Source organism: Adiantum capillus-veneris, chromosome 2 (genome assembly GCF_014529385.1).
Source record: "Adiantum capillus-veneris isolate H3 chromosome 2, ASM1452938v2, whole genome shotgun sequence".
Taxonomy (NCBI): Eukaryota; Viridiplantae; Streptophyta; class Polypodiopsida; order Polypodiales; family Pteridaceae; genus Adiantum; species Adiantum capillus-veneris.
The window spans coordinates 8,117,823-8,189,911 of NC_140932.1; the positions used below are offsets into that span (position 1 = coordinate 8,117,823).

At 42.4% G+C, this 72,089-nt stretch overlaps 3 protein-coding genes and 2 pseudogenes across 3 annotated transcripts; 3 read left to right on the top strand and 2 right to left on the bottom strand.

Moving 5' to 3' along the window:
- Positions 1 to 9,047: 9,047 nt before the first annotated feature.
- LOC147462338 (uncharacterized) lies at positions 9,048 to 27,357 on the top strand. Its single transcript, XM_086493324.1, has 4 exons — positions 9,048 to 9,822; positions 9,918 to 9,986; positions 22,792 to 23,699; positions 27,352 to 27,357. The coding sequence occupies exons 2-4, from the start codon at positions 9,941 to 9,943 to the stop codon at positions 27,355 to 27,357; spliced, it is 960 nt and encodes a 319-aa protein (XP_086349450.1). The 5' UTR covers positions 9,048 to 9,822; positions 9,918 to 9,940.
- Positions 27,358 to 31,258: 3,901 nt separating this feature from the next.
- Positions 31,259 to 33,951, bottom strand: LOC147462339 (uncharacterized; annotated as a pseudogene).
- A 1,037-nt stretch (positions 33,952 to 34,988) lies between these two features.
- Positions 34,989 to 39,824, top strand: LOC147462340 (uncharacterized). The gene is made up of 5 exons (XM_086483601.1): positions 34,989 to 35,389; positions 39,123 to 39,190; positions 39,262 to 39,447; positions 39,537 to 39,602; positions 39,686 to 39,824. Exons 1-5 carry the CDS (start codon positions 35,215 to 35,217, stop codon positions 39,692 to 39,694), a joined length of 504 nt encoding a protein of 167 aa, XP_086339727.1. The 5' UTR covers positions 34,989 to 35,214; the 3' UTR covers positions 39,695 to 39,824.
- LOC147462341 (phosphatidylinositol 4-kinase gamma 3-like) lies at positions 35,396 to 38,128 on the bottom strand (annotated as a pseudogene).
- A 29,846-nt stretch (positions 39,825 to 69,670) lies between the features above and the next one.
- On the top strand, positions 69,671 to 70,410 carry LOC147462342 (uncharacterized). Its single transcript, XM_086493344.1, has 2 exons — positions 69,671 to 70,199; positions 70,292 to 70,410. Exons 1-2 carry the CDS (start codon positions 69,671 to 69,673, stop codon positions 70,408 to 70,410), a joined length of 648 nt encoding a protein of 215 aa, XP_086349470.1.
- The last annotated feature ends 1,679 nt before the right edge of the window (positions 70,411 to 72,089 follow it).

The following is a 72,089-nucleotide window of genomic DNA, read 5'->3' on the forward strand; positions in this document are numbered from 1 at the left end:
ATAGGCATCGCTAAGTTACAAGTAAACTAGCAATGACCATAGCGACGCCATGGGTTTTCACTTTTGAGCGTCGCACTACGAGTTTTGCTAATGTGATGTACCTCTTGTAGCATGGATGTAGACAAAGTATTCAAGTTGGCTAGTCTCTGTGTTCTCATCCCGGGCACTCCTCCTACTTTCTTGGATGAAGCTTGCCCTAACACCACTATCGAAAGTGACCCTTTGTTTGTTGATCCATTGTACTCTGAAGTGTTTCCCATGCGACCACAAAGCTCCATATTTGTGATACTGCAGCCACAAAATTCAAACAAACTAAAGGTTATTAAAGCAATGTGATCATATGGAGCTCGAAAAGAAAGTTGTGAAAATATACATGTCAATCGCAACCCCTTGACATATCCTCTTCCCCTTCAGTAATCAACACTCCGTTCCTCTTTGTCTCTGAGATTGTCGCATCTAACCACCGCCCAATTGGAAAGTCATGAAATTTTTGAAGATGATCTGGAAAAGGAAGGTTTCTAGTGGCATGGTTGCGCTTGAATTGCCGACGATCTGTCATACGTTGTTGCTTTTTCCCTTTCTACCTCTCTAGCCACTTTTGCATGATGTCTGAGTTGAGAAGGCAAAATCTCATAACCTTTTCTCGCATTGTGATGTCCATCTTCCTAATGATGCCTTGTCCCTGCAGCTCGTCCCCTGTCACCTTGACGTTAACCTCAGTAGTCTGGATCAATTGAGACAAAAAATTCACTGATGAGGACAAGAGATCTTGTACAAGCCATCCTTCGGCCATGCTACCTTCGGGGCGAGCCCTTTGACAAACAAACCCTTTTAAATTCTTCATAAATCTCTCCAAGAAGAACATCCACCTGCTATGGACCACCCTAGTAACTGCAACTTCATTGACCACATGTCAGATCTCCGTACACCTTGGTCTAGACATGCACCTAACCTTTAACCTAACCTATAACCAAATTAAACTTAACCTATAATAAAACCTAACGGAAGTCTGTTTGCATTTTTTGAAATACACGAGTCATGCATTTTTTCTATTATTTGCTGCTAGCTCTAGCCTAACTTATAATCTAACCTAACCTATAACCTAAACCTAACATAACATAACATAACCTAACCTAACCGAAGTCCGTTTGCATTTTTAAAAGTACACGAGTCATCTTCGAAGTCCGTTTGTGTTTTTCTACTATTCATTTGTTGCTAGCTCTAACTTAACCTATAACCTCACCTAACCTATAACTTAAACCTAACCTATAGGCTAACCTAACCGAAGTCCGTTTGCATTTTTTGAAGTACACGAGTCATCTTCGAAGTCTGTTTGCATTTTTTCTACTATTTGTTGCTAGCTCTAACCTAACCTATAATCTAAACCTAACCTAACATAACCCAACCTATAACATACACCTAACCTTTAACCTAACCTAGCCAAAGTCCGTTTGCATTTTTAGAAGTACACGAGTCATCTTCGAAGTTCGTCTGCGTTTTTTCTACTATTCATTTTCTGTTAGCTCTAACCTAACCTATAGTCTCACCTAACCTATAACTTAAATTTAGCATAACCTATAACCTAAACCTAACCTATAGGCTAACCTAAGTGAAGTCCGTTTGCGTTTTTGGAAGTACATGAGTCATCTTCGAAGTCCGTTTCCGTTTTTTCTACTATTTGCTAACCTAGCCTATAATCTAACATAACCTATAATCTAAACCTAACATAACTTAACATAATTTAGCCTATAACCTAAACCTAACGTAATCGAAGTCCGTTTGCGTTCTTAAAAGTACACAATTCATCTTCGTTTGGCCGCTAATAGATGGATGTTGTGTTCGGGCAGTTAGAACTTATGGTATGGTTTGTAAAGCCGCTTAGGTTAAGCTGCTCCAAATTGGATTAGGATAGCAATTAGCCATTTCAATCCGCTTATGGCTAGCCACCTAGGGTTAGCGTCTTAGGACTAGTGTTGGTTTAGCCGCTAATAGATGCACGTATTTTGGAGTGTTAGGATGCGCTATGTAAAGTTGCTTAGGTTTGGCCACTCCAAATTGGATTAGTGCAATGTTTTTCCATTTCTATCTACTTAGGGCTAGCCTCTTAGGGTTCTATGGATCCTAGTTTGGCCACTAATAGATGACGCATCGTGTTCAGACGAAGGGCACACTCAGTAAAGCCGCTAAGGTAAAGTACTCTAAAACATATTAGGGTATCGTTAGGCCATTTAGTCTACTTAGGGATAGCTGCTAAGAGTTATCGGATTTAGATTAGCGACTTTTGTTTTGGACGCTAATACATTACTATATTTGGAGCGTTAGGGTGGGCTATGTAAATCCGCTTAGGTTTGGCAACTTTTGATTTGGTTGCTCCAAATCCAATTAGTGTAGCGCTTGGCCATTTTAGTCTGCTACTAGGGTTAGAGGGTTATGGTTTAGACACTGGTAGATGGGTGTTTGGACCTTTTACGATAAATGTTTAGATTAACATAAAAGTACATAAGTTCTAACTATCCGAACACAACGTCCATCTATAACATTAACTTAACATATAGCTTAACCTAACTTTTTACGTACAACCTATAACCTAACTTGTTGCCTAAACCTGACCTATAATCTAGCTAACCTATCCTATAACCTATAACCTAACTTTTAACTTAATTTAACATTTAATTTAAACGTAACCTATAAGCTAACCTAACATAATTAACGTCCTATAAGCTAACCTAACCTAATGTAACTTAACGTGTAACCTAACTTATAACTTAACATATAACCTATATATACCCTAACCTAATCGAAACATAAAACTTAAACCTTACCAATCGCATAATTTCAAAAACGACATAATTCAAAACGAAATTTCTTCAAAACAAGATTTTTTCATAAACCAAAACGAAATTTTTTCATATTCAAAATATATATAATTCACAACACAAACCATAATTTCGTTTAAAGCGTTGAAAGTTTAAAGCATGATTTTTTTTAATCAATATACAAATTAATTTAAATAAATTTAATATACATTAAAAGTTCAAGCACTCACATGCGGCCAATTTGAGCAAGTAAACGTCCTTGAACCTGCAAAAATGCGCACAGACACACCATGTTAAACCCTAAACCTACATGTAAACTTGAAAACAACGTCACCTTAGTGCTATGGAGTAGTCCACGAGCAAGATTAGCACCTCCGACAACTTGTTTCGCACTAGATTTGTAAGAAGTAAGTCCATTCCTTACTTGCAATTCATACGCAGATATTTGATATTAAAAATATAACACAAGTCAAACCAATTGTTGAAATGTGTATGCAGTACAATGCAATAGTGGTTACCTCGCTTCGATGTAGTAACGGTATTTACTCGTCACCTTTCTACGGTACCCTTTCATCGTCCTCAATACTCATACCGTCGCTTGCTCCCTCCTCACCAACAATTTTCTCAGTTGTGGGACTTGTATCAGTTATCTTCTTGCTTGCATATCCCAAACAGAACACGCATATTTAAGGAATGAACCATTGAGCAAGAAAATTACTTTGATGTACATACCTTTCTATGTCTTTCCAACGGGATGTGAACCAGTCCATCCTCGGTTGACTATTTCGATACAAATCGTTTGCTTGGTACGTCATTGCGGACGGGAAGTCATGCATGTTCAGAGGGCTTTCATCTTCCTCAAGCTCATCCCCTGTCTTTCGTATGGAGTAATCCATGTTGATGAGGAGTATTATTTACCATTACACAACATTCTATGCAATGTACGCAAGAAATCATTCCTAAATGGATGCTGCATTTGAAATTTTCAATACATCAACGCACGGTCAAAGATATTATTGTGCATCAAGCAAATACAACTCTTAGCATCGTCTACCCCATACAAGCTATATAATTGTATACCTTTATTCATCTCCTCCACAATTATGTTGTGCTCTACTTTTCAGAAGTGGGGTTCCCATCATCTTTCAAACAATATCCTACCATACCCTTAAATGTGTGAGTTTTTTTACCTCAATGCTCTGCGAAGTACATTTTCCCCCGTAGGATTGTCCTTATCCCGACCAAGATAACTTTTTAGTTTTTTATTTACAACAATAAGGGAGGATCCAAAACTAAGTACGTGACCATTTGGAAATGCAAGTGAAATACACTAACCCCCTCTCCACTGAGCATATACCAGCTATTGTTCCCTTCTTCAAAAATTCGTGCACTCGATCTAAAAGAAACGTCTATATTTGCACCCCCTACAACTACAGTGATACTAACTTCCATTAGCTTTTTCGGTTTCTTCCCATCCCTTTTGCATTTCTCCTTCCTCGTTAGTGCAGGTCTCCCTTTCTTCCCCCTACAGCTACAGTGATACTAACTTCCATTAGCTTTTTCAGTTTCTTCCCATCCCTTTTGCATTTCTTCTCCCTCATTAGTGCAAGTTTCCCTTTCTTCTTGGGCACACATCTAACACCATAATGGGCTTTTTCTCTTTTTAAGGGGGCGGGCATGGTCCTCTGCCACACCTCGTCAATTCTTCAGTTGTGCCATTCTACCTACATTCTCAACAATAATTTATGGCTCTCTCTCTCTCTCTCTCTCTCTCTCTCTCTCTCTCTCTCTCTCTCTCATTTTCTCTCTCACACACACAATCATTTATGGTCCATTCGCACTATACATCCATGCACCCAACCAATCTTAGCAAAAAAGCAAGATCTACTCTCTTTTGACCGGTTGAAATTGTAAAATTCCAATCGAACTTTATTATTGCTCCATAACCACACACACTCAAGAGGCCATAAAATAAAGTTTCAAAACCTTACTTTTCCTAAGTCTTCCTTTGCCTGCGTATGCTAGTCAAATAGTTTTGTTACGAATTTAGCAAAATAATGTTGAAGGTTTGATTCGACAAATGAAAATTGTATTTATCATTGAAATTGCTTTTGGACTTTTCACATGCTTTTCTTTCATACCACATATTTTCCTGACTAACACTCTCACACCCTTGCATTTTCAAAGGTTAAAAAACAAACCCTCTACCAGCGCTCCTCTGTCTCTGCGCGTACTCTCTGCACAGGCTGCAACTCGCTACAACCAAGGTGCCCGCCTGCTGTGCCCACACCTCTCCTGTCTCTCCTCTTTCACCGCCCAGCTCGACATGACAGCCCCCCACCCCTCGCCCTGCACCCGCTCTTGCTCTCGGCCTCGCATGCAACCCCCTACGAACATGGTCACCTCTCCATCCTGCTTTGCCGCAGCTTCACCTCGACACAGTCTAGCACACGTCGACTACACATACTCACTACACCCATAGGAGCTTATCTGATCGTTGGTGCATGCCGACCTACCTTCATCCTCCCAACACAACCCACACCCCCTGGAGCATCTCCTTCGGATTCCTCCCAATTAGCATTTTTCGAATATCGAACAGACATACACATATATATACAGTTGGGTCTACGATTCCTAAAAGGATTAATTCGTGCGTGAGATTCTCAGCGAATCTTGCAGTTCCAAAGGAAAAGTGCCTCGGACTGCCGCCATCATAGAGATCATGATGATTGCAAGGATATGTATGGTGACAATGATGAACATAGGAGGGCATTCACCTCAGGAACTTGAGCTGCTCAATGCTTACGGAGGAGGTAGGGTTTCATGTGTCATGGATCATGGCTGCTTTATGCGGATTTGGTTATATTGCGGCGTGCTTGCCAACCGGTATTCAGTCAAATTGACCCAGTTGACCAAAAAGATACGTGGTCAATGTGGTGTTGACACACCTCGAACTCGCCACCTGGACGCTCCCAACCAACGGCTCTACCACTACACCCGCAACCAGGCGCTTGAAGAGGGTGTGTATAAAGCTACGAAAGTTGTTGGCCCCTCCAAAAAGTGCGTGATTGGCACAGTTGGTCATCTACACCTACATGGGGGCAAGCACCCTGATATTTAACCATTGCCGCTTTGTGCATTTGGTAAGACACCTACAGTTGGCCATTGGTCAAAGCTATCAATACAGGGGCAATCCATGAGAACCAAGTTTTAGTTGTGATCGAACAAACTATTTAACACAGATTATACAATTTCTAGCAGAGTACTTTTTTGACTGTAACATTTTCACTCTTGCAAGAAGAACGTTTTCTATTGAGATTGTGTATGCAAAGCAACTAGATAGTGACTATCTAGATAGCTACTATTATGTGGTATATTTAATTGAGCCAGAAGGAGATAGATAGCCTTCTCTTTTCAACAAGACAGGAACAAATTGATAGATCTGGTATGAGAATGTTCTAGTTGACTATACTCCCAGCTTATAGTGCCCTTCCTAGTGAAACACAAACAAGAATTTCTGATGCATCACCACCAAGAAAGTGAAAGTGGTGGTTGTAACCAATATTGTAGAGGCATCTTTAACCATTGATGGTATCTAGTTCTATGTAGTAGATTTAGGTTTTGCTAAGCGGAATGTCTACCCAAGCTTGGGTTAGATTCACTTATCATCACACCCATTTCTGAAGCTTCTGCAAAAGCAGAGAGCAGGGCAAGCAACCAGAACGGGACCAGGAAAGTGCTATCGCTTGTACACGGAGAGCATATTGTACAGGAATGAAATGTTACCAACAACTGTGCCTGAAATTCAGAGAATAAATTTGTTACCAACAACTGTGCATTGATGTTGCCTCACGTTTTTTCAATTTTCACGAAAGTGCACATCTTTGGAGGGAGCTGCATCTTCAGATTTGACGCCATTGCTATTGCTTTTGCTATATTAAAACTCCAATATACTTGAAGGTGTGGACATAATTGGAATCGAGAAACGCCTATGTATGTCTAGTATGTACTATCCTAGCTACTATCTAAATAGCTATAGCTATTTATAGCTATTCTATCAGACGATTTTTTCATTTCTTGTCATACGAATCAACGAAGATGCTTTTGTAAAAGTTTAAATGAAAGCTAAAGAGAAGGGGGGGGGGGGGGGATGGAGTCTCGCATGAACGTGGCACGTGGGCGAAATAAGAAAGGGAAAGAGAGAGATTTTCTCTGTGTTCAAAGGAAAAGTGGCTTTTTTTTTTTGAGGCCCTAGTAGTGTTCGGGAAAAGTGTGTCTCCGTGTAAGGCAAGTGGAAAAGGAGAAACTCCGTCTCTAAATAGAGGAAACTAGTCTTCCTTGGTGGCCTTTGCTATAGAAATTGGCTGATAGAGTTTAGTGTCGCAGGTCAGAGACAATATGTTACCATATAGTAGATTTTATTGTAGAGATATGGAACAAGGACATCAACCACCTAGGAATAAAATAACCATGTACAAAGTGTATTGAGTACTTCTATACATGAGTTGAATTTCCAAACTGTGAGAAAAGAAGTGCGTCTCTATTTGATATATAGATTCAATGATCGAGATTGAGCATGTACTAGTGAGGAAAACATGTGGTTAAACTAAATTTAAGGAAGCATTAACAAATTAAAAAATACAAAAGTATCAACATACTAAAAATTGAACTGCACTTCCGACATGGTAATCGTGTATGGGTATCGTCCAATTGTGCAAGTCTGAGGACGATGTTTGAATCAAGCTACATAAAAGTAATGTGAATAGTTAAACATTTCGTCTTGCAGCTATGCTCAAAATGAAAATGCTAGATATACAATGCACGTCATGCATAAGTTCCATACAGCAGTATGGCGGAGAGTTAGCACTCTGGTCTCTCCAAAAATGATAAGCAATGGAAGGCGTTCCCTACCCCGTAGCATTTATATGTTGTGCCAAGCAAACACATAGACATGGGGAGTCATCCATGTACTCATGTGTAATGGATGGTGCAGTGAAGATACGGAAACTGGCTGCTTTCACCACTTGTACTCTTCTCCCATGGTCACAACCTGATTAGCCTTCCTGGAAAGCATCCAAAAAGCAGGGAACAATTGACACAAAGGGGCCCTATACCTAAGCTCTTGGCTCATAGTGTTCGTGAACACCTCGAGGGTTTGCTTGATGGCCCTTCCAGGGCCCCAACAAAAAAAGGCCTCCACTGTCTCGACATCCATGCGGCCTCCAGCAAACTTGTCCACCGGAGTCTCCTTCCTGGGGTCCTTTACAACAATTTCTATGAGTGGGTTGCATAGCTAAAAGTCTTCCAACATCGCAGCAGGAGGAGGAATCGGGCGACGAAGGGAGTGAGGGGAAACTGCTAAACCCTCCCTGTTGAAAAAGCGACATTTAGTTATTGTTGGCTTTTCAACGCTGTCTGATTTTCAATGTCATTGGCCTTAGCTATTGGTCGTCCAATTAAAATGAAGGGCAATAGTCTAGATCATGCCAAGCGGCCATCTCCCACCTCTAGAATGCAAAAAACGACATTAGGGTAAGGGGGCCAATAGGGGAACACCTTAATTCTAGGGGTCACTTGGGGGGTCATTTCAACAAATTTTCATTAGGTAAGCATTTGGGCAGGAGCGCCACGTGTTTCTCTACAAGGGTAACTAAGCTAATGAGATTCTGGTAATTTTAGGTGGGTCAATTGTAAGTTTTTTTGAAGTCTATGTAAAAAAAGTTGGAGAGAATGAGGAGATGGACCTGACCCCCCAAACGTGTCTACACTCAAGGTGTGGCAGATTGGCCCATCACCAATAATAGCTCAATTGAAAACCACCACAGGACCACTAGAGGGCACCCACGTGGACATGCGTTATCGACTTGGTAGACAATTGAGTGCCCATTAAGGCTGGGTTCAGACGGGGCGGCGGAAGAGAGAGAGAAAGGGGCGTGCTTCCTCCATGGCAACATCTCATTGGCTGGCAAAAAGCAAAGGTATTTCCGGACCCACCATTTCATGAGCGACCCTCCCACCCTCGGAAATGAGGTACTTCCACCCGAAAGCTGCACATCTTCAGCCACGTAGGAGATTGGTGCAATTCCAGCCATTGATTTGGTGTTGACCACTCAAACAACTCACCCTCCCTCCGCTTTGTGTGAATTCTATGGGTGGCGGAACAGGAAAATGCATTGTACTACCGCCGCCCCGTCTGAACCCACCCTAAAATGCTGCAGCGGTCGATGCTAAGTAGAGAGCACGCACTCACCTACCTTCCCCCGTGCTGCAGTATGCGGCTATGTCCCTCTCTCTTCTGTGCATCAAGCGATGCTAAGCAGTGAGCAAGTACTCACCTACCTGCCCCCGTGCTGCATCATGCGGCCATTGCCCTCTCTTCTACGCACGAGCAGGCTACCAAGCTAGGTGGCCGAGTCTATCACCTTCAAGCTTAGTGCATTTGCCTGCAACTAACAAGAAACCCTCACTTGCGCAGCACGCCTGGCAAAGCCTAGGAGATAGACTACATTCTCTATTGGAGTGCCGTTTAGAACGGCAGCAGCTTGCCACATAAACCCCAGCAGCTTGACAGATTGACGCCACCAACCCTGCATCCGCATCCCTCATGAGCAACACATGCCAAAACAACACATGCGCCCTGCATGAGCAACACACGCAGATGTAAGTCCTTCCACAAGCAACAGCTCACTGAAGTCCCTGTAAGTCCCAAGTGTTAAAAGAAATCTCCAAGCCATTTGGGAGGAGGCCTTCTCCATGACAAAATTCCCAGCAAGAGCCCTGCGTCTGAGCAACACTAGCCAGAATAACACAGCCCCCTCATGAGCAATGCATGCGCATGTCAGTACTGCTACAAAGGCAACTACTTGAGCTGTGAATAGTGGCCCGCAGACGCGAAGCCCTTTTCGCCTTCACCAGAATTGTTCACTTATCCAAGGGGAGGAGTTGTTGCCACAACAAGGCATGCTGTAGCAACACGCAGCATGCTCTTTGTCTTCTACAAGCCCAAGTAAGTCTCTGGGAATATACCTTTTTCTATCAAGGTTTAAAGCACTCGCAATCTGTGAGAGAAAATTGTGTTTGATCTAAATCGTTTGCATGCAGGAACCATACTTGGGATAGAGGACATGGATACCGCATGCATGTGGAGTACAACCAGATGTGTGTTTTATGGTGAGGCCCTTGCCTCACTCAGCAATCAATAGACATCTTCTATTTGATGGGGTTGAAAGTGATAAATTGCATGAGAAATGAAATTTGAAATTCCTAGTATAAATGAAGTTGTGAATCTGATTTTTTGAATTTGATTACTTTTCTTGTAAAGTGGCACAAAACAATAGTAGATTATGGAAGAAAGTTGCATACAGCTTGGGTAATACTTTTAAAAAAGGTTTTTAAGATTCTGTCGTGGGCAGATAAAAGATGCGATTATGAAGCAAACTTTTACATGGGCTAGGTAATTGTTACAAAAAGTTTAGATGCAAGTGCAGTGACAAAATTGGGTTAAGATACTCGACGTGATTGACGAAGCTTTTCCATCCTGTGTCTTTGCGCATAGGCTTGATAAGGTAGATCGACGTGAAGTGACTGTAGTCGAAGACCTTGTACTGACCCACCTTCCGATAGGATAAAGTGCAAACGATCCTCTACAATTTGATGTTGAAGCTCCCAATGTTTTCTAACCTACTTTGCCTGTTGAGCTTTGTAACAATTATTGGTCTATAAAGCTTGTAAATAGCGGAAAATAACTTAACATAGTGAGCATTTCATTAAAAGAAAATTCCTAATGAGCATACAAGAGTGCTTGGTTGGAGATAACAACATTATCATAACACCTAATTAGTTTGGCATAACAATACTTGAAAGAGAGAGAGAAATACACTACAAGAGGTTGTGTGCTCTTGTGACGCTGTTAGCGACGGAAATACACTGGGTTTTTATAACCCCCGGCGTCGCTAAAACCGTCGCTACGAGCGTCGCTACGAGAGCGTCGCTATCTGTGTCGCTATATAGCGACGTTCATAGAGACGTTCATAGCGACGCTACAGAGCCATAAATAGCGACGCTTATAGCGACGCCTGAAAGAATTTTTTTTTGGTGGCAGGACATTGAATGCCCTGCCACCCATCAACCATATTGTACTTGATTCACTTTTTAAAAAAAGTGCAAGGATAGATAATAGACCCAAAATAGTCACCCACAAGACGCATTGTTTGCAAAATTGACAATTGTACACATCATAGGCAAAATGAATTGATTGGCAAATGTAATAATGACAATTGTACAACATCATAGACATAAAGAATTGATTGGCAAAAGGAACTGCGGTGACAAATGTAATAATATACATGGTTCAAAAAGACGTATAAAATCCGTCTCATGATACATAAGCTATGAGAAACCCTAAACTAATGCTATCTAGCTACGGCTAAACTGACGTCGTTTAGTCAGACGTCTCATCGCGTCCAAGCGGCGTATCTGTCGGATTCTGCAAAAAAAGGCAATAAGACAGCTTTCAGTAAGTATAAACATATAACGACATTTATAAAACAATACAAAAAATAAAAATGAGTAAACCCTAATACTAACCATGCCGCCGCGAGATCTGAGAATGTCCATCAGGGCGTTTAAGCCCTTCCTGCCTGCGTACTCGCGCTCGTATGGTGTGGGATCACGTCTTGTCATCGACCACTGTCAAAACATACAAAGATTTCATTATATTAGAATTAAAAAACTCATAAACCCTAAACTATCGAACATAAAGAGCAATGCGAAAACACTTACAAAATCGGCCTCAAATGATGCCCATCCACCGCTCCCCAAGTGGTGCGAGCTCCCTGCCTCTACTCGCGCTCTGGCTGCATCCTTTTGTTGCTTCCACTTGTCGGGATTCTCGCGCGCTGCTTTCTTCGCATTCTTCCAATCTTCTTTGGCCAGCCAATCTGGCCTGTTCCACCCATTCTTGATTGCTTTTTGCACTTCGGAACGCTTGTGTTTGCAGTATTCGCGCATTCGAATCTTCATCAGGTCTTCATTGAAGCGCTGATCCCGTGTTGGAACGGGAAACTCATCATGAAGTATGATGATGACTCTGTTTTTTAAATCACTTGGTACTTCACTCCATTTGTTTAGTATGTAGTGTCTAAACAGCTGAGAGCAAAGACCACGCATGCGCGAGATCACCTTCTTGCCGTCATCATCCATGATGATGCCACCGCTGATGTCGATGGAGTAAGGCAAGCCCTCTGGCCGGTGACGCGTGAACCTAGGTGTTTCGGCAGGGGTCTCTAGCGGCGTGTCGATGGGGGTACGGACGTCAGGTGTCTCCACCGGCGTCTAGGCCCCGAAGCGAGGAGTGTCGAGTGGGGTGGCTCCTGGCGGAGTAGGTAGAGGTGTGTAGCTTCTAGGAACAGTCAGCCGTGCAAAACCTGGCGTAGATGGCGATGCTGTGGCTGGTGTGGGGGCGGGCAAAGAAGGGGAGGGTAAAGAGCCTCGTCGAACACGAGGCGGTGTGGAGGCATCGGTGACGGAATCCCCACAACAACCGCCACCGCCACCACTAGAGCGCCGGTGTCTAGACGAGTGTGAAGCTCGTCTCGTCGACGCCGAAGCTTCGGATCGCGCCGAATGCTCCGAAAGAGAGGGAGATGCGGATGGAGTAAAAACGCGCGATGATGCGCCAGAGTGATGACGCTCCACGTACCACTGTCTCTGCTGCGGTGACAAAGAAGAAAGAAACTCCTCATCATCCATACCTGCATTAAACACACGAATATTTAAACTTAATATTGAATGAATAGAGTAGACAATGACGCAAAGACCATTAAATACAATGACGTAATGACGCATATAAATACAATGACGCAATGAATCGAGTGATAGAAGAGGCAAGTCGAAAACTCAGAATTTTCAATCAAAAGATGTGAGCGCGAGTAGAAAAGAGCGTTATACACCATGGAAGGTACTTAGAGAGCCAGAGCTTTTACAACACGGAGCAAAATTGTTCAAATACAATATTTGTGGCTTTAAGAGATCTCTCTCTCATCCTCGCATAACTCAGCATAACTTCCTATATCTATATAGAGCTCTCCGTTTAAACACATATCCTCTGTTTCATTTTGTAGCTCCTCTGCATGCACCCCATATAGAGTAGTAGCATCTTGATGCTCGTCTGGCACCACCGCAGCGGCTTCTGATTGAGCATCTTCTCTGATCTCCTCCATTGATGTCGTTGTGATTGGTACATGGTAGCCTTCATACGTCCTTGCACTATGAGGGGCTACCTCTATGACGTACCACCAGTTTGATGTAGACTTTGTAGGATGAAATATTACCTGCCAGAGCCACATAACTTACATGAGAGCTTTCAAGCACATAACTTGTAAAAGGGGGATGTTAACTATTTACATACTTACTTGTTCACAATGCTCGGGTAGTACGAAAGTGTCTCTTAGGTCAGTCCATTTCTTAGTAGAATCCACCTCAAGAAAACCAGACTCTCCTCTACGCACAGTAGCGTTGCGACCCTCCATGATTATCTTGAACCATTGCACGTCGAACAAGTCGACAAAAAATCCTCTGTAATCGATCCTCAAAATCTCTTGCAGCGTGCCGAAGTAAGTGAGTTCCGCCACCACAGGATCTGCATCAGAGGAACGTCGTCGACTAGACTGTTCAAATTTTGCCATGATTCCACAATCTTGAGTAAAATGCTTTTTGTCGATTCGTTCCACCCTAAAATGTCGACCTTTACACCATGCTGCTGTGTATGACTTATACTACAACGAACAAAGGTTATGAGTGGCCGTTCAAACGTTTATAAATAAAGTCACTTGCTAGTTGTACATTGCAAACTTACCTTGGTCGCGCAACCCCGAGAGTACTCCCACTCTTCTTCAGTCACTTCGTCACCGCATTGTTGTGCGCTTTTCAATTGGTTGTGTAACCATCTTAAGGTCATGAAGGTTGGTAGGCTCTCCAGAACCGCTGGATAGTGCATCGGTGGTCGTCTTCCCCGTCTCCACTCGATTCGTGCCCTTTGTCGCTCTTGCTTTGCATCCTCATATTGTGAAATCCACTTTTGCATCACTGGATTGTGAAGCATGCAAAATCGGTTGATTTTAGCCTTTAGATCTTCCGTCATCTTCTTCTCAACACCGAGATTGCACATGACAATCCCAGATATGCGCTCATCATCTATGGTTCACCATAGCGTGTCCCGAGATTTATCAAATCCGTCTAGCCACTCTCCAATGTACACTAGGGACTCTGATACCAACCAACCTTCTGCCATGCTACCCTCCGGACGTGCCTTTTGACGCACATATCCCTTAAGCGTTTTCATGAAACGCTCTAAGAAGAACATCCATCTGGAATGAACTGTGCCAGCTATTTCCACCTCATCAACTATGTGAACAAGAAGATGCACCTGAATGGTTAGCATTGTAGTAGGAAAATGTTTCTCAAACATGCACACAAGCTCCGCAGCATTTAGTTTGGCGAATGGTATGGAGTCTACGTTGATCTCCTTTTGTGAGATCCATTGCACCAGCTTTGCAAGTTTGTAGATTGTGTTACGGATGTCGAGAGACAAACATCCCTCAATGGCAACCGGTAAAATAAACTGTAAAGTATGTGCAGCAATGATATTAAAGTCCACATTTTATGCAATGATATTAAAGTCCACTATGAACGTACCTGACACATTTTATGCCAATCGTGTGACTTCAAACCGGTAAGCTTTCCTTCTTTAGTAAAACACGTTCGGAGCGAGTGCATTACGCCAGTGGGGGTCCGCAAAGATCGAATGGTCTCTTTTACTTTGCGTTCTTGGGCTCCTGTGAAAATCCATGGTGCTTTAGGGAGTTTTATCGATCCATCAGACGCTGTTTGCGGCCAATATTGCTCCATACGATCCACATTTCTAAGGTCAACTCTGGCTCCCAAAGTATCTTTCTTGCCGGTCAAATGGTCCCATAGTAGATTACCCACATTCTTGAATATGTGCATTGGATCGAGCAAGTGATTGATCATGAGTCAGGGCCAGACTATCTCTATGGTAACTCGTACCATAGAGATAGTCTCTTCATCCCTGGAGGCAATCCGTCATCGCACATCTCCTTCTGCTCTAACCATGCTTGTGCAGACATCCTTGGTGGCTCTCTTCCCAAAAAGCCGTCGCGTAACACATGATTCTCTGGAAGATACGCTTGATGACCTTCGTAGATTTTCTTCTTAAGTGAGGGTGCCCTACGTGCATTCAGTCTAGGTCCACATGTGACACATGCTCTGTATCCGCTTGTTTGAAGCCCTGCATGTATACACATGATAATAGATCAACTATGGGAAAAAACAAGATTTACAGTGTCTGAGTGAGGAGTGTCAATAGATCACCTGAGCATTCTGTTAGCCCGGGATAGTCATGCATAGTCCACATTAGAATGCCTCTGATCAAAGCATTCCGTCGTCCTGTGTGTCGGCTCATATCCACCACCTCTATGCCAATCCACAATTGTTGTAGCTCTTCCAATAGTGGACGAAGATACACATCCATATTCCCCACTTTATATCGCCCTGGCACAATCAAGCTTAGCCATAGGTGCCCCTTCTTCGTAGTCAACCACGGGGGAATGTTGTAGTTGACGATGACAACGGGCCATACACTGTAAGATGTAGATCTTTGACCAAATGGATTTACGCCATCCATAGCCAGGCCTAAGCGCAAATTTCGAGCTTCCCTGGCAAAATCCGACCATGTTCCATCTATATGTTTCCACGCTACGCAATCTGCAGGAATTCATAGCACACCATCCGAAGATTTATTCTCCTCATGCCATGATGCTAGGGTGGCCATGGACTTACATTCAAAGAAATGCTTGATGCGAGGAAGCAGAGGGAAATGTCGCAAAACCTTTTGTGGAATTTTTGTCCCGTGGAGATCTACTCGATATCTTTCGGAATCACATTTCGGACACTTCTCCATGTCTATGTATTCCCCTCTGAAAAGAATGCAGTCATTAGGACAAGCGTGGATAGAATTGTAATCCATCCCCAAGTTTCGCAAAATCTTTCTTGCTTCATCTCGGGAATCTGGCATCACATTGTCAGCTGGTAGAATGTGCTCTTTCAGCAATCTACACAACATAAAAATATGATACAGTCGTGTAAAAATCTATCAGATCATTATACACCATGAGTTCTATTAAAGTAAACTAATTGTAATAGATCACCTGAAAAGCGCTGTGACGCTAGTGTCACTCCATCCAAACTTTGCCTGCATGTTGAGAAGAACCAGGAGTGCTTTCAATCTAGACATACGTGCTCCATTATACAATGATGTATCGGCTTCACTTTTCATATCATCATAGATAAGCCTTTCTGAATCCATGATCGTCTCGATCATTTCATCAATCTCGGGCTCAAACATTGCCTCGTTGGGAATGTGCTCTGCATGATCATCCCTCGAGCTGTCAGAGGCTACATCTTGTGGCCTCACATATGCTGCTTGACCAAAGCGCCTGCGAACACATCTATTGGGTTGCAAGATTGCTGCTTGTTGGCCAGCGTCAGAGTCCGACGAGTTATAATTGGCAACAACTCGATCTATAATAGATGGATCGAACTCGCCAAATTCGCGAACGTGCTGCAAAGAAACACGTCTTGTCCGTCGCACAGCATGCTTGCATTGATTACAAGGACATAAGACCCTCGTTGAGAGATAGGTGTTTCGGTTGGACGGTCCCACATCCTCGTCGCTACTCATAATGAGGATAAAAAACTTATAACCTGGACAAAAAATTTAATATTCTATTGGCATTCTTCGTCTTATCTCTCTCTCTCTCTCTCTCTCTCTCTCTCTCTCTTTACCTCACATTCTCTAGTCATGTCTAATCCCCGCACACCTCGGTCTAGAGGTGCACGGAGATCAGAACCACCGAGTTATAATCTCGTTTTTATTGGTCAATACCTATATTTGTGGGTACAAGAAATCTACACACCCACGTCTACATGATACTGCATGTAGTGGACAAAACCCCTTTGCCTCTTCTCTAGCTGTAGCACTTCACTTCATCTTAACATCTTTTCACAGTAGATCTTTTCACTGTTCGTCTAACTCTAAACCCTAAACCGTAAGTAATTCTTGCGTGGACTCGATCTAACGTAAATAAGCGTAAATCTAAATAAACGTAAATCTCACTACAAGAGGCTCTTCACATTAGCGACGCTCACACAGCGACGCTCAAAAAAAAAAATCCCGGCGTCGCTATGAGCGTCGCTATAAGCGTCGCTATGAGCGTCGCAAATTTCTTTGTAAATTTGCGACGCTCATAGCGACGCTCATAGCGACGCCAGCTGGGGTAAAAAAAATAACCGAGCGCGCCCAAAAACTCAGATCTCAGATCTGAGTTTTTCGGCGCCCTCAAGCAAAGAGCAGGTAACGCTCTCCCTCACTCTCTCTCTCTCTCTCTCTCTCTCTCTCTCTCTCTCTCTCTTTTTCTTTTTCTTTTACACACACACACACACACACACACACACACACACACACACGAGGAGAGGAAGGAGAGCCAGGTATGCTCCTTCCCTCTCCTCATTCTCATGTTCCCTTCCCCTCTTTCTCTCTCCATCGCGCTCTCTCTCACACACACACACATACACACACACATATAGTGTTTTTGAGAGAGAGAGAGAGAGAGAGAGAGAGAGAGAGAGAGAGAGAGTGCAAAAACGCACACACATACATAAACAAAGAATGCACACACACATTGAGAGAGAAAAAGAGAGAGAGAGCATGCATAAACAAAAAACGCACGCATTGAGAGAGGAAAAGAGAGAGAGAACATGCATAAACAAAAAACGCACACATTGAGAGAGGAAAAGAGAAAGAAAACATGCATACGATCCAAAAAAACGCACACACATTGAGAGAGAAAGAAAGAGAAACTAAGGGAGCGTCGTAGGAAACTAATTAAAATTAAAAGACCTAAAGATCTAGCCGACGAGGAGTTGAACTGAAGACCTATTATTCAAGAGAGAAATGGCATAATCAATCTATCATACTTGGCATGGGTGATAGAAAGGTTATACCATTTATCTCTTTTTATTGGCACACACATCCACACACGCGCACACACACAGGAAGAAGAGAGTTATAACGTCGTAGGAAACTATTTTAAAAGACGTTAAAGATTAGGTTATATGTAGACTTACATTAAATTAGATTTAGGTTTATTTTTAACTAGATTTACATTTATTTAAGCTAGATTTAGATTTATGTTATATTAGATTAGATGCGGGTCTCCATAGACTGCGATGCCTGCATGAAGCGGGTGAAGAAAGCCCTCAATGGAATATAGGGTATTGCTGCCTTCACTCATAGTGGGCTCCGTCGATCCAAAAGTACTGGTGAAATGTCTTCAGAAGATAGGGAAGAAGGTGGATCTTCAGGGCGGCAAGAGTCACTACATCCCCGACACAATGACCATCTAGACAACCTCTAGTCATTAGACTTACGTTAAATTAGATTTAGCTTTATTTTTAGTTAGATTTACGTTTATTTAGATTTACGCTTATTTACGTTAGATCGAGTCCACGCAAGAATTACTTACGGTTTAGGGTTTAGAGTTAGACGAACAGTGAAAAGATCTACTGTGAAAAGATGTTAAGATGAAGTGAAGTGCTACAGCTAGAGAAGAGGCAAAGGGATTTTGTCCACTACATGCAGTATCATGTAGACGTGGGTGTCTAGATTTCTTGTACCCACAAATATAGGTATTGACCAATAAAGACGAGATTATAACCCGGTGGTTCTGATCTCCGTGCACCTCTAGACCGAGGTGTGCGGGGATTGGACATGACTAGAGAATGTGAGGTAAGAGAGAGAGAGAGAGAGAGAGAGAGAGAGAGAGAGAGAGAGAGATAAGACGAAGAATGCCAATAGAATATTAAATTTGTTGTCTAGGTTATAAGTTTTTTATCCTCATTATGAGTAGCGACGAGGATGTGGGACCGTCCAACCGAAACACCTATCTCTCAACGAGGGTCTTATGTCCTTGTAATCAATGCAAGCATGCTGTGCGACGGACAAGACGTGTTTCTTTGCAGCACGTTCGTGAATTTGGCGAGTTCGATCCATCTATTATAGATCGAGTTGTTGCCAATTATAACTCGTCGGACTCTGACGCTGGCCAACAAGCAGCAATCTTGCAACCCAATAGACGTATTCGCAGGCGCTTTGGTCAAGCAGCATATGTGAGGCCACAAGATGTAGCCTCTGACAGCTCGGGGGATGATCATGCAGAGCACATTCCCAACGAGGCAATGTTTGAGCCCGAGATTGATGAAATGATCGAGACGATCATGGATTCAGAAAGGCTTATCTATGATGATATGAAAAGTGAAGCCGATACATCATTGTATAATGGAGCACGTATGTTAGATTGAAAGCACTCCTGGTTCTTCTCAACATGCAGGCAAAGTTTGGATGGAGTGACACTAGCGTCACAGCGCTTTTCAGGTGATCTATTACAATTAGTTTACTTTAATAGAACTCATGGTGTATAATGATCTGATAGATTTTTACACGACTGTATCATATTTTTATGTTGTGTAGATTGCTGAAAGAGCACATTCTACCAGCTGACAATGTGATGCCAGATTCCCGAGATGAAGCAAGAAAGATTTTGCGAAACTTGGGGATGGATTACAATTCTATCCACGCTTGTCCTAATGACTGCATTCTTTTCAGAGGGGAATACACAGACATGGAGAAGTGTCCGAAATGTGATTCCGAAAGATATCGAGTAGATCTCCACGGGACAAAAATTCCACAAAAGGTTTTGCGACATTTTCCTTTGCTTCCTCGCATCAAGCATTTCTTCGAATGTAAGTCCATGGCCGCCCTAGCATCATGGCATGAGGAGAATAAATCTTCGGATGGTGTGCTACGAATTCCTGCAGATTGCGCAGCCTGGAAACATATAGATGGAACATGGTCGGATTTTGCCAGGGAAGCTCGAAATTTGCGCTTAGGCCTGGCTATGGATGGCGTAAATCCATTTGGTCAAAGATCAACATCTTACAGTGTATGGCCCGTTGTCATCGTCAACTACAACATTCCCCCGTGGTTGACTACGAAGAAGGGGCACCTATGGCTAAGCTTGATTGTGCCAGGGCGATATAAAGTGGGGAATATGGATGTGTATCTTCGTCCACTATTGGAAGAGCTACAACAATTGTGGATTGGCATAGAGGTGGTGGATATGAGCCGACACACAGGACGATGGAATGCTTTGATCAGAGGTATTCTAATGTGGACCATGCATGACTATCCCGGGCTAACAGAATGCTCAGGTGATCTATTGACACTCCTCTCTCAGACACTGTAAATCTTGTTTTTCCCCATAGTTGATCTATTATCATGTGTATACATGCAGGGCTTCAAACAAGCGGATACAGAGCATGTGTCACATGTGGACCTAGACTGAATGCACGTAGGGCACCCTCACTGAAGAAGCAAATCTACGAAGGTCATCAAGCGTATCTTCCGGAGAATCATGTGTTACGCGATGGCTTTTTGGGAAGAGAGCCACCAAGGATGTCTGCACAAGCATGGTTAGAGCAGAAGGAGATGTGCGATGACGGATTGCCTCCAGGGATGAAGAGACTATCTCTATGGTACGAGTTACCATACTGGCCCGACTCGTGATCAATCACTTGCTCGATCCAATGCACATATTCAAGAATGTGGGTAATCTACTATGGGACCATTTGACCGGCAAGAAAGATACTTTGGGAGCCAGAGTTGACCTTAGAAATGTGGATCGTATGGAGCAATATTGGCCGCAAACAGCGTCTGATGGATCGATAAAACTCCCTAAAGCACCATGGATTTTCACAGGAGCCCAAGAACGCAAAGTAAAAGAGGCCATTCGATCTTTGCGGACCCCCACTGGCGTAATGCACTCGCTCCGAACGTGTTTTACTAAAGAAGGAAAGCTTACCGGTTTGAAGTCACACGATTGGCATAAAATGTGTCAGGTACGTTCATAGTGGACTTTAATATCATTGCATAAAATGTGGACTTTAATATCATTGCTGCACATACTTTACAGTTTATTTTACCGGTTGCCATTGAGGGATGTTTGTCTCTCGACATCCGTAACACAATCTACAAACTTGCAAAGCTGGTGCAATGGATCTCACAAAAGGAGATCGACGTAGACTCCATACCATTCGCCAAACTAAATGCTGCGGAGCTTGTGTGCATGTTTGAGAAACATTTTCCTACTACAATGCTAACCATTCAGGTGCATCTTCTTATTCACATAGTTGATGAGGTGGAAATAGCTGGCACAGTTCATTCCAGATGGATGTTCTTCTTAGAGCGTTTCATGAAAACGCTTAAGGGATATGTGCGTCAAAAGGCACGTCCGGAGGGTAGCATGGCAGAAGGTTGGTTGGTATCAGAGTCCCTAGTGTACATTGGAGAGTGGCTAGACGGATTTGATAAATCCCGGGACACGCTATGGCGAACCATAGATGATGAGCGCATATCTGGGATTGTCATGTGCAATCTCGGTGTTGAGAAGAAGATGACGGAAGATCTAGAGGCTAAAATCAACCGATTTTGCATGCTTCACAATCCAGTGATGCAAAAGTGGATTTCACAATATGAGGATGCAAAGCAAGAGCGACAAAGGGCACGAATCGAGTGGAGACGGGGAAGACGACCACCGATGCACTATCCAGCGGTTCTGGAGAGCCTACCAACCTTCATGAGCTTAAGATGGTTGCACAACCAATTGAAAAGCGCACAACAATGCGGTGACGAAGTGACTGAAGAAGAGTGGGAGTACTCTCGGGGTTGCGCGACCAAGGTAAGTTTGCAATGTACGACTAGCAAGTGACTTTATTTATAAACGTTTGAACGGCCACTCATAATCTTTGTTCGTTGTAGTATAAGTCATACACAGCAGCATGGTGTAAAGGTCGACATTTTAGGGTGGAACGAATCGACAAAAAGCGTTTTACTCAAGATTGTGGAATCATGGCAAAATTTGAACAGTCTAGTCGACGACGTTCCTCTGATGCAGATCCCGTGGTGGCGGAACTCACTTACTTCGGCACGCTGCAAGAGATTTTGAGGATCGATTACAGAGGATTTTTTGTCGACTTGTTCGACGTGCAATGGTTCAAGATAATCATGGAGGGTCGAAACGCTACTGTGCGTAGAGGAGAGTCTGGTTTTCTTGAGGTGGATTCTACTAAGAAATGGACTGACCTAAGAGACACTTTCGTACTACCCGAGCATTGTGAACAAGTAAGTATATAAATAGTTAACATCCCCCTTTTACAAGTTATGTGCTTGAAAGCTCTCATGTAAGTTATGTGGCTCTGGCAGGTAGTATTTCATCCTACAAAGTCTACATCAAACTGGTGGTACGTCATAGAGTTAGCCCCTCGTAGTGCAAGGACGTATGAAGGCTACCATGTGCCAATCACAACGACATCAATGGAGGAGATCAAAGAAGATGCTCAATCAGAAGCCGCTGCGGTGGTGCCAGACGAGCATCAAGATGCTACTACTCTATATGGGGTGCATGCAGAGGAGCTACAAAATGAAACAGAGGATATGTGTTTAAACGGAGAGCTCTATATAGATATAGGAAGTTATGCTGAGTTATGCGAGGATGAGAGAGAGATCTCTTAAAGCCACAAATATTGTATTTGAACAATTTTGCTCCGTGCTGTAAAAGCTCTAGCTCTCTAAGTAGCTTCCATGGTGTGTAACGCTCTTTTCTACTCGCGCTCACATCTTTTGATTGAAAATTCTGAGTTTTCGACTTGCCTCTTCTACCACTCGATTCATTGCGTCATTGTATTTATATGCGTCATTACGTCATTGTATTTAATGGTCTTTGCGTCATTGTCTACTCTATTCATTCAATATTAAGTTTAAATATTCGTGTGTTTAATGCAGGTATGGATGATGAGGAGTTTCTTTCTTCTTTGTCACCGCAGCAGAGACAGTGGTACGTGGAGCGTCATCGCTCTGGCGCATCATCGCGCGTTCCTACACCATCCGCATCTCCCTCTCTTTCGGAGCATTCGGCGCGCTCCGAAGCTTCGGCGTCGACGAGACGAGCGTCACACTCTTCTAGACACCGGCGCTCTAGTGGTGGCGGTGGCGGTTGTTGTGGGGATTCCGCCACCGATGCCTCCACACCGCCTCGTGTTCGACGAGGCTCTTTACCCTCCCCTTCTTTGCCCGCCCCCACACCAGCCACAGCATCGCCGTCTACGTCAGTTTTTGCACGGCTGACTGTTCCTAAAAGCTACACACCTCTACCTACTCCGCCAGGAGCCACCCCACTCGACACTCCTCGCTTCGGGGCCCAGACGCCGGTGGAGACACCTGACGTCCGTACCCCCATCGACACGCCGCTAGAGACCCCTGCCGGGACACCCAGGTTCACGCGTCACCGGCCAGAGGGCTTGCCTTACTCCGTCGACATCAGCGGCGGCATCATCATGGATGATGACGGCAAGAAGGTGATCTCGCGCATGCGTGGTCTTTGCTCTCAGTTGTTTAGACACTATCTACTAAACAAATGGAGTGAAGTACCAAGTGATTTAAAAAACAGAGTCATCAGCATACTTCATGATGAGTTTCCCGTTCCAACACGGGATCAGCGCTTCAATGAAGACCTGATGAAGATTCGAATGCGCGAATACTGCAAACACAAGCGTTCCGAAGTGCAAAAAGCAATCAAGAATGGGTGGAATAGGCCAGATTGGCTGGCCAAAGAAGATTGGAAGAATGCGAAGAAAGCAGCGCGCGAGAATCCCGACAAGTGGAAGCAACAAAAGGATGCAGCCAGAGCGCGAGTAGAGGCAGGGAGCTCGCACCACTTGGGGAGCGGTGGATGGGCATCATTTGAGGCCGATTTTGTAAGTCTTTTCACATTGCTCTTTATGCATGTTCGATAGTTTAGGGTTTATGAGTTTTTTAGTTCTAACATAATGAAATCTTTGTATGTTTTGACAGTGGTCGATGACAGGACGTGATCCCACACCGTACGAGCGCGAGTACGCAGGCAGGAAGGGCTTAAACGCCCTGATGGACATTCTCAGTTCTCGCGGCGGCATGGTTAGTATTAGGGTTTACTCTTTTTTATTTTTTGTATTGTTTTATAAATGTCGTTATATGTTTATACTTACTGAAAACTGTCTTATTGTCTTTTTTTGCAGAATCCGACAGATACGCCGCTTGGACGCGATGAGACGTCTGATTAGACGACGTCAGTTTAGCCGTAGCTAGATAGCATTAGTTTAGGGTTTCTCATAGCTTATGTATCATGAGACGGATTTTATACGTCTTTTTGAACCATGTATATTATTACATTTGTCACCGCAATTCCTTTTGCCAATCAATTCTTTATGCCTATGATGTTGTACAATTGTCATTATTACATTTGCCAATCAATTCAGTTTGTCTATGATGTGTACAATTGTCAATTTTGCAAACAATGCGTCTTGTGGGTGACTATTTTGGGTCTATTATTTACCTTTGCACTTTTTTTAAAAAGTGAATCAAGTACAATATGGTTGATGGGTGGCAGGGCATTCAATGCCCTGCCACCAAAAAAATATTCTCTCAGGCGTCGCTATAAGCGTCGCTATTTATGGCTCTGTAGCGTCGCTATATGCGTCGCTATACTCTTCTGTGAGAGCGTCGCTATAAGCGTCGCTATAGGCGTCGCTATGAGCGTCGCTATATAGCGACGCCTATAGCGATGCTTATAGCGACGGCTATAGCGACGCATATAGCGACGCTCTCGTAGCGACGCTTTTAGCGACGCTTATAGCGACGCCGGGGGTTATAAAAACCCAATGTATTTCCGTCGCTAAGAGCGTCACAAGAGCACATAACCTCTTGTAGTGTCTAACTAAAAATAAAGCTAAATCTAATTTAACGTAAGTCTAATGACTAGAGGTTGTCTAGATGGTCATTGTGTCGGGGATATAGTGACTCTTGCCGCCCTGAAGATCCACCTTCTTCCCTATCTTCTGAAGACATTTCACCAGTACTTTTGGATCGACGGAGCCCACCATGAGTGAAGGCAGCAATACCCTATATTCCATTGAGGGCTTTCTTCACCCGCTTCATGCAGGCATCGCAGTCTATGGAGACCTAAATCTAATCTAATATAACGTAAATCTAAATCTAGCTTAAATAAACGTAAATCTAGTTAAAAATAAACCTAAATCTAATTTAATGTAAGTCTACATATAACCTAATCTTTAACGTCTTTTAAGATAGTTTCCTACGACGTTATAACTCTCTTCTTCTTGTGTGTGTGCGCGTGTGTGGATGTGTGTGCCAATAAAAAGAGATAAATGGTATAACCTTTCTATCACCCATGCCAAGTATGATAGATTGATTATGCCATTTCCCTCTTGAATAATAGGTCTTGAGTTCAACTCCTCGTCGGCTAGATCTTTAGGTCTTTTAATTTTAATTAGTTTCCTATGACGTTAAATTAGTTTCTCTCTCTTTCTCTCTCAATGTGTGTGCGTTTTTTTTGGATCGTATGCATGTTTTCTCTCTCTTTTCCTCTCTCAATGTGTGCGTTTTTTGTTTATGCATGTTCTCTCTCTCTTTTCCTCTCTCAATGCGTGCGTTTTTTGTTTATGCATGCTCTCTCTCTCTTTTTCTCTCTCAATGTGTGTGTGCATTTTTTGTTTATGTATGTGTGTGTGCGTTTTTGTTTTTGTTTGTACTCTCTCTCTCTCTCTCTCTCTCTCTCTCTCTCTCTCTCTCAAAAACACTATGTGTGTGTGTGTGTATGTGTGTGTGTGAGAGAGAGAGAGGGAGAGAGAAAGAGGGGAAGGGAACATGAGAATGAGGAGAGGGAAGGAGCATACCTGGCTCTCCTTCCTCTCCTCGTGTGTGTGTGTGTGTGTGTGTGTGTGTGGAGAAGAAAAAGAGAGAGAGAGAGAGAGAGAGTGAGGGAGAGCGTTACCTGCTCCTTGCTTGAGGGCGCCGAAAAACTCAGATCTCAGATCTGAGTTTTTGGGCGCGCTCGGTTATTTTTTTACCCCAAGCCGGCGTCGCTATGAGCGTCGCTATAAGCGTCGCTATGAGCGTCGTAAATTTACAAAGAAATTTGCGACGCTCATAGCGACGTTGATAGCGACGCAGGGAATTTTTTTTTGGAGCGTCGCTGTGTGAGCGTCGCTAATATGAAGAGCCTCTTGTAGTGATAGAATAATTGACATCTATTGAGGATCGGATTTACATGGACCGGTTCCCCCTCCATTAGGCATTTGTATTATAACTTCTCCCATTAAGAGAGACTTTGTACAATACAATTCTTTGTGTTCCTTGGTAAAAACTCGTCGGTGCTATGAAGATGGAAGCTTCATGCACCAAACTTACATGTGATAACACATAACATCAGTTACTCGTTGGTCTCAGACCCAAGACCTCACACACCTTCGAAGATGGTGAGAGCTAGCGGGATATGAGAGTAGATCTAGAGGAAGAAGGAGTATTCTTACGAGAAAGAAGTATTTCCTCACTTAATTACTCTTGTAGCTTTGCTTAGCTTAGTAATTAGATAATAGAGGAGAGAAGCATGGCATTGAAGCTTAGCTCTTGGTTGGATTTGCATTCCATATCCAAGAGTTGTTGGTGTAGGCCTCCATTCTCAAACTTGGAGAAGAAGATGAGCTTTCCATTGAAGCTTGGAGAAGGAGATGATTTTCTTGCTCTACACATGAGTTGTGTGAGTGTGTGTGGAATAATGCCCTTCCAAAACAGCCCCCTCTCTCCTCTTGAGCATTTATAAAAATAAAATTTTAGTTTACACCAACTAACTTCTCATTGGTCCACCTCTGTGCCCATCCAATAGGATTCAGGCAAGAATTGGGGGTTTCTTTGCATGCCTGACATGTGTCCTCTTTACTTTGTGGAAAGGGTAAGCTTAGGTGTATAGTGTGTGTGTGTGTGTCTAGTCCTTATTAAGCTTTGTCATCTTCCCAAAATGTTTTTGCTTTTGTCCTCTAGCTTATTGGCCTTTTGCACACACACAAAGCATCCAATTCCATTTACAATTGACCATTGGACTTTACACTTTGAAATTTTGAAACTTAACCTTTTGGAAGTCTTAATGGGCTGAACCCTAAGGTCTTTGGAGCCCATTCATTGCACATTGCTCTTGTGCAGATGGTACCCCTTTGGATCCCTACTGTGGGCCCCCTACTATGACCAGTCTGCTAGCTTTACTAATAATCTAGCTTTTTCTCCCCTTGTACTTCCCCATATTAAATGATCAGTTTAACATGAGAAAGTTATTTAGGAGAATTAGATATTAGTTATTATGACAAGCTTCCATCCGAAGTTGTCTAGCAGCATCTCTCTATGCTTGAAGTTGCAATTTTCTTTTCTCCCTTTCAAGTCGCTTCTCTCCCTTTGCTCTAGCCACCTCCTCTTTCTTGAAATTTTTGGCTTTCATACTCTCAATGTATTGTGCAGATGTGAGAATCAAACTATTCATGTAAGCTACAAATGGCTCGTGATTAATTTGTCGAATGCAAACCTCTATAGGCAGCACCCTTAAAATGTCAATAATCCGATTGTTCTCTTTGTCTGATGGTTGAGTTGTTAGAGGTGATGTTTGGTATTTGGAATTTGATTGCAATGATTTAATGTTTGTTGTGTTCCTCCCAATGTTGCTTGTGTTGGGTGTGATGTTGATGGGGTTGAAACATCGTGTTGGCCTTGATTAGAGTTCTGCAATCCCTGTTGCATGCTAGCTGTAAACACTTGTGTTGAAGCTGGCGTTTGTGGCCTTACTACATATGCCTTGGCTGGTATTGGTGTTTGAAAATTGAGCAGGCTGCTTTCTCTTGGTGTTGCTACTTGCATTTCATCCCTGCTTTCTAGACCACATACATCATCTTCCAAAAGCTGAGTAAATGAAAAAGCTTCACGAGTGTGCTCATGTTGTGAAGACATGCTTTCATCATACTGACCAACCATTCCGTTCAAGGCTTCAACAACTTCATTTTCGTTTGAGATATGTTGGTTATCAAGCTGTGCATACATACTTTCTTCAAATCGATTAGCCATCCACTTCAAAACTTCAATTGCTTCCTCTTCGTTTGAGACATGCTCGGGAGTAGTTGGTACTTGAGATAAAATCTCCTCAGGAACAAAACATGTTTTTTCAGCCAGATTTATGTGGTTGCATGGCATTCCTTCAAACTTTAATGCAGTAGGATCGAGAGGCCAAATCCCTGCAGCCTGAAATCCGGCTTTGATGTTACCCTCCGTGAAAGACAATTGCATAGCCTTTGTGATTATACTAGGTATCTAAATAATTGATGCCATACTATGTATGTCCTTGTTTCCTAGTACTAGGTGTCAGATGAAGTTCTCATGACCTACAAGATTACAGTCGAAGCGTCAATAAGCTAGGGAGGAAACTACAACCAACTTGAAACTAGCTTATCATCCATATGCTAGGTCATGGTTTGAAATTACTGCATTGTATAAAGGTTGGAGCATGCAATATGACATCTTTGCTCACAATTTAAAAATATGTCCCTCCCGCACGGCGGCATACCTCACATATATAGCAATAAACGAGATCAACAGACAAATGAAATAGACACTCCTTCTGCTCTCACTTATGTATTATCGTGGGTGCTTTGCCATCAGAGCAGCAACAACAAGACTTAGCAGCATTGCCTCTACAATCCATTACTAGTTCAAGATACCAGTCCCGAATCGATAGTATCCCCTCTCTATTCATAAGACCGATGAGTGATATTTGGACATTAAAAAGGCAGATATTATAATTATAGACGAGGTATCCATGCTAATCCAAACGAATTTTGACCTTATCGTAAGACAAAATGTCAACATAGAAAGTAGGACAAATGTGTTCAACTTGCTCAGTGCCCTTGCCCAACTATTCCCACTTTGTAGTCACGCACGGGAGCTTTGTAACACATGCCATATCACAAGCTCCATCCCTTGGCTACTTGCAACCTTATAAAAGATGTCATGCTTTGTAAGACATGCAATGGACCTTGAATTGCTCCAGGTCTTGACCATTATTTGTGAATGAAAACAAGTCCTAGATGAGATCAATTGTACTTTGGGTGCATGTATTCTAGATGAATCAAACTGACATTACAAAACTTGAAATGAATGTCAATTTGTGTATGCCATGTTATATAGCAAGGCCCACGAAGCAAGATTAGTTATCATTGAATTTGCTTTTGGACTTTTCACATGCTTTTCTTTCATACCACATATTTTCCTGACTAACACGCTCACACCCTTGCATTTTCAAAGGTTAAAAAACCAACCCTCTGCAATGTTCCTCTGCCAGCCCTCCTCTGTCTCTGCGCGTACTCTCTGCACATGCTGCAACTCGCTACAACCAAGGTGCCCACCTGCTGTGCCCACACCTCTCCTGTCTCTCCTCTTTCACCACCCAGCTCGACATGACAGCTCCCCACCCCTCGCCCTGCACCCGCTCCTGCTCTCGGCCTCGCATGCAACCAACCCCCCCCCCGCGCACGAACATGGTCACCTCTCCATCCTGCTTTGCCGCAGCTCCACCTCGACACAGTCTAGCACACTCGACTGCACATACTCACTACACCCATAGGAGCTTACCTGATCGTTGGCGCATGCCGACCTCGTCGCTACCTTCATCCTCCCAACACAACCCACACCCCCTTCTATCCAGCCCACGAACGTCCCCTCGTCCGCCCTCTGGTCACCCTGCATGACGGCGATGCACATGCTCCTGCCCAATGTTCCCAAACCACGAGCGCCCCGTGCTCACGCCAGAGCCGTCTCCGTCGCGTCGTCGTCATGCTCCTGTCCAGCGTTCCCAAACCAAGAGCGCCTCATGCTCACGTCAGAGCCATCTCCGTTGCCGCCCTATCCCGTGCGTTGACAGCTGTCATTGACTCCTCCAACTGACAGTGGTAGGAACCTCGTCACTCCCCCTGGAGCATCTCCTTCGGATTCCTCCCAATTAGCATTTTTCGAATATCGAAGAGATATAAAGTGCCCCGGACTGCCGCCATCCCCTTCTCTGTGCACTGCTCCCCCGTTGCCGTCTCTGTGCAATACGCCATCGCCTCGCTTGCCGAACTGTCCTAGCTTTGCTGTCCATATGCATCCCCTGAAACCTGTTGCTCAAGTGGAGTTCATCTCCATTGACCCTGGCTTGGCACGCCACTTGCAAGTGCAACCTCGAGTCCAAGTCCACTGATCGACATGGTTGTGAGCCAGAAAGCCCTGAGCATTGAATTCATCCCAACTACCACTACAAGTTTTAGAACTTTCACTAGTTGAGAAAAAGGGCACTTTTTCCACCGCTTTTCACACCCTCGAGTAGAAAAATCGGAACAGGTTGTTTATTTTCTGCATAAGAAAATCGTGCCTTTTCCCATGTAAAACTTTGACTTTTCCACTCTTTTTGGCCTGCCATACTGGCAGCAGTGTTCGGGAAAAACCAAATTCCCAACATGACAAATTTCCCTACCCAAATTTTTCAAAGAGGCATTTGTAAATTTGATCTAGTGGTTATGGACTAGGAAAACCAGCAAAAAGTTTATGTTTCATTCTCTAATTTTGAGTTAAATACTTAAACAAGGAAAGGAAAATGTAACCTAAAAAGTAAATGACAAAAAGTTTATGTTTCATTCTCTAATTTTGAGTTGAATATTTAAACAAGGAAAGTAAGTGACAAGACAAGACAAGACAATAGTACTCAAGGATACTAATCAAAAAGTTCTCTGAAGAAAGTTTAAAAACTGACTTTAGTAACATAACATTTTCAAAAGCTTACTTGAGTTTTGAAGTCCTTTGAAAATCCATTTGATATAAAATAAGTAGTACACCTTGTTTCCAAGCTTTTTCCCTTGTAGCAAAGAGCTACCTTATTTTCATCCATGTAACGACTTTCAAAAAGACTTTCAACAAAAACTCATCAAGATGAAACATGACAATCACAAAAAGTGTTAGCACAACCAAAATCAACTTTATAAAAGAAAGATAACATTATCAAGGGTGGGCTTGAGAAGTAGAAAAAACTCTTGAAAAGATGGAGGGTATTTCAAGAGAGGTTCAAAATGTTCCAAGCCTTCTAGTCATGAAAGAGGCTCAAAATACCAATACCTCCAAAAGGTTCTCTTCGAAACAATACTACCTTCCACAAAAGGGTGCTTGAACATCATTTGGTCGACAAAAAGACATAACCAAGCTCATACATGTGCTTCCGCAAAAAGGAGTCTCAAAGCATCCACATCAAAAATACTACCATCCACAAAATTTCAAGTGTTCGTTGGCCAAAAAGACATAACCATGCCCATACATGTGCTTGCACAAAAAGGAGTCTTGCATCCACATCAAGTCATACATCAATGGTTGACATCCCTCCTTGAGTAAAGAGATGTCTATTTGTATCACTTTTCCAAAGCTCCATTGCATTTGAAAGGTCCAAATCATCTCTACCTTCAATGGCAATTGTCATCAATGCATTCAAGCTGTCTATCTTTAGTCGATTCCTCCATTTGGTTTTGATTTTAGTGCGGGCACTAAATCCCCTCTCACAAATTGCACTACTACAACATTGTACAAGAGCAATTTGAGAAAGCTTCAATATATTAGGGAAAACATCTTTCCAAGTGGCATTATTTGCAAGCAAAGAAGCCATTTCAACAAGGCTCATTTTGGAAAAATCAATGCCGGCTTGGCGTTTGAATTTCCTAAACTCAACCTTGAAGGCCTCCCCATCAAGAATAGGAGCAAATGACACACTTCCAACCGTTTTGGCAAAACCATAGAATAAAGAAATCTTATCACATTCATCATTCCCGTAATCCTTGAGCAATCTCTCATGCATAGGATGTTGAGATGGAACCAATATTTTGATTGCATTCAAAATGGAATTATCAACAAAGCACTTTTCAAGGCATTCACAAAGTTTCTTTGCATACTTGAATTGAAAATCTAAAGCTTTATGCAAATCCACACCTTCAACATCCCTTGTGATTTTTTGACCAAAGAACATGTCTCCCTTCAAGGAGGTCCTCAAAGCATGCATATAACCATTGCTTGCACCATAATCGGGCATGATAGGGTATCCACCAATACCTCTTTGAGCCGCATTCAAGTCTATGACATGCTCATCCAAGTACTCATCCTTAATACATAGGATTGTGCTTGTGACTATTCCATGAATGGTTGTCACATCTACATAGTCCTTTTGAAATCTCAAGCTCAAATCCGTTACCTTTTGCAAGATATCGGCAAGAAAATGCATAGCATACAAGCATTCAAAGTGCTCAAAAAATCATACAAATCTTTGCGTTCCTTCTCCAAAGCGACAAGCAATGCATCCATTGACTTACAAATTTTTGTAATGCAAGCATGACGACTAAGCCAACGTATCTCAAAGATACATTGCATTTTAATTACCTCACAATCAAATTCCTCTTGTAAACATTTTAAGGTATCCATTCAATTAGAACTACTTGTAAAATAGTTAGCTATGCCATTCACAAGAACATCAATTCTTTTTGCAAAAGCAATTTTCTTACTTGTGTCGGATGTGGCTAGATTTGTGCGGTGCGCAACGCAATGTATAGACGTTAACATTGGACTCACCTTTTTAAGGAGTGTAGCCACTCCTTTTTTTCTACCCACCATTGTGTTGCAACCATCGGATCCAAATGTAATTAATTTTGAGAGGTCCAAATTAGACTTCTCTAATTCAAGCATGATGGTATCAAAAATCCCCTTTGCGGTGCTATCATTGGTGTGAATAATGCCATAAAATGCATTGCAAGGCATAGATCCATCCTCTAAATAAGAAAGGTACATAACCAAATGGTGATGAATGGAAATATCCGTGGACTCATCCACCACCACTCCAAACCATGGACTCTCCCGTACCTTTTCTAATGATTCATGCATTATGGAATTTGCAATACATTGCAACATTTCAGAGCAAGCTTTATCATCATTATAGAGGCTTGTCATCAATTTCACATCCAAATCCTTCATTAAAGCAAGCAAAGAAGGATATAATAAAATTGACAAATTGTTTCTCCCAATAAAGTAAGCCGCTTTGAACAAGTTAAGCAAGGAGTCTTCTTGAGTCGTGGCACTATACAAAAGCACCACAACAAATCATTTAGTTTATAAACATCTTGCTCCACTTGTAAAGCAATTAAAATTTCACATTTGAAGAGATTAAAATTTGAATAAAATCAAAACTAATAAACATTCTAAAAATGAATACTTAATATAAACTAAAATTTGCGTAATATGTATGCAAATCTATAATATTATTTAGCATTTTGATAGTTTTAGCAAAAGAGGGCATGTTTTTTTTTGAGGTGTTGTCAAGCTTGACAAAAATAGACACTTAGATTTTTTCCTTTGTAAATTGTGGTGTTGTCAAGCTTGACAAAATGCTAAAGTTCACTAAGGAGAAGAGGGTAGCCACATGGGATACCTACAATGTTCGGAAAAAATGTGTCTTAGCTTAATATCGTGCGACGTGCAGTTTTCAATTTTGAAAATGCCGATGGAAGGCAAGGGAAAAAAGAGAAATGACGTCCCAAAATAGAGAAAAGCCGTCCCAAAATGCCTCTCTACAAATTCAAGATTTTTTTTTTTTGTAGAATAGCGCAAAAATCCAAAACATATTAATTTTCTAAAATTTTCTCTCGGCAAATTCAAGAAAATATAAAATTTCATTGTTTGAAATTTGCAAAATTGCACCTTCTGGATTCTGCCGAATCTGTTTTACAGGAGCTGGAGCGCTCGAGCAGCTCTGACTTGCCTCCTGAGTCCTCCGCCTCCGCCTCCGCCTGTTGCCCTCAAGGCTCAGCCGTTGTACGCAGTTGCTCCTCTGCCTCCGCCTCGCGCTGAGCAGTGAGCACTCCTACTACCTAGGCTCTAGCTCTTCCCGTGCGGCGTGACTCGATGCAGGCTGCTGCACGCAGCACTAGCCAAAAACGCTCGCAGCTGAGCAGTGAGAGTCAATACTTAATGCTTAATACTCACGATGGGCTGTAGTTGGCTCAGGGCTGTCATAGTGTTACGATTAAGCATTGAGCCAGTGAGCTGCGAGCAGTAATCTGTGGACGGACCCAGGACCTCCTCCACTGCTCGTGAATCGTGATGATAGCAGGCTACAGGCTACATCTAGCTATTAGCGCTCTCTCTCTCTCTCTCTCTCTCTCTCTCTCTCCGTATGTATGCGAGGCAGGCTGCAGCAGGCTCGAGTTGACTCCTAGATAGCAGGCTACAGGCTACATCTAGCTATTAGCTCTCTCTCTCTCTCTCTCTCTCTCTCTCTCTCTCTCTCTCTCTCTTTCTCTCTCTCCGTATGTATGCGAGGCAGGCTGCAGCAGGCTCGAGTTGACTCCTAGATAGTTAGACTCTAGATTGAGCTAACTCAGGTTTCACTCCAGTGTCCACTCTCCACCGTTCGCTTAGCGCTGCCGCTACGTGGATGATTGTCATGTCACCTGTGGACTCATGTGTGTGTGTGTGTGTAAGAGAGAGAGCTTTGGAGATGAGTGAACTCAGAACTGTGAAAGCTAAACGCCTGCACAGAGAGGCTGATTGTGATGATGAGGAGGAGATGGGTGATGGGAAGCTGGGCTGCAGGCTTTGGCGATGGTGCGAATTAATGAAAAAGTTAAAAGTTATTTTAATTTTGAAATTTGGGTTGTAAGGTAGCGCCGTAACCTATTAACACTCACCATATGTGAGTTGTGATTTTCAGTCCATGTGCACTGTGGTCCGTGGACAAATTGACATTTGAATTTGATAAAATTTTGTTTATCTTTGAAATTTGAATATGAGCGACGAGTCCCGACCCTTCAATCTCAATTCTCCAGAGGCCTTTGTCTTTCTCACATGTGACACTATACATGGCACACACACTCATATATATATATAAAATCACACTTCCTCTTCACTTATATACAAAAAGGGAAATCTCTTTTTTTTAGAGATTTAATAAGAGGATTTTCCTACTTCTTTCTAGGCATTAAGACATATCTCCTTTTTGACCAAATATATATTCACCTCTACCATCTTCCTTTGGGAGACCACTCCAAAGGGCAAAATCACTTTGCCAAACGGCACGAATGTGAACTAAGACACATTTTTTCCGAACACTGACTGGCAGCCTTAGTGTTTGGCTCAAAGTCGGGGCATGTGTGTGTCCCCCCCTAATTGGTCGGGAGGAGACACCTTGCTGTTGCCCTTTTGGAATTGACATGGCGGGATTCTTTCTGATGCACGCGACCCTTGCGCCCTCACTTTCTCTGCTCCACGCGCGTGCAGATGCGGATTCGAGAACGGGCGTGCCATGCTGTTTCGATCAGCTTTGGATCCGCCTCATCATTGCGGGATGGCTTCCTACGGAGTTCCCATTTCCGGCTGTTGTGTGTGACGGGATTAAATAGGTGGGTCTTGATGAAATTGGGACCATCAGGCGTTTTTGAGGGTTGTGTATCAGGTACTGCTCTTCTTCTTGAGCATGTGTTGGGTATGCTTATTTTGTATGGACTGCTTTCTTATGATATTACTGCGTTCCATGACGAAACTTTTGCATTCAAAAAGGTATTGCTTGTTTGCATGGTAAGCTACGACATACAAGTCACCCAAAGATGCACATTTTAGTTGTGGGCTTTAAAGGCAGCCAATATTAGTGTTTTAACTCCCCCACAATGGAGGGACCTTTGCCGGGTGGAGGACCATCTACTGGTGAATCGCCCACACCATAGCCCTGTAAGAATAACCCACAAAACTGAGCAGACAGCTGAACGGTAGCCTCATTAGAAAGTGCATCATTGGCCTGAAGGAGACAGGCTGACATGAAGGTTTTGCCAATGAAGAGTACAAACTACAATGCTACTAGATGCACAATTATGCAGAAATGTACACTGTATTTGGAGCCCTGTAAAATAAAGTTTAAAAGTTAGATTGTCTCTGTATCTTTACATCAGTTCCATAGCATTTTTACCCATATTAAAAAAAATATATGTACGATGGAACCTAGGAGCATCCATACTTACCATCAAACAAGGTATCTTACTTTTTCAGGTAGGCAGTAACCATGATCAATTGGAACCAACTTTAACGCCTTTTCTCTCCCTTCGCACACTAGGATATTGCCTCCATTCCTATCTGTATTTGCTAGCCTCAAATCGAGAACACTGATTTTATGAACCTCATCTACTGGAAACATCGAAGATCCCATGTCCTCACAACTGCTGATGGCATGCGCAAACTGTTGTAATGATCCCATCTTTGCTTTGCGCAGCTTGTGCTCATCAGACCCATAATGAAATGCCTCATGATAGCATCTCACCAATGTAGTGGGTGGAACCCCTGCAAACCCTCCTGCTTCCGTCTTCGCAAGCTCCTCTTTTGTCATGCTCTTCACACTCCCAGTTGGATGGTCGAGGACAAAGGCAACCACCTCTCTGAAAGCTCCTTCACCGCTTCTTGTCCCCTTTCTCAAGCCCTCCCCATGATTAGTTCTAGAGAACCCTCTAGGATTGTTAACTGATATGGGCTCTTCATCCATAGGCTTAAACACTGCTACATTGTGCATGCCATATTCATCCTTCACTAGGTACACCCCCCCAGAGCCTTCTATCGTCAGACCAGGAGCCTGACCAGCATGCAAGCCCATTTTAACATGATCTACAAGTTCCTTTAAAGAGTTAGGAAGATCAAAACTAATAGGATATCTAGATGGAAGCAACAACATGGCTTGATGTTGCAAACCCTGTTTTGAGTGTTTCTCTTCTCTACCTACTTTAAATCCAACGCGAGAAACTCCTTTCTGAGATGCTTTATTCTCTGGAAAATTGGTTGTTGCACCGTCCCTGCGGAACCTGTAAGTGGCACCTCATCTATTCATGTCACTACAAGCTCCACTTCCTTTGCACTCACAAATCGGGAACACACATTCGGCCTGTGAACATGGAGAAACAACACAGATTCTCCTCTCAATGACAACTCCTCTACAATGTTTTGAGTCTTCTATCTGCTCACCTTTCAAAAGTCACAACTGGAAGGCCCAGTGGTAAGGGACCATCTACATTGGAGATGAATCTGTGCAAATCTTTGGAGTCCTCAGCTTGCCAAACCTTATATACAAAGGAATTCCCATCGACAGTCCTTAAGGTTAGTGATATGAGCTTAGGTATTAGCAGCACAAGGTGTAACACATCGCCATTTTTTACGCCATAATCCTGTAATAGACATTTTGTACGCCATAATCCTGTAATAGACATTCATCTCGCATCAGCTCTTTGCCTGCATACACCAACCTCTGCTGGTCTGCAACAAACCCCTTGTCTGCCTGTATTCTGAGTTTTATACATGCGATTGTATCCGATTTGGACACCTCCAGGTGTACCAAGGATGAATCCTTACCCATGGTAGCAACAAACACTTGAATAGGCTTCTCTTCCAGGCTAAAATGCTCCAGTATTCGGCGGCACATACCAGATGAAACAAAATCCTCCACTGGCAGAGGATTCACGATGAGCATAGAGGCTGCCATTGCGACAGGTGTAGAGTCTTCCTGCAAATATCTTTAAGAAGAGCCTTTGGGCCCAAGATCCTGCTAGGAAGGGAATGTTACAGAGAGAGATCGGAGATCTCCATTACAATGTCATCCAAAGTACATCCATGGTGGCTGCGCTTGTGAAGCTTGTGAAGACGCAGGTGCAGATCTTAAGACGGTGCACCAGAAGCCCACCTTTGCAAGGGATGTTCAATTCAAAGTTGGGAGCAAATAGCTCCAGCGCATCTTGCAGAAGCAGCATGGTGAAAGCGCAAGGGTCGCGGAAGGCCTTAGTGTGATTCGGTGCTGTTGACTGCGTTCTGAGTCATATTGTTCATTGTGTTCTGTTTTTTTCTATTTAAAGCATGGTCAAAGATATTTAGATAGCAGGAATATGTTCTTTTTCTCGTGATCAGGTGCATTCATTTGTACAAATACATGAAAATCTTTTACACAGATAGATGCATACAATGCTTGTGTATTTATGTGCATAGATATTCTATTATAAAAGGCTAGTGTGATTCCATGCTGTGGATTGCGTTCTGAAATTTTTTTAAAGCATGCTTGAAGATTTATAGATGGCACGAATGTGCCTTTCTGTTCCTTTCTGTTGTGGATTTTAATAAGGACATGCAGACATCTTGACTTCGGTTTGCTATGATAAGTTTCTTGCTTTTGCAGGCTAGTACTTCTTGTGTCCACTACTTTGGTGCATGAATTCTCGTGTGCATGGGCACGTGATCCATCTCGACTTTTGGGGATGCTTGTTTCATTTGTTGTCGTGTTTGGAGTGGTTTTTTGTTGTTGATGGTTGAGTCGTTAGGTTTTACTGTGTCTCACGTTATGACTTGCATATGTTGCTTGTGGCCATTGACAGTTTAGTAAGAAAGGGATCTAAAGGCGGGTCGGTTGAGATATGCAGCAATTGTGGATTCAAGGCCTTCTAATCATCTGTTTTCTTTTGCAAGACAATGTTTATTGTGTGTTTGCTTGGCCTGTGTCCCTTCACTTGTGCGTGTTCTTTTGTGTGTGCAATGCTTGGTCTTTGTCGTTTAAGGGACTGAGGGTGGGGTTTCGTTATGTACGCTATGTGTGAACCTGCTTAGCTCACGTCGAGCACTCCCTTCCCCCTTTTTCTTTCTGCTTATCCCTCTTCTTTTCTTTTCCTCTGTCTTAAAAAAAAAAGGTTCTCGTGATTTAAAATGTTGTCTCATCGTGTGTCACGAGCCTCCTGAGGCATTCCCAATGTCGATCACCCATTCCCCCACCTCTCTCTCTCTCTCTCTCTCTCTCTTTTGTGGAATATTCTCTCCTCTGACTCGGTGCCCTTAGCATTGCAACCTTACATCTTACACTGGTCTCTCTCTCTCTCTCTCTCTCTCTCTCTCTCTCTCTCTTCCTGCTTTACGGTGGGTTGGTGGTTCAATATAGCCTGTCACTCCTGAAAAATAAATGACATTTACTTTCCTTGCTCTCTCCATTACTATTTGTCTTATGTGGCATTACTCTATGTTGGATCGGTGATGCAATAAAGTTTCTTATTGTTTCAAAACGCCATTGAATCCCTACCTCCTCCTCCTCCTTTTCCTTCTAAATTTTGTTTGGATGATCGATGAAAGAATCATAGTTGCAAGTGTTCTCAGTATTTATCTTTGTTTGTGTCATGTAGACAAAGCAAATAAGCGTGCTGAAATATGGCCTATAGTCGTGGTGGTGTACAAAGCATGGAGATTGACGGTATGGAGTATGGAGATTATGGTGTTCCTTGTGTTTTGGTGTTTTTACTTAAGCATATTCGTTTCGTAAAGCCAAGAAAAAATGCGAGTCTTGCACGTACTGTACGTTCAAAAAGTGGAGTTTCCAAACGTGAATGTGTACGGATTGATGTGAGTCATTTACAAGCACTCCGACAACTTCGTGTAAGTGTAGTGTGTACAGTGAACCGAATTTCGTTATCCAACCATCTTTTTCAAAAGGCAAAGGGCAAGCTTGCGGTACGTTTAATTCTACCTTCTTTTGAAGAAAGCCCATGCAAGACTGGTTTTATCTTTTGTATTTTGAAATGTCACATCTTTTACATTAGGTGCACAAGTTGGATGCTCGAAAGCGCAAAAAGCAAAGATGGTTATTGTTAAGATCGAGAGGCATGGTATATATTAAACCAAAAACATTGACTATCTACTTATCTTTTGATGTGAATAGATTTTCATGTTCTTATATATTGTTTTGTAGATGCTTTAATTGATACCAAAGACAATGAAGTGAAAGTCGACCCTTTTTCGCAACAAGAACCTCATATTGAAGAACATGATGTGCCTTTTTTGCATATAATAGACCTCTCTGGCATCACTCTTAGATTTGCAATTGAAGGTTGTGTGCTGAACAATTATGGTACATACAAGTTTTCGTTCCCAAAATTGTGAAGTTTTTCAAGGTTGATCTTGTGGATTCGCACAACTCCAACACAGTCATTGTTGTCGTCGGTTCATCTTTGATAAGTCAATTGGCTTCCTTTCTAAGTGTTGGTAGTTTTGTGCGGATAGAGGGTTCTGCAATCAAAACAAAGAACAAGGCAAACGGTGGAACATCACCTCTCTCTCTTTACTTGGATGTTACCTCCATCGTCACTTGCATTGCTTCATTTCCAATTCACTTGAGCTTTTATCCGGAAACGAAGCTAAGGTTTTTCTTAAATGAGGCAGCAAGTGCGGGTTTAGGTGGTGCAAAAAGTTACTTGGGTACGCTTGCTTTTCTTGTTATTAAGAGCATTTTGAAATCTATGCCAACTCCACATGTGGAGAGCTACTAGTGGTTGATGGTTCTACTCTCAAGGATCGAGCAACTGTAAGCCTCGAATATTAAAATCCTTTGCATTTTTTAAGGTAAAAAAAATTTCGTATCATTTAATGTGTGCTTTTTTTTTAGTTGATTTTTGTCAATGATCGCAAAGAAGAGTATAAGTCTATCAAAAAGGAAGTTGACAATGGCGAAGTGAAAACTTTTGTTGCAAGGAATGTCGGGGCTTTCTTAGGCCGTGAGAATACGCTGTCTGTTGTGGATCTTACAATCTTGGTGCCTGTCCACAGTAAGCGTCTGCAATCTCATCTCTTACAAACTTACAAGACAGGTTGAGAGTCTCGGTTATAGGAAGTAGGTAATGTTGGGTAACTTAGTTGCCTGGAAATGTCGTTGACTTCCTTTGTGTTTCTTAATTCTCACTTTCGACCTGCAGGTGTTCGGCGTCTTGCGTTTCTCTAACATAAATGGTGTTCTCTTGGAGACACTGTGTGCCATTTGCAAATCAAATAAGGTTCATAAAACTACAGAGGGTTTATTTTGTATCACTTGCCAAAAGACGACTACAAGCTATGAGATTCTCAAGCTTCAAGTAAAGATCAAGCCAAGCGAAGGCCCTGTCATTTCTGCACAACTAGTTGGTCTTATTGTTGATGAGGTCTTGGCTTTGGGCAAGACTTTTCAAAGCTTGTATTCTAAAAGTTCACTATTTGCAAGAGAGATCTTGACATCGACAACATGCATTGGCACATTCAAAATCAATCTTGCAGGAAATCTGATCGCTTTTTACCCAAGGTAAAGGTCTTGGAAGCATAATAGGGGTCTACCATTGTATATAAATAATACTGGTAAAGCTCTTGAAGAGTCACGAGTTAGTTTTCCTAGTTTGCATAAAGTCGTCTTGAATGCATCAAAACAGTCTTGTAAAAAAATCTTTGTAAAAAAAAAACCTCTATAAAAACATTTGTAACTGCGTTATTGTTAACCCTCATGGCTCACGGACACCCCATCACCTACGACGGACGTGTATTATGTATTTGGTAGAGTCAGGTACCGAGCTTGTCGGACCAATAGGAAAAGGGTGAGTGATCGCCAATGAGAGGGAAGAGGGGCATGTTAACCCTCACGGCTCATGGACACCCCATCACCTACGACGGACGTGTATTATGTATTTGGTAGAGTCAGGTATCGGGCTTGTCGGACCAATAGGAAAAGGGTAAGAGTGATCGCCGATGAGAGACGCACTCTAACTGGGACATGCAAGGGATTAGTTGGCTAAGCATGGGCGCCCAAGTGTGAATGGGATGAGCTCATATAAAAGCCAACTAAACCTAAAATTCACTCATTCTCTCATTTGTGCAATAGAAGAGTGCTTTTGCTCCATCTCCATCTTCTTCTTCTTCACCTCCTTGTGTGTGTATGAGAGAGAGAGAGAGAGAGAGAGAGAGAGGGAGAGTGTGTGTGCGATCGAGCATTACGAAAGCACGACGGCGGCGAAGCGGTTGAGCGCGGCATGACTGCAGCTTCTTCTTCATCGCAGCGAGGAATCCACCACGAAGGCGAGCGTAGAGCGGTGAGTGACACACCCTTTGCTCTCTTGAGCTTGTTAGTTTAAGCTTGTTGTGTGCTTGGAGCCATTTGTGGCTCGCACACGGTGTATCGGCAAGTCCTTTGCTTCGACAGTACGGCAAGGAGCCACATTTTTTGCGCCGCTGCCGGGGAATCGCCCTGCACTAAGCCCAAGAGGCACTTTGTGCTTCTCCTATGAGTAGTTTGTAGTAGGAAGGAAGAGGAAGAGGAATGAGTTGTTTTTCTGTATGTTGTTAATTTCTGTGTTGTCTGCAAGTTCTGTGATTTCTGCATAATGTTGTGTTTTCTGTTTGCACACAATCTTTGCACAATTAGTAGTCGTTAGCTTGGTTGTAGTGAATGAATAAGTAGGAAGACAGTTAGCAATTTCTGTTTGCACACAGTTCTGCACACAGTTTTCTGTCAAGGTTTGGTTGCACACAGTGTTTGCACAGCAGGTAGTGAGAGAGGAAGTAGGTGGACAATTAGCTCACTGTCAAAAAGCAGTTAACAGATTAGTTAGTGGTTAGCAGCACTGTTAGTAAGTAGATAAGGTAGTGAGTTGTCTGTGAGCTGTTTGACTGGGAGGATAGGTAGGTGAGAGTGTGTGTGGTCAAGAAAGGGTCACCAAATCCGCGCGCGATCGTCGCCCAAAAAAAATAAAAAATTAAAAAAAAAATTAAAAAAAAAATCGAAAATATTTGAGCGTGAGTGACTGAGGGGCTACACTAAAATTTTGATCGGGATCGGGATCATTTGCCCAAGCCCAAGCCCAAGCCTTAGTCCTCGGTCTTATGATATATACTAGACTCACTCTTATATATATACCCTACCCCCTCAAGAGGGAATGAGAGCATGTGGGGCAAGTCCTCCACTCTCCTCCCTTCTCTTCCCACTTGCATCCTTAGACTTTCTAATTCGGGCCTAGTTCCCTACTAGAAATTGACGGTTTTAGAAATTCTGAGGGTATAACGTGACCAAACGGAGGGCTGTAAAGCACGGCACGTCTCTCTGACCGAGACGCTCGTTTTGAGCTATCATACGTTCTATTCTATAGCTGGGTTAAAAAAAAAAGACCAAAAAATCAATAAATAAGAAAAGACTTGGGTTACAAAACACCCAAAATTACTAGGTGAGCAGTCTTCACGGGTCCTCACTAACACTTCTAGGGAATCCAAGTCATATGAACCTACGCTCTGGACGAGTGTTAGAGCACGAGCATATTGGTAGTGCCTCCATTTACGCGGGCACCCATTATTCCTCCACCCTAGGTTCTGGACCTTCGGCCGGGACTCAAGATAGCGCGACCCAAGATCCTCATATCGCGCCTAGTGATTCTTCCTCTGACTATGAAGTCATGGAGGGGTATCAAACACCAAACCCTGATAGTTCAAGTCAGGACATGCATGCCATGGGCCCACGGCCCGGGTCCTGCGTGTTTAGCCGCTTAAAAGAGACCCTTAGTAGAGCTACTTGTTAGGAAATAAGACGTAGCTAAATAGATAATTGAGTAGATTACTTAATGGGGAGAGACAGATTTATATACACGAGATTATATAGTAGAGAGAGAGAGAGAGAGAGAGAGAGAGTACACACGATATACGTGGTTCACCCAATGTGGGCTACGTCCACGGGAAAGCAGCCACTCAATGGCTTTAGTACTTCAAAACAAGAAGTAGTTTACAAAGGGATTATATCCTTAATGGAGCTCCCGCCTTGCTTCACTCTCACCACCTCACACTCACCTTGTTGCATCAACTTCACACTATGAAATGTGTGTAGAAATGGCCTCCTTTTATAGGCCAAAAGGGCTGCCCTCTCTTATGAGAGAACCATGTGTAACCGCCCTTGTGCGAATAAGTCCAAATCGGACCCTCCAATCCGCCCATGTGTGGCCGTCCTTGAGAAGACAAGTCCGCTTTTGAATTCGGCCACCAGCCATTGAATTCGGCCACCGGCCATTGACTTTCGACCACCGGTCAATCGACCGGTTGTTTTCCGACCACTTTCCGGCCGCCGTCCGACCATAATATTCCGGCGAAAAAAAAGTTTCGAGAGCCTCCGCCCCCGAGGCCTTTAAAGTTGCCCCTGATTCTTGTCCGTGAAAATTTTGGTTTCCGGTGAGTGATTTTCCTTCACGCACGATGGCTTCTCCTCATAATGGGGGCCTTACAAATGTGCGCTTTTACCACAGAAAATTACAAGGGTAAATCAGGCTCCATACTTAACAATCTCCCACTTGGAGACTGATCTCCAAACCAAACCTGTGACTGCTTTCCATTCTAGCTTCTTATCCTTGAATGCCGATTGAAGATGAGCAAAAGCTCAACTTCTCCTTGTTGACCACTTTTGTAAACATGTCTGCAGGATTTTCACTTGTATGCACCTTTCCTAGCTTTAGTTGCCCCTCTTCCAAAAGAGTGCGTATGAAGTGATATCTCACCTCAATGTGCTTTGTCCTTGAATGAAAGGCTGAGTTCTTCGCAAGATAGATAGCGCTTTGGCTATCACTGTACAAGACACAATTGTCTTGTTTGAATCCAAGCTCTTCTAAGAATCTGTGAAGCCACAAAATTTCTTTGCTTGCTTCCATCATTGCTACATACTCTACTTCCGTGGTAGAAAGTGAAACCACTTTCTGCAGCTTTGAAGCCCAGCTTACTGCTGTGCCTCCAACCGTGAACACATAGCCAGTAGTGCTCCTTCGAGTATCTTTGTCACTTGCCATATCTGCATCAGCATACCCTTCTAGAAAAATATCAGTTCCTCCAAAATACAAAGCATTTGTTGTTGTCCCTTTTAGATACCGAAGTATCCACTTCACAGCTTGCCAATGCTCTTTACCTGGGTTGTCCATGAACCTACTCACAACTCCCACTGCATGTGCAATGTCTGGTCTTGTTTAGACCATAGCATACATTAGAGAACCTACCGCTGCAGCATATGGAACTTTAGACATATAGGCTATCTCCTCTTGTGTCTTTGGACACATATCCTTCGTTAGTTTAAAATGACCAGCCAAAGGTGTAGAAACTGGTTTTGCATTTTGCATTGCAAACCTTTCTAGTACCTTCTTGATGTAATCTTCTTGAGATAGCTTTATTGTCTTCTTCGTCCTGTCCCTTGATATTTTCATACCAAGTATCCTCTTTGTAGCACCTAAATCTTTCATTGAAAAAGATTTGGACAGCTCCTCTTTTAGGTCTTTGATGTCCTTCATGTTAGCACTTGCAATCAACATGTCATCAACATACAACATTAGGATGATGAATTTCCCATCTCCCAAATTCTCCGTGTAGACGTAGTGATCCGAGTTTCATCTTGTGAATCCATGATCCAACATCCATCGATCAAACTTCAAGTACCATTGTCTTGATGCTTGCTTTAAACCATACAAGCTCTTCTTTAATCTGCAAACCATTTTCTCCTTACCTTTTACTTCATACCCCTTTGGTTGAAGCATGTAGATTTCCTCCTCTAAGTCACCGTGAGGGAATGCCGTATTTACATCCATTTGCTCGAGATTTAGATCATGAGCAGCCACAAGGCTTAAGACAAGCCTAATTGAGTTCATTTTTACAACAGGAGAAAATATTTTATTGAAGTCAATACCTTTCTTTTGAGAAAAACCTTTTACCACAAGCCTAGATTGGTACCTTTTCTTCCCACCTTCTTCTTCCTTTAGCTTGTACACCCATTTGTTTTGAAGTGCCCGCTTACCTTTAGGCAACTCAACCAACTCCCATGTTTGGTTGTGATGTAGTGAGTCCATCTCCACTTGCATGCTCTTCGTCCATTCTTCTTTGGATTCATGTTGCATAGCTTCTTCATATGATTCCGGCTCTCCAGAATCTGAGATCAAGAGATGGTTAAAGAAAGGAACAAACCTTTCTGGAGGTCTACTTGCTCTTGTAGATCTTCGGGGAATAGGTTGAGGCTCCTCATTTGGTTGACGTTGTTGCACATTGTCATCGTTTTCAATGCTTGAGTTTTCACCGTCCTCAAGCTCCATGCACTCATCACCTGTTTCTTTTGTTTGCTTTCTTTCCAAGTAATCTTTGTACATATTTTGTTCGTTAAAAATTACATCCCTACTCCTTAAGATTTTACCATCTTCAGGATTCCATAGGCGATGCCCAAAGTCTCCTTCTCCATAGCCAATGAAGAAACACTTTTTGGACTTTGCATCTAACTTTGATATTAGGCTTCTATCTATGTGCATGAAAGCCTCACACCCAAACACTTTGAGAAATGCATAATTCACCGGTTTACCTGTCCATGCCTCTTCTGGAACTCCCCCATCCAATGCCGTTGAGGGTGATCGATTGATTAAGTACACAAACGTACTTACAGCTTCCGTCCAAAGCTCAAGCGGTAGGCCTGCATGTAGCCGCATGCTTCGTGCTCGTTCCATGATTGTCCTGTTCATCCTTTCCGAAATCCCATTTTGTTGAGGTGTCCTTGGGGTTGTCCTTTGCCTCCGAATGCCATTGCTAGCACAAAAGCTTTCAAAAGCTTGGTTGCAATATTCGCCTCCATTGTCGGATCTGAGGCATTTAACCTTGGTACCTGTTTCATTCTCCACAAAGGCTTTCCACCTTTGAAATATGGAAAATACATCGGATTTATTCTTCATGACATAAACCCATGTTTTTCTAGTCGCATCGTCTATGAATGTTACATAGTACAATGAGCCACCAAGTGATGGTGTACTTGCAGGACCCCAAACATCAGAATGAACCAACTCAAGTTTTTTATTTTTTCTTTCATTTCTTGATTTTTGAAATTTTACCCTCTTTTGTTTACCATAAACACAATCTTCACAGAACTCTAAGTCCACTTCTTTCAAACCTGGTAGAAGCTTCTTTGTTTGAAGGATTTGCATTCCTTTGGCACTCATATGCCCAAGTCGGTAGTGCCACACCGCACTGTCAACTTCTGTAGTTGCTGCACAAGCTGAAGGTTGCGTGCTAACAGTACACAAGTAAAGTGTACCAACTTTTTCACCCTTGGCAACCACCAAAGATCCCTTTGAGATCTTCCACCGTTTGTTTCCGAATGCAATGTTGTGACCTTCATCGTCCAATTGTCCTGTAGAGATCAAATTTTTGCGAAGAGAAGGAACATGCCTAACATCTTTAAGCTTCCATTCATTTTCGTTAGCAGTTTTGACAGAAACTGTACCTTTGCCGATAATCTCACAAGCTTCATCATCTCCCAAGTATACATACCCAAAATTACCTTTGGTGTAGTCATGGAAATGTTGCTTGTGTGGTGTCGCATGGAATGAAGCCCCGGAATCTACTATCCAGGAACTAGACACATTGTCTAATGAGAGAATTAGAGCATCTTGATCTACTTTACCTGCCACATTGGCCTCCGATGTTGGCTTGTTGTTTTGAGACTCTGTCTCCTTCTTCTTCTTGGACCAGCAATCCTTCTTGACGTGGCCCTTCTTGCCGCAGTTCCAACATTCAAGAACTGACTTTGTGCGTGACTTGCTCCGCCTTGAGCGATCACGACCCTTTTGGTTTTTGAACCTCTCCTTAAGCCTTCCTCTTGTTTCCACTGATAGTGCCACACTTGATGATTCTCCTGTGCTTCTTCTTCGCATTTCCTTGCTTAGGAGAATACCCACAACATCATCAAACTTACGAGTATTTGTGCCAGAGATAGAATTACTTACAGCCATCACAAGGCTGTCCCAACTATCCGGTAGAGATGATAGTATAAGGAGAGCTCGCACTTCGTCATCGAAATTGATTTTCACTAATCGAAGTTGACTTATGTTTGTGTTAAAGTCATTTAGGTGTTCTGCAACTGAACCATTCTCTGTCATCTTTAGATTGAACAAGCGCTTCATAAGAAATACCTTATTGGATGCCGATGGTTTCTCGTAGAAGTCGTCAAGTGACTTCATCAAGTCCTCCGTGGTCTTCATCTCCGAAACATTGAAGGCCACCGTTGACGCCAAGCTTAACCGGATTGTTCCCAGTGCCTTTCGATCAAGGACAATCCATGCTTCATTTTCCATTGTTGCGGGCTTCTTCGCAAGACCGCCTAGTGGCAAATAGAGGTCCTTCTGGTAGAGATAGTCTTCAATCTGCATCTTCCAATGTTGGTAGTTTTTGCCGTTGAACTTCTCAATCTTGAGCTTCCCTTCCTCCGCCATAACTCCCACTCAATTCAAGGAATCCTTTCCTTGAGATAATTTAGCTACGAGCAAACCTTGCTCCGATACCAGTTGTTAGGAAATAAGACGTAGCTAAATAAATAATTGAGTAGATTACTTAATGGAGAGAGACAGATTTATATACACGAGATTATAGAGTAGAGAGAGAGAGAGAGAGAGAGAGAGTACACACGATATACGTGGTTCACCCAATGTGGGCTACGTCCACGGGAAAGCAGCCACTCAATGGCTTTAGTACTTCAAAACAAGAAGTAGTTTACAAAGGGATTATACCTTTAATGGAGCTCCCGCCTTGCTTCACTCTCACCACCTCACACTCACCTTGTTGCATCAACTTCACACTATGAAATGTGTGTAGAAATGGCCTCCTTTTATAGGTCAAAAGAGTTGCCCTCTCTTATGAGAGACAACCATGTGTAGCTGCCCTTGTGCGAATAAGTCCAAATCGGACCCTCCAATCCGCCCATGTGTGGCCGCCCTTGAGAAGACAAGTCCGCTTTTGAATTCGGCCACCAGCCATTGAATTCGGCCACCGGCCACCGGCCATTGACTTCCGACCACCGGCCAACCGACCGGTTGTTTTCCGACCACTTTCCGGCCGCCGTCCGGCCATAATATTCCAGCGAAACAAAATATTCCGATGAAAAAAAAGTCTCGAGGGCCTCCATCCCCGAGGCCTTTAAAGTTGCCCCTGATTCTTGTCCGTGAAAATTTTGGTTTCCAGTGAGTGATTTTCCTTCACGCACGATGGCTTCTCCTCATAATGGGGGCCTTACAAATGAGCGCTTTTACCACAGAAAACTACAAGGGTAAATCAGGCTCCATACTTAACACTACTCGCTCTGAACATGCGGTTAATGAAATAAATGAAGGGAGTGGGGAAGTAAATTCGTCATTCATGCCTAAAATAGACTCTATGCTTCTTGAGAGTGTGCATGTGAATGTTCCATCCACTGCACCTCCTGATCCTTTAGGACTATCTCCCTCTGAGGTTTTACTACACGATGGTAGGAGTCTTGCCGAAGTACAAGAGATCGAACGCTATATGCAAGCAACAAGGGAGAGGGAAATTGGGAACCTACGAAGGCTAGAACAAAGTCGAGCCCTGAAAGCAAAGGCTCCTATGACAACAATCATGCCAGCCGAGCAACCGAGTGCTCCCCCAGCTCCCAAGGTAGCAGTCACAGGGGGGCAAGCTATGGGGAGCAATAATGCTTCCACTTCAAGGGAAACCTCCAACACGCCAGGTCTAGATGGGATATTCCTAAACGAAAATTGGGAGTATGACCTACAAGCAGAAGCTTTAACTGATCGGTACACAGGACACACCTATCATGTGGGTTGGTTAGATGTTCTACAATCCACATCGGGTGCTACTAGCATAGATGAGCAACAACAGAAAGTCTGTGATGTCCTCCATAGGATTGTCGAGTTAGAAAGACAGAACACAGGGATCAACATGTCTTCAACAGGCCTAATGAGACTCTTGGATATGGGAAAGGCCAACCAACCAACCCTATCACAAATGGAGACTCCCTCAGTGAGCCCCATTGATCCTCCATATGTTGTTTTGCCAGGAGGCTCAGTACAATCTGAGCCGACAAGTGGTAGCTTTACCTTCCCAGATCTAGCTCATCTTTCTCTTAATGACACTACGGCTACAATGCATATCCCAGTGGTGAGCATGACAAGAAGTACACCATGGAGTTCATTTGTTAATACTGCGTTGATGCCTAGTAGCACAGTGCCCCCAACTATACCTACATGTATGTATTAATCATGTGCACCTGTCGTACCTCAACCTCATGTAGCTCCTACACCTCCGATTATTCCAAGAGCTTACAATCCACAATGGAATTATCCAAGCTCTTATACAAGTGGAGCCATGCCATTTAATAATAACATGCCATATCAGGCACCCCCTATGCCTAGGGCCACGCCTGTAAACTTTGGACCACCGTCTGGTACACCACCATACGAAATATGGGACCCAAGATCCGCGCGTATGCCAAGGCCAAGGCCAACTCCCATCTCACATGTGGTTCCAGGATCACATACACCCATTATACCTGCTCAAATAGGAGATTTGGCAGCATTTGCTCAAACTGTCGGTCGCTCTATTGCGGAAAACATGCATAGTGCACCTGATAGAGAGCCTAGGAGCAAGGCAGTTCAAGTAGCTAAGCTCACACAGAAATTCAATGGAGACGGAGATGCTAGAAAGCATATGGAAGTCTTTGAACATGTGTGCGATTCCTTGGAAGAGCACAATGAGCTACATAAGTGTAAGGCTTTGAGTTTGACACTAAGCGGAAAGGCTGGAGATTGGTATAGAACCTTAAGAGTAGAAGAGAAAACGATCTACTCTACTCTTAGGAGACTGTTCTTAAAAGAATACATACGAGAGGGAGTACTTTGGGGTGTAGCCTCTCAGCTCCACAAAGCCCAACGAGAAGAAGGTGAATCTGTGAGAGACTTCATTAGTCGCCTAAAGAATTTGAATTCTCGATGCAATCCAAATGAGCGATTCAACAACAACCAATTGCTTGATAGATTCATTAGGGGACTACGACATGAAAGTATCTATAATGGCCTAGTCATTAGAGGTATCACTACTTGGGAAGCAATCACCATGAATGCAATCCAATTGGAGGATACTTTAATGATTGCAGGAGAAAGAGTGTCTGCGGAGCCGAAGTCTAGTAGCTCGCAAGCGTCAGGGCATGAGCCAATGAAGATAAAGCCAATCGTGAAAGAGCAAACGATATCTGAGATGACTTTGGCAGATCTCACCAAGGCCATCCAAGAAAGTCTTAGGGGTAATCGTGCTCCACAAAACACTCATATGTATCCAAGAAGGGAGCAACAATGGTGCTCAATTTTCTTGGGCCTACATACTACGAGTGAATGCCCTACTTTCAGAGTAAAGTTTAACGGGACTTGTAACACGTGTGGTAGGTATGGCCATCAAGCGAAGGATTGCCTAATGCTTAAACGCATCATGGAAAATAGACCGCCTATAGCTTGGGCAGACTCACCTCGAGTTCATGCATTGATGCCTACCCCACCCATGGAGCAACAGTTGCCATTACAGCACATGGTCCCTAGAACCCAAAATGTGGTCCAAACCACACGGTTGCCACCTCCAGTGCTAGGACCGCAACCCCCTCATCCAAGAGTTACACCTATGAACCAAATAGGTTACGAGTCATCTAGTACTTATGTAGATTGCGAAGAGGACATAGACTCTAGTATCACCTATGGAGTCGACATGCTTGAGGAGTTACACCTATGAACCAAATAGGTTGCGAGTCATCTAGTACTTATGTAGATTGCGAAGAGGACATAGACTCTAGTATCACCTATGGAGTCGACATGCTTGAGGAGTGTCCCATGTACTATATGGAAGACCATTGGGGACAAATCAAACCGGTATATCAAGCTACTGCGTTAGCAGCAAGAGGCCAAAACATTAATAGTTTTACCAGGAGACCACCTCTTCAGTGCTACGAATGTGGTGGACCACATCGAGTAGCTGAGTGCCCCATTAGAATGCAAAAGAATGCTGTACTAATGCAAACAAGTCAAGGGAGTGCATTGGCAATGCCAATACTCACTTGTAATCGTTGTGGCATAGATCATTTGATCGCACAGTGTCCTAACAATCCAAACGCACCGAAAATCACACCATTGAACATAATAGAGATTGTTGATGGGACACCACCAACTATAAACATAGCACCAGTGAATGCACTCACACGGTCGATGCTCCAAAAGCAAAATTACATGCTCGAAGAGAGAGATGCTGCATCCATTGGCCGAGCGAGAAAGAAGAAAACACGAAGAAAGAAATCCCTTAATGCTTCTAGCTCAAAACCTAGTTCAAAGACTAACATAGGGACAGGAGAGGATCCCGTGTATATGAATGACCCTGAGGATGACTCAGATTTGATAGAGACCACGGAGACCAAAACTGTTACTACAAAGGAAAAAGCCACTGAGGAGGATCACGAGAGGGAATTACGACGAACACCAAAAGAGTATTCAAAGTTAAACTACCCAGTTGTGAACCCCCAAGATAAGCCACGAGAGACAAAAAATGAGGATTGCAAGAGAAAGATTGGAACCTATCCAAACCCAACAGTGGAAATTGAACGAGTCCAACAACTGAGGGGTTTGGTGGAAGAAACTCAACGAACATCAGAACCTGAACCCAAACATATCCAGATGTCGGACACAGTGTTTCCCACACAAGTTCAACCTCACAAGAACTATAGGCCGTTAGCTATACCCAGTATCATTCGGGAAGAGAGTGAGGGTAGGACATCTGAAAGTGGACACGCACCTTTCCTACTAGAGAGAATGTTTGGTGAGGGAATGCCCGATCCCCTTGAGGAAGTGGAGATTCACCATTCTCTTGTCAGGGTCCTACGTCCCACAAGATGCCATTAAATGTTGCCAAATTGATGGATTTCATGTCTTCAGAAGTTAGAACCACCATCATGTCCAAACTATATAAAGACCCCGAGCTAGTCTCAACTCTTCGAGCCTTCCTCAATGGAGAATTATAGGCCGGATTACCACAGTTTGCACATATGAACAAACCTGACTCGGTAATGAATGATGAGGAACATTTAGCACCACCATCTGACCTAGCGGGACATGAATCTGTAATTGAAGTACCCGTTAACAAGTTGGGGCAATACTTTGAAGGTGATGAATCTAATGCTACTCTGCCAATCACTACTAAAGGATTAACTGTAAAGGAAGTCCTTGACAGTGGTGCGGGAGTCAGCATGGTGACAAAGAGTTGTTGGGAGTCTATGGGGCGACCTCACCTTGAAGCCACAAGCGTAGTGGTAAAAATGGCTAATGGATCTATTGTTACGCCTATTGGAATGCTAAAGGATCTCAGAATCAAGGTCTTGGGACACAAGGTAAGGCAGACTTTCATTGTTATGGATTTTTCCAAGCATCCTATGTCATTTGAGATGATCTTAGGGCGTCCATTCATGAGGGAAGCAAAAATGGTGCATGACTGATCCAAAAACCACGTCTACTTACAGTTCCAAGACTCTGTCATTCGAGTTGATCTTTTCAGTGGTCGAATGCATCCTCTAGGAAATAAATTCATCATTGATAATCGATCAGACACAACAATTCACTCAGCTCCATTACAGTATTGTTACACGTGTAACGAAGACACGGATATTGGGGAGAACTCTCCTTATATGGATATCCTACCCGGAATGGCTGAGTCAGACAATGTCGATTGGGTACACCTAGCGACAACTATAGATACATGGGGAGCTAGAGGAACAACCTGGGTAACACCAGATGGGGAAGAGATACCACACATTGCACCAGTAAACATGGTAGGTGTAGCGCATGTAACATCCGATGATAAGAAAGAGGCACACCTACCTGAGAGAAACCGATGATTCCTCAAAGGCTTCAGGCCAATACACATCAGAAACGGAATCTCAGGGAGAAATGGATTCAGAACCTGAGGAAACATAGAGTGATCCAAGTATAGAAACTGAACACTCAAGGTCTAGTACGACCATCTATGGTAATTTATATGAGAGTGAAGAAGATACAAGCGAAGACCTATCAAGCGAGTCGAGTTCAAACATTTACCAAAATCAAAACCTAACAAGAAACAAAGGTCATATAAAAGACGACGATATCGAGCAAATGTGAGATCTAGGATAAACAAGGAAAGATCTACTGCAGAATGGCTTAGCTATCTAGGGGCATGTGATGCTCATCGAAAGATAGTAGACAATTGGGGTGAACATCTCCAGAGTGTCATGTGGTGCAGCCCGCGACCCATTGACCTCGCTCAATTGGAGGTTACAGAGCCGAAATTGAGTCGAACTATAAGAAGACGTCAAAACCGAGAGTTAGCACAACAACAAAAGGAGGCAGAACTAAAAGAAAGGTCTCCGTCAGGACAAGAGCCTGCTGACTTACATACGGCTCAAGAACATTTTAAATCTTATACCACGGGGGAGCGAAAGGTTGTGTATGCCAAAGCCCAACGAATACCTACCAATGGAAGCAGTGGAGTCTATGATGGTCCAGCGGTAGTTAAAGAGATAGAATTAGCAGAACCAGGTGAGGAGTCTAAACCAGTCTTTATTGCTCAAGACCTTACCGAAACTGAAGAGAATGTACTTAAGGAGCTCCTCAAGGAATACAAGGATATCTTTGCTTGGACATATCATGACATGAAGGGCGTTCCACCTTCTGTGGTGCAACATACAATTCCCATGATCAACACTGCTAAACCCGTCCAGCAACGACCCTATCCAATGAATCCTAAGTACGCCAAAATTGTACAAGAGGAGATTGAAAAACTTATCCAATGTGGATTCATATACCCTATTGAGCACTCAGAATGGGTTTCTCCAATAGTCATTGTGCCAAAAAAGAATGGGAAACTAAGAGCGTGCGTGGACCTCAAGAAAGTTAATGCAGCCACTAGGAGAGATCATTATCCCTTGCCATATTCAGAACATGTGCTTGAAAGAGTTGCGGGCAAGGAAGCTTATAGCTTTTTAGATGGGTACTCTGGTTACAATCAAATCACAATTGCATTAGAGGACCAAGCTAAAACTACTTTTATCACAGAGTTTGGAGTGTCTGCATTTCGTGTTATGGCTTTTGGCTTAATGAATGGCCCTGCTACATTCCAATGATTAATAAACACTGCGTTTAAAGAATTTCTAAGGGAGTTTTGTGAAGCTTTCCTAGACGACCTTTGTGTTTATTCTTCTTGGGAGAAGCATTTGTTATATCTACGAAAAATATTTGAAAGGTGCAGATTTTATCGCATCTCATTGAACCCTTTCAAATGCCAATTTTGGGTTAAGCATGGAGTCATTCTAGGGCATATAGTGTCCAAGAATGGGATATCCACAGATGAGAGTAAGATTAAAGCCATTGCCGATTTGCCACCACCTACTAACTATAAAGGAGTTCAAAGATTTATGGGCCATGTGGGTTATTATCGAAGGTTTATTTTAAACTTTTCCGAGATAGCGCGTCCATTGTACAAGCTTCTTATCGAGTTTCATTGGACGGAAGAATGTCATTAATCTTATGAGCTATTAAAGAAGGCCCTAACAAGTGCTCCAATCCTGCGAACACCTGATTGGAATGTACCTTTTCATGTGCATATTGATGCATCAAATTTTGCTATTGGATGTGTTCTAACTCAACCAGGAGAACATAAATTGGACTACCCTATTAGCTTTGCAAGTCGCCAATTAAATGATGCCGAGATGAACTACACTACTACAGAGCGCGAAGGTCTAGCTATGATTTACGCAGTAAAGAAATTTCGCTATTACCTTCTTGCTACCAAGTTTGTGTTTTATGTTGATCATAAAGTATTGCTATATTTGGTAAACAAGCCGTATTCCACATGTCAAATTACACGATGGTTGTTAATTCTTCTTGAGTTTGACTTCACCGTTGTTGTGAGGCCTGGGAGGAAACATGTCATGGCGGATCATTTATCTCGTATCCCTAATTGCGAAGCTCCTACGGGGGTTGATGATGAATTGCCTCATACTCCTTTGTTCATTGTTGAGACAATGCCTGAATGGAGTGAAAAGATTGTTAACTTCTTAGTTAATGGTTTTCCACCCAAAGAACTGCGAAAAGATATAGCTGGAAAATTAATCAAGGAATGCGAACCCTATTGCTTACTGGCTGGAACTCTCTATAAGAGAGGAAAAGATGATGTTCTTAGACGCTGTGCCTGCGAGGATGAGTATTTATATATTCTACAAGAGGCACACATGGACGTAGCTGGTGGTCACTTTTCAGGAAACTTGACTGCCCGAAAGATCTTACAGTCAGGCTATTGGTGGCCCACTCTGTTTAAGGATGCATCACTTTTTGCAAAGGGATGTGATGAATGCCAACGCTTCAACAAACCACAAAGAAGGGATAGGATGCCTGTACATCCCATCAAGGTAACCCAACCATTTGAAAAGTGGGGTTTAGACTTTGTAGGACCGATTAGTCCGGCTGCACGTAACACGCAATCACGATATATCATTGTGGCTACCGACTATGTAACCAAATGGGCTGAAGCAAAAGCAACACGAAAGGCGGATGCAAAAACAACAGCTAAGTTCCTCTTTGAGAACATTATCACACGTTTTGGATGCCCCTTTGAACTTGTGAGTGACAATGGAACTCATTTTATAAATGAAGTAATAAAAGAACTCACATCAAACTTCATGATATCTCACCACAAGTCTACACCCTATTATCCCCAAGCAAATGGCCAAGCTGAGAGTACCAACAAAACTCTCATCTCCATTTTGACAAAGACAGTCGAGGCTCATCGCACTGATTGGGACCTAAAGCTTACATGAGCTTTATATGCTTATCGTACTGCGTATAAAGTTGCTATTAATTGCACACCGTTTAAGATGGTGTATGGCCAAGAAGCAGTTATGCCATGGAAGTTTGTCATTCCTAGTCTTCGAGTAGCTTCTCAAGAAGGTTGGGATGGTAACCCCTTAGTGGAGGGATTATATATCCTGGAAAGGCTAGATGAAGAAAGGCAATTAGCTGTGCGAAATGCTCTAGTGGAGAAGGATAGGAGAAAGAAGTGGTTTGATAGCCATTTAAAGGATAAAGACATCAAGGTTGGTGATAAAGTTCTTATGTACGGGGTACATAATGAAAAGAAGAAATTGAAATACGCTGGTAAGGGACCATATCGAGTGTGTGAAATTACTCCGCAAGGTACCATTCGTGTGGAGACTCTAGATGGAGTTGAAACCATTGGATTCCTTAATGGGAGTAAATTCAAAAGATATTATGATCCTCTAAGCCAGGAAGAGTTGCAAGCCATCCATCAAAAGAAGGCTGCCAAGGAACAAGCAGAGCTTTAAAAAATCCAAGCAAGAGTTGAGGCTCGAGAACGACAACAACGTCTTAGACGCCAACGAGCGGCTAATCTAGGAATCACGCAAGCATTTTTCGAGGACACAGATGACGACTCATTAGAATCTGAGGCACCCCTACGATACCCAATTGAGCTAAATAGCCCCTATGGGAAAGTACTATACAATGCCTTATTAGATACGGGAGCTAAACACAATTTTTTATCCTATGGAGTTTGGTGTCAATTAGAAAAACCGACCCTATCCCCGAGTACGATGCAAGTCAAGGGCATTAATAAAAAGAAAAATGCTATTCTTGGAGTCCTTCAGACCCCTGTTGTGCATGACAATGGAAGCATAGTGCAGAGGTTTCTAGTCATGCCCGCATGAGCTATGGAAGGCAACGTAAACCTGGGACGCACGTGGATGTTGGAAACCAAATGCACTATTGATTGGGATACTGGTAGTGTCACGACGCGACCATCGACTCTTACCCCTATCATTCAAGCAAAGTCACCTACGTTGCAAACTCTAGCAAAGTTGAAGGATAGCCAACATTCACAAGCCAAGGTGGTTAACTCGTCTTTGCCGGCTACCCATGAATCTAGCACTTCAACACTTGTAGTTGCAGCAAGCAGTAATATTGCAAGTACTCAACCTGCACGACCTAAGAGTACATATCAATGGGTCCCCAAGGCCTTACTTCCAACTACCTCAACCCTCCCATCCATTCCAAGAAAAAATTTCCCAGGAAAACCAAGAGCGCGCCCTAGGAGAGTCAAGACCAAATCACGATGGATTCCAAAATAACTATTAGAAGCCCAAGGCTACTATGATGGAAATGAGCAAATTTGGGTACCTAAACGTAAAATGTGTCCTTCCCTATTGACAACAAACCCATATGAGTCAAACAGTGTAACGCTAAAGCCAATGGCAGACCGTGGGAAGGGAAAGATCACAGAATGCTACACACCTAGTCCAGAGCTAGTTTGGGCTCTAAGGCAAAACCAATTTATTCCACCTAGCTCAGGAAGGGGGGAGTTCCATGAAGCTTCTAGCTCCTCATGTAATACATCCATAGAGGTAAAAGCTTCTACACAGCCTCCATCTATAGTAATGGACCTCCATGAAGCTACAAAAGAATCCACACCTCCCAGTGTTCAAGAATCACCTGATGAACCACTTCAAGTTCGATCCTGGGAGAGTACCTTACCACCCTTGCAACTTGACGAGGCACCTAGGGTAATAGAAAACTACTGGCAAAAATCCTCACCTATTACCCACTGGAACAATTGGTTTCAAAGGGTGACGACATCATTTCAAACGGTATGATCTACCCAAGGAAGAGGGGAGTGTTTGTGGACATCCATCATTCACTTGCTTCCCTCTCAACCTTTCTCCCTGACCTCTTAATCTCCGATCTTAGGGAATGTATATATAAAGCCTTATACTCACAAAAACAAGATAAAAAAGTAAAAGAGAAAGAGCCATAACACAAATCATAAAAACAAATTATGCACAAGAACACGACCCTTGTAATATTTGCACTCTAACCATCATCTATTTGCGTGTACAGATATGGCTAGTACGCTAGAGTCATCCACTCCTGCCTTGGGTGAGAGGTACCCTCGTTACTTTTCACAAATATTTCACATGGTCTTTCCAGTGCTTTCATGTGAATGGGATTTGATAGGTACGCTAGCATGTGAGAGGAATTTTGAGGAGTTAGAATGGCTGATACGTCTCTTGACCATGTCTGATCCATACTTAGTAGAGAGCGTTTCTCCCATTGCACAAGCCTACCCTTTTGACCAGAATGACTATAGGCGTCTAGTGACCTTCTTAGTAAACATGGGCACCTATGATGAAGAAGAAAATTTACACGACTACACGGTTGGCACATATGGTCTCATGGATGATGACTTTGTTTATCTCGACGACGAGGATAGGGGTTTAGCCTTAGGGTTTCCCCCCAACCTCTACAATATCCTATTCCCTTGACTCTCTAGGGGGAGTGCAAATAATTAGGTTAGGGTTCCTTATGTTTTTTGTTGTGTTCAATAAGTGTTAGTATCTTTTTCCACTAATGTGCCTCCTGGAGGTATTCCTTTTGTTTCCTAGTGTGTACAAGAGCGTGTTGCTATTGATAGGATTTGGACCTTCATGGAATCTTTATCTCGACTCACTCTTCAAATCAAGCGCGACCATCGACACAAACATGTGTTTCTTGTCCATTAGCATTGTCCCTTATCTTTTTTGCATCTATGATTGTCTGCTTTAATTGTGATTGGTAGCCTAATATTCACCGCATTTGCTTAGTATCAAACATTTAATTCAATGTAATTTCTTGTCATAATCACTTGTCTAGGTTTAAAAATCAAGCAGTCCGACTAAGCTAGTTTGACCAAGTTAGGTGTTAGAGATCTTCTCTTAATACCATGGGGAATGCCTTCCTAATAATCAACGGTTACTTAGGTTCTTAATCCGATTTAGGCAGCATTGTGTGAAATGTACTAGGGCTTTCTAGTGGGCTTGACCCTATTGACCTTTAGCTTAAGTATTATAAAGGGAGTTTACTAGTGTGATGAGCCTGGGGAGGTGTATCAGTGTTATATGACCCCCTAAAGTTACAAAATTAAAATGCTGAAAATGAACAAACAAAAAATCAAAGTGCCACACTGTAAAATCTTAAGCTGGAAGAGAAATCTGAGCTTGATTTGGTACTTCACTCACATGTATTGCCTATGGTACTAGAGCCCTAGAGGTTCTCAGTGTGTGCGCTTTTCCTTGAAAAGAAAAAAACCCAAGGCATACAAAATAAGCACACATCAAATTGAATCATTGTGAAAAGACTTTGGGGGGTCAAAGAAAAAGTAATCAGTCAGGCGGAGAAATTCCTTTTATTGTAGCTTAACTACAAGGTCTTCTAGATATAGCCTCTAGTTAGCCCTCGAACATGAATACTTGGCTCTCGCGATTAAACAACTTAATTGACCACAGAAAATTAAGAAGCTTACCCATGGTATTAATATTCGATCTCTAGTGCCTTTCGACCGTCAAATTAGCGACCCCAGACTTGTTTAATTTTTTATCTTTACATCTGTTTATGCATTTGATTACATTGCAATTTAATGTTCATTGCTAACAAATTGTTTGAAATTCTTTTACCAATCAATTTGTCTACCTAAAACTGGATATGCTTTTTAATCACTTATGAGAATGCAATTACTGTGCCAATGTTGTTTGATTTTGCAGTGACTGAAGAAGGCTAAGGACATTCATCTCAAATGCTCTTCCACCTCGACGAACGAGCTTCAACTCAATAGTTTCCGAGGACGAAATCTACATGAAGAAGGGGGGCATGTTAACCCTCACGGCTCACGGACACCCCATCACCTATGACGGACGTGTATTATGTATTTGGTAGAGTAAGGTACCGGGCTTGTCGGACCAATAGGAAAAGGGTAAGAGTGATCGCCGATGAGAGGGAAGAGGGGCATGTTAACTCTCACAGCTCACGGACACCCCATCACCTACGACGGACGTGTATTATGTATTTGGTAGAGTCAGGTACCGGGCTTGTCGGACCAATAGGAAAAGGGTAAGAGTGATCGCCGATGAGAGGCGCACTCTAACTGGAACATTCAAGGGATTAGCTGGCTAAGCATGGGCGCCCAAGTGTGAATGGGGTGAGCTCATATAAAAGCCAACTAAACCTAAAATTCACTCATTCTCTCATTTGTGCAATAGAAGAGTGCTCTTGCTCCATCTCCATCTCCATCTTCTTCTTCTTCACCTCCTTGTGTGTGTGTGTATGTGTGTGTGAGAGAGAGGAAGAGTGTGTGTGAGATCGAGCATTACGAAGGCACGACGGCGGCGAAGCGGTTGAGCGCGGCACGATTGCAACTTCTTCTTCATCGCGACGAGGAATCCACCACGAAGGCGAGCGTAAAGCGGTGAGTGACACACCCTTTGCTCTCTTGAGCTTGCTAGTTTAGGCTTGTTGTGTGCTTGGAGCCATTTGTGGCTCGCACACGGTGTATCGGCAAGTCCTTTGCTTCGACAATGCGGCAAGGAGCGCACAGTTATAAGGTTTCCTTCTTGCATCGCTCTCTCTCTCTCTCTCTCTCTCTCTCTCTCTCTCTCTCTTTGTTCACTCGTTTTCCTCATGTTGTTAGTGATTCGGTTGTCTTTTCTTTTCTCCTCTCTCTCTCTCTCTCTCTAAAATATGATTGTATAAGGGGTCCCGTTATCTCCAACATTTTTGCTCTCTCTCTCTCTCTCTCTCTCTCTCTCTCTCTCTCTCTCTCTCTCAATATTGTCCATAAAGACTCCCTTGCTTGTGTTTGTCAGTTTTAGTATTGCACATAGAGCTTCACTATTTCCGGTTGTCCGCATCTTCCTCCCACTATCCTTTTTCTAGGCTACAATCGGATAAGAAACTCGTTTTTTTATTAACTGGATTGATCTCTCATGCGCCCCCCCTCCCCCCCTGTTTCGCCCATCCTCCTTGCGCGCACACACACAACTCTCTCTCTCTCTCTCTCTTTCAAATATGGTGTTTTCCATAGAGCTCTATTGTTTCCAGTGGTTCCTCCCCCTCTCTCTCCTCTCTCCACTCATTGTATACTTCTTCTCTGAGTTCCCCTGCCTCGAATATCCTTGTATTCTTCTTTCTTTCTCTCATCTCCTCCCTTGCTCCCACTATCTATTTCTCTCACAACAACGGTGTACATAAACCTCTGTTATTCTAGTGGCCTCTCTCTCTCTCTCTCTCTCTCTCTCTCTCTCTCTCTCTCTCTCTCTCTCTCTCTCTCCTTTCCAAGAGTCTGAAAAAAAAACTTCTTTAGTTTTTCTCTCTATTGCCCTCCGTGTGCTAGTCACATTATTGTACAGAGAGCTCCCCTATTTTGAATCTCTCTCTCTCTCTCTCTCTCTCTCTCTCTCTCTCTGTTCATTCAATTCACTCAAAGAATGGATGCTTCCATTGTTGACAATTTAAAAAATCTTGGTGTCGATGAATATTTCTTGCATACATACGGTTTGGATGTTGATATATTCACTGTTTTTCAATACATTACAGAAAACAACACTTGCACCAACGGATCTTCTAACAAACTTAGCTACTCATACCCTGTTTCAAATGGGATTACAAACCACATCGACAAACGTAATTGACACTCTTAGGAAATAACACTGATGCAAACGAGACAGCTTACGATAGAGTCTACAAGTTGCTAAAACCCTCTCGTAATTCATTGGCATTGACTATTCAGATGATCGAGCTTTTCTGTAAAGCGAATCACTTGTGCATTGAGGTGACTTTACAAAGTGGACAGCGGAAGAAGCAAAAGAAATTTATTGTTGGTGCATGTAGCAATGCTGCTATGAAACAGCGAATACTAATCAGAGACATTGAAGGAACTTTATACGTGTTTCCTACACACAAATCTGCATTAGGCTCAAAAAGATTTGAAATTTGGACACCTTCGGAGGTTTCAAAACTTCACAGACTGCTGATTTTGTATCCTAATGATAATAACAAATGTGTTGCCAAAGAGTATTTGTGTCAAGAAACTAACACAGTTCGTACAGAAACAGCGATAATAACAAAAATAAAACGCTTAAGAAAGTCACATCAAAATATTCCTCCTCGGGAAAACGAATCATACTCGAGAAAGAGACTACGTTTCAATGATGCACCTACAGAAATATATTTAAAGGAAATACAAGATACTCCTTCAATCTTGTGCGAGCATTGTAATAGACTGCTTTTCAATTACCAAATAACGTTACCAAAAAAAAAAGAAAGCTAGCGACATTGTTATGCAAATCTGTGAACCTTGCAAAAGAAGGAGAAGAAAACTAACAGTGACTTACAAATCTTCACATTAAATTGGATTGAATGACAAGAACAAAATCGTACAAAAACTAAACAAGATAGAAGAAAGAGTGATCACACCTCGAATGTTGTTCTAAAAAATACAAGAGTTGATATACGACAAACAATATGGTTTACGTGGAAGCATTGTGAATGTACTGGCGAATGTTACCAAGACACAAAGAAGCTTGCCACGATCCATCGATGAGGAAAACTCAATTCTTATAGGTTTAAAGAGAAAACTAGAATACAACCATTGTTATTTGAGCAGACTAGTACGTCCACTGCTCACTCTTGAAGTGCTGAAAGAGCTTTTGCATTCTGATCTTTACGCAAAAGAGAGCATAAGTTTAAGATTGGTTGTGACATATCACCCTTTTGCAAAAGACACATTCCATTCATCTCGCAGTGTGCAATGACAACGATGAAGACGATGAGAATTATCATGATATTCTCGTTCATCAGTTCACATCAGCACAACAAATCATTGACTACAACGATAAGATCCTACAGTTGCACTTTGTGAAGGAAATCATCCACTTGGTTTATTGAAAGACACATTCTGTGAAGAACTAGGTTTTTCAAGGATATTCTTTGGCGCACCACGTAAGTATCACGATCTAGCAGTTAAAAACTACCATAAAATTGCAAAATGAGAATTACTTCACGGTGAAAGACGATTTGCATTGGATAGAGAAAAATTATTCTTTAAAGCAGTGAAAATAATGACCCAACAAATTATTTCATCTATATGGGTTCGTCTAAGAAAGGAGCTCGAAGGGACCGTTCTTTACGCGCGAGATGTGTTGCATGATACAAACGTTGACATAATTATTCGATCAAAGATAGGTTACAGAGACTATGAATCTTTGAGAACTTCTCCAGATTATAAACAAAAAATTAAGAAAAATATCTTCGCGATGATAAGACAGCTAGGTCCTCCTACCTTCTTTGTCACTTTCTCAAATGCAGAGAGACGTTGGAAAGAACTAATCAACTGTTTAGAGAAACTCACTTCTATAACCAAAGATGAGAATGAAATAGAAAATTCTTACATTAGACGACTCATACGATCGGACCCAATACCATGTTCCAGATATTATTTGCACAAATTTTGAAGCTTGAAAAAACTACTCAACAAAGACAACAACATTCTACGAGGAAAAGTGAAAGACTACTTTTTCGTGACCGAATTTCAAAGTCGTGGTAGTCAATGTGATCATGGTCTAATATGGATTGAAAATGCACCCCAGCTAACTGATATAGAAGAACTAGCGTGACGACATTCATTGACAAATGCATTAGTACTGACAAGAACCTTCTTCGGGAAGATTTGAGAGACGTTCAACAACACTCACATAAAAAAACTTGCTTGAAAACAGGAAAGAGATGTCGCTTTGATTTTCCCCGATACCCGATGTTGTGTACCTGTATACTTAGACCATTGCAAGAAGAAGAAAAGAATATTAAACAACACAAAAGAAATCTTAAGAAAATCAAAGAATTCCTCGAAACAACCAAAACCGAAGAATTACCACAACTGATTTTAAGGATTGGCTGAAAAATTTAGATCTTCCTTTTGACGATTACATAATGGAGATTTGATTGAAAATTATAACACCGACTGTGCTGATGAGACGAAGAACAGAAGACATTTTCACAAACAGTTTCAATTCAAAAATTTCAGAATTATGGAACACTAATATCGACATCGAATACATAGTGAACTTGTACGGAGCTGCTGCACACTGCTCATCATACATAACAAAAATGGATAGCACATTAATAACAGCTATTAAAGCTGAGATCAACATTTGTATCACCAATAATGTCAACACTGTTGAAAGATTACGACGCATTGGAAACACAATTTTGAATATGCGGCAATTAAGTGCACACCAAGCTGCTTATATTGTTTTGTCTTCACCTTTACACAGTTCTACTAGAGAATTTATTTTCATCAACAAAAATCCACGAGACCAATGTTCACTCATTTTGAAAAGAAAAGAAACACTCAAACAATTAGATCCAGACAGCAGAGACATATTTTTTTAAAACATCGTCGACAAATATAGCAAAAGACCGACGCACTTGCACAATATCTGTTTGGCAGAATTTTGCGCATGCTACAAGTACTGTGGACGTAAAATTACTTCATTGAGAGATAACCGAATCATTCGTTATTTCCAATACGACAAGCATAAAGATCCTAACAACTTTTATTGAGAACAATGCTTGTAATATTTACCTTGGCACAATGACGAGAATCAGCATCTTCAATGCTCCGAGACGTGGGAAGATATATATAAACGTCATCTAGATCTTATGTCTTACAACGAGAAAAAATTCAACAAAGACATTGTAGATGAAAATAGTATCTCGCAAACTACAACAACATCGACATCACGTTCCTTTGCTTCTTCACATGAAAACATGCACGACAACATCGCTTCAAATCTTCCAGACTTGAACACTGGCAACAATAGAAAACTAGCAATAACAAAGCTAATCGTGATTTCAAATAAACAATTTTATGAAGGCTTACGAATGCTTAATACCCAGCAACGTCTTCTATTCGATGATATCATGCTGAAAAAATGAACAAATCCAAAAAAAGCAATACACCTATTTCTTATGGGAGGTGCTGGAACTGGTAAAACATTTCTGCTGCTACTATTGGTTCAAGGCTTGCTAAGACACTACAATTTTAAATTGCCTACAAACATTGAATCTGCTAAAATTTTATTGATGGCGTACACTGAAAAAGCAGCATTCAATATTGGTGGAACCACAATACATTCTGCTCTCTGTCTCCGACTGATAGCGAGCGACCAAACCTTGTTGAGTGCAGAAAAATTAGATGAACTCTCTTCACAATATACAAATTTGCAATTAGTGGTTATCGATGAGACCTCCCTCGTTGGACGAAATCTTTTCCAACAAGCTGATGCACGACTTCACGCTATAAAAAGAATACATGATAAACCATTTGCATGCATGGACGTTATCCTCTATAGAGATCTTTGTCAAGCGAGTCCTGTTCACGACAACTAGATCTTCTCATATCACAAAAATGTATTTGACACATTGCTCGTTTCATTTTGGCACTCACATATCAAACGCTACGAACTAACTCAGCCAATGCGACAAGAAAATACAAGATTCGTTGAAATTTTAAGTCGAATACGTGAAAGTTAGCACACAGAAGAAGATATCAAACACTTGAACGATATTTATTACCGTGAACCATCTCCATTGAATAACTATTCTTATTTATTTTACAATAATAAAAGCAAAGACCCGTACAACATTTACATATTGGAAATTACACCAGGAATACTAGATATATCAGATATATTTGAAGCTACTGATAGAAAATTCAAAAGTTGTCACAAATATATAAAGATTTCAGAAGATTCGAAAAATTACGGAGGCTTGCAAAAAACCTTGCATTTGAAGCGAAACTTAGTCGTGGAACTATGCACCGGAAACTTAAACATTACAAATGGACTTGTAAATGGAGCCGATGGACTTTACAAGAGTCATTCACAGACATCGGCAAACAAAAAAATGATTTGGATTGAATTTTACAACGTCAGAGTAGGTCAACGTACAAGATTTGAGAACCAGCATCTCTTTACAGAATCTATATCAAGAAAATGGACTTCCATAAGAAAAATGACAAGTGAGTTTCAAGTCAAAAAAAATATGTTGAATGTCATATCAAGAACACAATATCCTGTCCAACATGCATCGGCTCGAGTTATTCATAGATCTCAAGGACCCTTCAAAATAAAAAGCCATGGATTGATATATACAGTGTTGTCATGAATTAAAAATCCCCAAAACCTGTTTCTCCTCTCCAGAATTGATCCAGAACAAATAAAAACAGATAAGATAGAACTACAAGAATTAGAACGCCAGAAGCAAGAAGCAACATGGAAAACTCTAAACAAAAACTTGACAGACTTTGCAGAGAACAATATCATCATTCAATCCATAAACACAGTGTCCTTATCTACATATTACTCTGACATTATGAAAGACACTAGCCTTATGTCAGCGGACATTCTGTGCATCCAAGAAACGCACACAGAAAAATCAAGAAACGCATTTCCCGAATTTGATTATATATCCTCTGAAGGACCGACAGGTGTTCTTACACTACACAAAGGTAAGTCTCACTTTATCAACACATATAAATTAATATCAGACGGGATTGAAATTGTTTCGTCAAACATGTCTATTACGAGCAACAAGAAATTAAACATTGTTTCATTATACAGACATCCTTTGTCGAAACTCTCGTCCCTTTACGAAGCACTGGAGAAAACTTTGCATACATTAGACATGACCACGGAAACCATTATTGCAGGAGATTTCAACATAGACGCAAGCAGTAGCAATGGTTGCTTTATCTCTCTACAACATTACATGACACTATATGGATTTAGACAGATAATCAAAGAACCAACAACAATAAATTTCTCAACGTTGAATCACATTTGGGTCAACTCAAGTGTAAAGGAATCCTCATGCGGAACAAACTATTGCTATTGGTTTGATCATTTCATCACTTACATTATCTTGCCACTGGCACATGGCAGGCCCTTGTGAAGTTGAACTTCACTTCTCGCCTTGTTTGGAACAGTCACGGCGCCATGACTGTTCCTTGGATGATAAAAGTAATTTTCACATGAGATTCACTTATTCTCAGTCGTGAAAAAGTTACATCACAGGGTGCGAAAAACGATTTTAAGGGTGAGGTGTAGACCATGCAAGGCAGAACGGGGGGGGCGGGAGAGCGGGAGAGAGAGAGAGAGAGAGAGAGAGAGAGAGAGAGAGAGAGAGAGAGAGAGAGAGAGAGAGAGAGAGAGAGAGAGAGAGAGAGAGAGAGGGCTGCAGTAAGAGATTGTATTCAACCTTGATCGTCAGTACCAAAACGCTGCCCACCACCTCCCCTAATGTGCTTCGTCACCGCGTCTTCTCAGTGCGACACATACGCGGATCTACAGAAGATATTTTTTTTCCCTCTCACTCCGTGCGTCAGTACGGCCCTCGCCTATCTGTCTTTTTTCTCTCTCTCCAGGCGTAACCACCACATCGCATCGACACTTCTGTTCGAGGAAATTCATTATTCCAAGCATACAAAATTTCTTTCCTTGAATTTGTGGCGAGAAAATTTTATAAAATTAGATTTATTTTTGGTTTTTCACACTATTTACTAGACATTCTTGGTGAGTCTAGGGTAAGGGGGCGAATAGGGGAACATGTATCGGTAATGTAACATTTTTAAGTGACTATAATAGATTAAAAAAAGTAAAATAATGCTCCAATAAAATAACGAGATTACAACGTGGCTTTCAAAAAGCCTTGAGAAGAAGTTCATAAATCAAAATAAACAACCGAGGCCCTCGACACGCCCTTCATTGTACTACAATAGGATTCTCTGCCCGCTTTCACACCCTTTCCAGTCATTACAGCTAGCGAGCCTCTTCCAGTTATTATTATCACCTGCACCTGCACTCAACAAGGACGTGCTCAGCAATCAATAGAATCCACACAGGTCGATATTTTATCATAACCAGCCATGTACATCGCAGAATAGCATTCAAAAGAAAATTCGATCAATCCCAAATCAACCTCAACAAGGAAGCGTTACAACAAACAACTATAAAAGGTCACTTAGCCATAAACCACTCTGTTTCGTTAGCGGAGCATTCCAACACAGATCACCTCCTGCAGGCACTGAAGCAGAAAACACCTTCTCACACATATGACCTCCTGCAAGCATTGAAGAATAGATCACCTTCTTCACACAGAGAACACCTCATTCACACACTCCATCAGACATCAGCGCCCTCATTCCCAGGTGCACCAAACACATAGACATCAACACCCTCACACAGCGAGCGCCCTCAGACACATAGACATCAGCACCCTCATTCCTAGGTGTACCACTTTTCCCTTGTGTTGTTGTATCTGCAAATATTCAGAAGGACCAAAGTGCAGTATGCTTCAAATACCAAGATGGCATCTACAACGCCTTGTGAGTGCAAGGATTTCTTAATAGAGCGACATCCACAACTCGAAGGATTGCTTTGCACATCTCTGTTGTTGCACAAAAACGGTGGTCGTGTATGTTGTTGTGGCAAGGTACACATACTTCCCATATTTCCGTGCAAAATACCAAGAAAGAAGCCTCCCTTCATTGTTCCAAAACCATCCTCATCAAACACAGCTCCGGTCAAAAGTCCAGAGAGAAGCACTCCCAAACCACCACCAAAGCGAAAGTTCTCAGTTAAAGAGTACTCTAATCTACTTTCCGACTTTCAAAGCTGACTATTCAAAAGGTAGATTATCCTCAAACATGGTTCTCGCTTTGATGACAAAAGATTCAATGATGCTTAGTTATGACATTTATTACTTATACTTAATCTGGCTACATCGTGTATGCAGAGTACATGGGCAAATCAAGACAAAAGATTCTATCACCACGGCAACCACAAACGAGAAGACTATCCAAACAAATCTCTAAACGATGCTTGCGGTTAGAGTCATCTGAAGAGCTAGATTAAAACAATGAGAATAGAGCTGAAACATTCAGAAAGCGCTCTTCAAGAGTGAAGAAGTCATCAAGAAACCCTCCACTTGCTATTCAAGCTAAACCTTCATTTCCCAAACCCAAACCTTAAGCACAACACCAGCTTGCAACTCCTCCCTCAACTTCTCAACATATCCCCGAGGATGTAGAAGCCACAACAACAAAAAGTAAAAAAACGCACCAATCTATCTTGGACGGAACAAGGGCATTGAAAGCTAGAGAAAATGGTCTTTCCTTGCAACAATGCTCGCTCCAATTTGGAATGAGCAGAACATCGATCTTAAATTGGGAGGAGGGACTGACTCATTCAAAGAAAAAAGGGCCACCGACACAACTAACGGCAGAAGAGGAGTCTTCTTTGCTACAATGGATCTTTCTCAAGTGTGAGACGGGTCATGGAGTCTCTGTTTTAGATGTTAAATTGAAAGTAGTTGAAATCTACCAGACTAGACATACATTATTTTCTAATGGAATATCTGGAAAAAGTTGGTGGGAGAGTTTTCGTAAGAGACACCCAAAGCTTGCTTTTCGTGTTTCAGAGGGTTTGGATCAATCAAGGGCCACCCGGTTTAGACCAGAGATTGTAAGATCTTTTCATGACAACCTCCACAAACTTTATACAGAGAATAACTATGCGCCGACCCACATATGGAATGCTGATGAGACAGGATTCCAAGGCTCGCGTGACAAGGGGATGAAAGTTCTAGCAAAGAAGGGCATGAAGGTAGTCTACGGCATCACATGTGATTCAAGGGAATGGAGGACTGTTCTTTGCTGTGTAAATGCAACAGGTAACTTCCTAACCCATCTTTTTATATATAATAATCTCAAAGAATATTATTTTGATGAATCACACTTGAGTATCACTTTCATTTTGATGTAGGCCATGCAATTCCTTCGTACTACATTTACAAAAGTCAACGACCGAATGGTAACTACATTCAAAACTGTGAAGAAGGAGCTATGATGGCATGTGAAAAGAAGGCTTGGATGACAGGCTAGTTGTTCCAAGCATGGCTGGAACACTTCAAAAATTCAATATCTATAAGGTTTGGGAGATATCATTAACATCTTCTCATTTTGGATGGTCACGGAAGTCATGTATCACTCGAGGTTGTCTCCTAAGCATTTAATGCACGCATAGATATAGTCACTTGATGCCCAACAATGCTTTGGAGGCAGTCCAAGTGAACAAGCATTGGACTCTCAGTAATGTGCGAGAACATTTGGTTATTATGGGTTTTGAGGCCCTTCAACAAGCACAATTTCATTTACAAGGTCACAAGGTGAGAATACTTCCACCACATTTTCAATACATCATGGTTTGTCGATCATTGGATGCTTATTGTAATGAATGTCCGCAGATTGGGAAGAGAATGGAAGACAAATTGAAGGTCGAGGAGGACTGGGGGATGGATGGAACTATGCTATCGATCTTATAACTTTGTAACTCTTGCAATTTTCAAAATGATCCCCGATGTAATCTACATGATTTGCTTTGGCAAATCATGCCTTTGAATATAATTTGTCGCATTGAGATCAGAAATCATTTTTTGGTGAAAGTGCCTTTTTTTAAATGTATTTAAAAAAGGGTCCATTATAAAAGGGGGGCCACCTAACTCATTCACTATTTTCACTTTTGCAACTCTTGAGCTCCTCCACTCTCTATCTACACCCCAGGCTAGACATGGATGCTTCCACAACCTCTGCATCTGCAGCCACATCCAAGAGGACACCAAATACAAAGGGAAGTTGAACCTCCACACCTTTTTTACTCGTCTCCCTGACCTTGACGCCACAATTGCACTTCACATGGATGCATTTGACGAGATTTTTGCGTTCATGGAGGAGCACATCATAAAATATTATGTATCTATCCCCCCACATGGAGGGATCTGGGTGCCTTGCGATATTTTGCGCTATATACACAAAGGTGATCGCCCATTCTCCAAGCGGTTGCAACGATTCGAAGAAATTGCAACCGATGCAAGCCATTACTTGGACGAGCAAGCCCCAGGGGTGTCAGTGCTCAAGAAGCGCAAGTTGGGGGTGGAGTACCTTTCTCGGCTTGCAACATTTATCTTCTTGGTGAGCGAGGAACCTGATTTGGAGGAGCTTCGCTTACCACACCTTCAGGTTGGGTCCTTTATCAAGGACACCAAGGAGTAGCACGTTATCCCCATGAACCCTGCAGCGGAAGGAAAGACACTCCGGCTTGAGTACCCCAGGGGTCTCGAGGAAGTGGTTGAGAAATCCATAGTTATGGCTGGCCCTAGTGACACTCTAGTGCCACTACCACTGATGGATGTGGCTATCCCAGAGGTAGAAATCAGCCGCTTCTCCTCAGTGGTAGTGGATGGAGAGGAGTATGTGTTTCTGCATGATTTGGAGAAAGCATTTGGCCTGCGCATGGATGAATGCTTGAGCGTGCTATGCAGCAGCACCAAATGTCCCTTAGACAATACGCCAGATGCCCTAGAAAGAAAGCTTTTGCCAGTTGGGGACTTTGTTGCTGACACTATTGCAGTTATTTGTGCATAGGTCCTGGAAACAGAGCAGTTTCACGTGGCTGAGGAAGAATTCCAAGCCATGCAAGCCAAGGTTGAGGTTGCTAGGATGCCTATGCCATTATGCAACCTCCCATCTGATGATCCAAATCTCGTATCTGTGGTGCATGGGAG

What these genes read in the sequence shown, in the direction of transcription:
- LOC147462338 (XM_086493324.1), top strand. Translation starts at nt 9,941, where the DNA reads ATGGATACCGCATGCATGTGGAGTACAACCAGATGTGTGTTTTATG. An exon ending in AACCAGATGTGTGTTTTATG is followed by an intron (nt 9,987 to 22,791) that starts GTGAGGCCCTTG and finishes TGTTTAATGCAG; the next exon opens with GTATGGATGATGAGGAGTTT.
- LOC147462340 (XM_086483601.1), top strand. Translation starts at nt 35,215, where the DNA reads ATGCGGATTCGAGAACGGGCGTGCCATGCTGTTTCGATCAGCTTTGGA. An exon ending in ACAAAGCATGGAGATTGACG is followed by an intron (nt 39,191 to 39,261) that starts GTATGGAGTATG and finishes CGTTTCGTAAAG; the next exon opens with CCAAGAAAAAATGCGAGTCT. An exon ending in AGGCAAAGGGCAAGCTTGCG is followed by an intron (nt 39,448 to 39,536) that starts GTACGTTTAATT and finishes CTTTTACATTAG; the next exon opens with GTGCACAAGTTGGATGCTCG.
- LOC147462342 (XM_086493344.1), top strand. Translation starts at nt 69,671, where the DNA reads ATGAGCAGAACATCGATCTTAAATTGGGAGGAGGGACTGACTCATTCA. An exon ending in TTGCTGTGTAAATGCAACAG is followed by an intron (nt 70,200 to 70,291) that starts GTAACTTCCTAA and finishes ATTTTGATGTAG; the next exon opens with GCCATGCAATTCCTTCGTAC.